The 61,583-nt window shown below is 32.5% G+C and overlaps 3 protein-coding genes across 6 annotated transcripts; 2 read left to right on the top strand and 1 right to left on the bottom strand.

Moving 5' to 3' along the window:
• The first annotated feature begins 19,277 nt into the window (after nt 1-19,277).
• LOC110106082 (alpha carbonic anhydrase 1, chloroplastic) lies at nt 19,278-23,371 on the top strand. The gene is made up of 6 exons (XM_020835863.2): nt 19,278-19,350; nt 20,359-20,564; nt 21,108-21,163; nt 21,535-21,643; nt 21,730-21,912; nt 23,091-23,371. Exons 1-6 carry the CDS (start codon nt 19,278-19,280, stop codon nt 23,235-23,237), a joined length of 774 nt encoding a protein of 257 aa, XP_020691522.1. The 3' UTR covers nt 23,238-23,371.
• A 2,438-nt stretch (nt 23,372-25,809) lies between these two features.
• On the top strand, nt 25,810-45,286 carry LOC110106941 (small nuclear ribonucleoprotein Sm D2-like). Of its 2 annotated transcripts, none has more exons than XM_020837149.2 (5): nt 25,810-25,945; nt 40,332-40,359; nt 40,972-41,049; nt 44,468-44,572; nt 44,858-45,286. In XM_020837149.2, the coding sequence occupies exons 2-5, from the start codon at nt 40,342-40,344 to the stop codon at nt 44,972-44,974; spliced, it is 318 nt and encodes a 105-aa protein (XP_020692808.1). In that variant the 5' UTR covers nt 25,810-25,945; nt 40,332-40,341; the 3' UTR covers nt 44,975-45,286. The 2 variants fall into 2 exon arrangements, with proteins under 2 accessions (XP_020692808.1, XP_020692737.1); XM_020837078.2 differs by lacking the exon at nt 25,810-25,945 and adding an exon at nt 33,690-33,789.
• Nucleotides 45,287-46,483: 1,197 nt separating this feature from the next.
• On the bottom strand, nt 46,484-61,346 carry LOC110106781 (ABC transporter B family member 29, chloroplastic). Of its 3 annotated transcripts, none has more exons than XM_020836971.2 (11): nt 60,615-61,346; nt 60,054-60,116; nt 59,836-59,943; nt 59,451-59,717; nt 58,071-58,154; nt 51,931-52,147; nt 51,619-51,704; nt 47,920-48,107; nt 47,702-47,831; nt 46,655-46,791; nt 46,484-46,542 (listed from the first exon to the last, which is right to left on the bottom strand). In XM_020836971.2, the coding sequence occupies exons 1-11, from the start codon at nt 61,218-61,220 to the stop codon at nt 46,515-46,517; spliced, it is 1,914 nt and encodes a 637-aa protein (XP_020692630.1). In that variant the 5' UTR covers nt 61,221-61,346; the 3' UTR covers nt 46,484-46,514. The 3 variants fall into 3 exon arrangements, with proteins under 3 accessions (XP_020692630.1, XP_020692486.1, XP_020692558.1); XM_020836827.2 differs by having other exon boundaries at nt 60,054-60,140; nt 60,615-61,345; XM_020836899.2 differs by having other exon boundaries at nt 46,524-46,542; nt 46,613-46,791; nt 60,054-60,140; nt 60,615-61,345.
• Between the last annotated feature and the right edge of the window lie 237 nt (nt 61,347-61,583).

Below are 61,583 nucleotides of genomic sequence, written 5' to 3'. Positions count from 1 at the left end.
TTGAAAATAATGCTATTGCTGGAACCTTCTCCCGACATTCAAACATCGTGGCAACTAATTGAGACCTCTGGCCACCGAATATCGAGACCAGAAAAAAATGTAACCATTTAAACTTTATTACCCCTTCTGATTCATCTCAGAATTCAATTATTTATTCCAAAGAAGATATCAATGACCACTGACAAATGTTTTGTGTTTGATCTCAGCATTTTGCTTGTGGAATTTGGATTACAAGTATTGTTGATTTGGTGGTAGAAACGTCTGCATTTGTGTTTTCCCATGGTAATGGAGATTTTGAAAGGAGTAACCTTGAGGGAGCTCTGGCAGAATCAGTACTCTAGCTTTTTTTTTCTTTTTTTCTAATTTATAAGAAATGAAATAGTTGTATGCCTGTTTTTGGGCTTATTTTCTCTTTTTCTTCATTGTTAATTTACAGTTTTGTGCGATGTATCGTTAAGGTTCGGAAATAAAGCGCTTAAAAAATCATTAAATGGGAACTCTTATTCTCTTCTGCTTCTTTTTGATGTTTGGAAGCGGTGAGGTGATAGATGAATATGAAATTATTGGAAACTTTTATTATCGTGTCTGCTTTCCATCTATTGCCATCTTTCTTGCATGTTCCTTTCTACTTTCTTGCATGGAAAAACTTAGACCTTCAGATTGAGAAGGAAAGTTGCGGGCTTAAAACCTTTTTTGAATGTCGTGATTGTTCCTTCAGGTATTTGATTTTTGATGTGGGATATGTGTTAGGCCGCTCCGGACAAGTTCCAGCCAATTCCATTACGGAACCGCTTATGAATTGAAAAACATGCAGAGTTACGCTTCCCGAACTCACCACCCAGGCGTGCGTGAGCATTAGAATGATGATTTTTGAGGGATTATTAGGGAAATTGAATGTAGGACTGTTTAGGGATTTTTTCCTTTTGATTTATAATTACTTTAAATAGTTGTTTCCTAGGGTTAAGAACATCTTTGAAATTGGCTTTGGGAAAATGGTAGATATATTAGCGTTTAGACGTTTTTGGCTCTTAGCGGCGTCTAAGATTTTGAGAGAGATTGATCCTTCTCTCATAATTGAAGGCTTTCTCTCGTTATTGAAGGGATCAACCTGTTATATCTTGCTATTTTCTGTTCCATTTCATCATAATAATAACAATAAATCTACTAGGTTTTCGTGTTTGTGAGATTTCTCGCTGTTTCCGAAGATTGATAAGGAAATATTTGAAAGATCTACGAGTGTAATCCTTTCAAAATTATTATTCATTATTAATTATTGTTTTTCATATTCAAATGTATTCAACTAATGAAGCTAGTAATTGGGTTTTGCTTGAGAGCGTATACAAAATGTCCCCAGCTCCCCAGTATACTTACGTAGGATCATATAGCTAGAACAAAAAAATAATGCCGTAGAACAGGCTGCTTTTTTAAAAAGAAAAAAAAAAAACATGCGGGAGAAGGTTGATTTTTGGTTCCTGGTTGTTCATAGCATTCCAGTGTGCGCACATCTCTTGATAACATACTGAGCTACCATAATATATTTTCAACCTTTACTGGCTTGAGAAGGAATTTGCTAATTTAAAAAATATGAGGTTACTTTTGCCCACAATTAGCAATGAATGGTGCTTGGACATGGCAAACAACATTAACTTGTCTTTATTGATGTTCCAGAACATCGGGACACAGCATGGACCATACATTGAAAAAGGAACTACTTGGTGAGTTCGTTCGGTATTATAAAGATGATTTGTAAAATTTATTGTGGAGAAGTAACTTTTAAAGATGTTGTAAAACGAAGTTCTGCACAAAATTTTCTTGAAAGTAATAAAAAAGTGCCAAAATGGCCAAACAAAAATCTATTTTGCTGATATGAGGACAAAATAGTAAGAAAGGATGTTTTGAAACGAAAGTATTTTATTATAAGTCCATACTTCATCATATTTGGTTTTTAAAGTAATGATATTTTCATCCATCCAAAGTTCAAAATATTCATCTTCCCAAATGTTATTCAACAAATTTTATGTTAAGGTAATTTTTTCTTGGGAAACTGATGTAGGCAAAGGAGTATGGCGCGTTCAACTCAGGCCCAAATTAAATCAATTTTGGCCTCCTTTACCGAGTCTTCAAGCTCAAAAGAATTTGAAGTTGGAATTTAGCTCAATTATGAGTGATTTTTTATTCATGTATGGATTTAGAGGGTTAGCTCATTATAGCTAAGGTTTTAGCTCATATTTATCTATTTAATGCATTTATTAATAGTTTTTAATAGTTTAAAATTTGGGTCTCTTGGTCCAAAAGGGGTTTGTAAATTCCATAAGATGATGTTTTATTTTCCCATGTGTGGCTCCTGAATTCCACCATGCTTTGTGGATCTTGGGCCCCTTGGATCTGGCCGGCTCTTGCTGGTTTTTTCGTGCCTGGGCTCTTTTCCCGTGACCCTTACCCTTGGTTCTCGGGAGCGGTTTCTCCTTGGTTCCCGTGATGCCTTTTCGGTTCCTTGGGTTGGATGTTTTTAGGTTATTAATTGCTATGTAATGTTTAGAATTCCTATGTGGGAAATTTTATTAAGGTGTCTCTTGTTTTTCCTCTTCATACCTATTATAATATGGTGAGGATTTTTTGTATGTTTTAAAAAAAAAGGAATGATATGTTATTTTTGGAAAAAGGCTATAAACCCTTACGGGTTTTTTTGCTTTTTGGAATCCTGCGGGCGTCTTTCCACCCTTCTTTCTCATCCCCTCCAGAATTCTGCGAGGCTTCTTTTCACCTTTCTCGGGTTTAACCGTCGCTCTCCGGGACAAGTTTTGCCACTTCACCTGTATCTCTTCTCGGGAGTGCGAGGCCAACTTAGCGTGACGGCAAGGTGTATGTAAGGCTCGGGCCAAGTTTATGTAAGTCGGTTTTTTATTAAATTTTGGAAGGAGTCATTGTTTTAAGTCTTTTGAATTTCTAGGTTTACATTTATTTGAAATGTAAGAGTGTTCGGTCTTTTCTCGTCTTTAATCATTTTCTCTGGGTAAGTTTATAAGGATAGTTTTTTTAGAAGTCCCATTCTCTTATTTGTGGGCGAGGTATAGCGCACCCCTTATATGTTTTGGCCGCCATCAGAAACAGAGGAGGAGCTTTATATAGTAAAGAGATACTTGGAAGTATATTGGCTAGGAACTGGTCATAAACCTTCATTCGTGGGCTTCCACTATATGCCATAAAAAAAGTCCAAAATATGTGACATTGCAACAACAAGGCTTTGTATGGGCTTTGTTGATGCATGATTTCATCCTATATGGATGGTTTGAAATTTGATAGTAGGAACCTTAGGATTTACTTTCAATGGACGGCGGGCTATCACAAAGGCCATTTCATGAGAGACTATTATCTTTTGCTTACACATGGCATCTAATTGGTTTGTAATATTATGGTATTTTAATTATGGGCGCAATCAGATTTTAAGGTTTTGTTGAGGAAAGACTTTTCTACATTTTTATAGTTTAAAAATATTCATTGAAACTTAAAATTTTTATATTAGAAAAAACTGCTTAGGAAAGGCAGTAAAGGAAAGCTGTCCCAAAACAAATATATAAATCTCAAAAAGATTTTAATTATCTTATTTTAATAATTATTCTCTTTTGGCATTGCAAAAAGATTGACCTAAAGGCAACGCCCATACAAGATTGAACTTTTGTTCGAAGGATCATATGAACTATTTGTTTTTTTTTTGGACATTTAGGCCATTTAAGGCAACTCACACACACAACGATACACACAAGAACTCGAACTCAAGACCTCTTAGTTGGAAGCAATAGCTCTCAACCAAAACCAGGCCAAGGTGAGCTGTGTGAAGGAAACTACTTACTATTACATTAACCTTACGATCTCAAGTAGCTGTAGTATATTTCCATAAGTTAATATTTTTGTAGCATCTTTTATATTATTATTTTTTTGAACAAAGCTTTTTCTTGTGATATTGATCAATCTACAAGACTCAAATTTGCACCTTTTTCTTACGTTCGTGTAACTTGCTCGTGATGATATCTTTAATGACCAATTTTGCAACCAGGATCAACAGGTCACAAAAGCTCTGCGTAACTGAGGTACAATAATTAGGCTTCGTTTGAGATAGCTTTTTTTTTTATCTAATATTATGTCTTCATGATTTCGTTTGAGATAGCTTTCTTATTGTTTATGAAGTAGATTTTTAGTACAAAAATTTCTAATTCAAACAAATTTTGTTCTAAAAAAATTATTTCATAAAGCAGTAAGAAAGTTGTATTAAATGAAACCTTATGCTTCGTTGGGTCTGGCTTTCTTGCTGTTTTTTAAAACAGCATTCTAAAAAGTTGTTTTAAAAAGCAGTAAGAAAGTCGCTCCCAATAAGGCCCTATACGTATATACTTTTGTCTTTGCCAAACCTCAAAAACCATCTTTATATTTACATTCATGGTCTGTTTTTTTCATTATTAATAAATAAATAAACATACACAAAAGACTTTTACTTTAGAAAAATATGATAAATGTCACCTTCACCCAATAATTTTAGGAGAAAATTTAGTTCAAATATATTTTAATATTTATTTCAAATTATATATATATTATATATATATAATAAATAATATATATATATAAGTATATATATATATATATATATATATAATTAAAATTTTACATATATATCACTTAAATCATTGAAATCACATCAAAAATATTATTAATATTTAATTTTTGATGTGATTCAAACTCTTAAGTGTTATATATGTAAATATAAAAGTTAAATATTATATAATAAAACATATGAAAATTGTGTCATGCACAAAATACCTCATAAATAACTATTATATTACACCAATCTTAAAATAAACATAAAACTATCCTTACATTATTTTTTTTTCCTATAAATCTCTCCATTATCATAGATCATTCCCTTCTGGTATGCTCTCCAAAGCAGGACTCCACCCAAGCTTCTTAATTCCCCCTCAAAATCTCTGCTTTCCTCTGCTGAAAGCTCCCGAGATTAAGCCACCAATAGAGAAATTCCCATTCCTTATCATCTCCTTCGCTCCTGCTTACTTATCAACAAGCTTTATCCTATACGCCGGCGCCGCCGCTGCCGGGCGATCGGAATATTCTTTCGTTCTTGCACTCCGGCCGCCGGAATGAGTTGTGTGGCGAAGTGATGATATTGGTTGATGGCTTCTTGCTTCTCGTGGATGATAACTAAGCATGTTCCCATTGAGCTTCTCTGCTTAATTAGTATGTCTGTTTGGCTTCTTTTGAGAGGCTACAGTTTTGGAGTGGAGGCTAAAGAAGAGAGATGGGTGGGTTGGTATTTAAATGATATTGGTGGCTTAATTGACCTTTATATTTCTAATATTTTACAATGATGCTATGAACTTTAATTGGAGAGACCTTAATTATTATTATTTTAAAATTGTACAAAATCTATAATATTTTTTTAATTTTTTAGAAATGCTATCAAATTATGTAATATAAAGTACCCTTATCCCATTACATTAAAACTATTATAATTTCTAAAAAACTTTTTATGTCATAATATTCTCAATAAATTTATTATAATGAGAAAAAGTTAGGATTATTATTGTTGATGATAATAATTTATATCATAATATTCTAATTAAAATTTAATTAGACAAATTTAATATTAATTTAAAATAATTATAATACTAAATTTAATTACATATTATATTAATTTAAAAATAAATTTTATGAATTAAAATTTTATTTTGATCATATTTTAATGGGAAGGAATATTCTAATTTAAGATTTAAAATTTATCTATGATATATGCTTAATGGGAGGTTCTTCTTATCCAAAGATTGATAACGGGGTGAGATGACTGATATCGGGAAGATAATTAATTAATTAATTATTATTATTATTAATGAGAGGATGGGCGGAGGCAAAAGGGACCGGCCTTGGGAAAGCGCAAATATTAAAGTATTTGTTTGACCGACAAGCAAAGGGAATTTGACCATCGACCGTCGATGTTAACGTCACGCTCCTTTTACGGCAGATCCTACCCTTCCTTCCTCTTGTGCTAAAGTGCAAATTGAAAGAGAGAGAAATAAGAGGCGTGTTCCGAATAGGTCTCAACTCTCAAGTGGGCTGTTGAAGCTCTCTGTGGACGATACATTTAAGTGGAAGCAGTAACTATCGCCGTATGAATCCAAATAAAAATTTGAAATTTCATCAATTTTTTTTTTCACTTATTATTATTGTTATTATTAATGGGATTTAAGGGGAACCAGTAACTATAGCCGTATGAATCCAAATGAAATCTTCAAATTTTATCAAATTTTAAAGCTATTATTATTATTATTATTATAAGTAATTGTTGGTGTTGCCTTGAATTTGGCCAAATGCTTCACCGCAAGAAAAAAGATCAATAGCGACAAAAAGAAAATGATCGCTAAAGATATATTTTAGCTACCAAAAATAACTAAGGCCTTCTAAATAATAAATAAACTTGATATTAGCAACCAAGAAAAAAAATTTTGGCTGAAGTATGGATGATTTGTTTGAAAAAAAAAAAAAAAAAAATCAAAATGATCTAATTGATTAATCATTCATTTTCTACAAAATATATGTTGGAATTGCCTTAAATTTGGCTCGACCCCTATTTGTTCATATCCTTGATCGTCGTATGCTTTGTAGATATGTCGGGGGGTCCAAGGGGGCAGCACCCCCTGGTGGGGTTCGACTTGCCCGATCAGGTTCTGTGGTCAAGAGGCATCGCCCTGCGGAGGTTTTCGGGGACAATTGTAGGTGAAAGCTTAAGCTAGGAGGGTCTTGACGAGTAAATCGGCCAAGCTAGGTTAAGCTAGTAGCATGTTGTGAATGTTTATAAAGCAAAAGATGAAGGTAAGCATTAGAAGCTTACAAAAGTTCTTTATGGAGTTTATTTGTAATATGGAATGGATTTCATGACTTAGGAGTTTTAAGAATAAAGAAAGAACCAGATCGATGTTATAGGCAATTTGAAGAAAATATTATAATAATTGAAACATACTCATTGAGCCTGCTATGATAAAGAGAACTAATACCTAATTGATCACTGGTTTACAATGCGTAGAATTTATACTGCCCTTTCTATAAAAAATGTAGGTGATGATATGATCATTGTATAAATTTTTGCAAATAATATTCTTTTGAAAAAATATATGAATTTTTGTGTCATCAGTTATCAATGAGTATACCTAACAAAATTGAAATGATTATGAAAGTAGAACTCAATTTCCTTTAGAAATTCATGTGAAGCAACAACAAAAGGGCATATTCATCTGACAAATCAATTATACTAATGCCCTAATTGAAATATTTGATCTATTAATATTCATGTTGCATTTATCTCTAAGGATGCTATGCTAGCTCATTTGGCGCTAAATTTGGAAGGTTCTGCAGTAGATCATATGGTTGGCTGGATGACTCTATTTTCTCCCCTCGTGAGGGTTATGGGGGTGTTGGTGCAGGTGGCGAGCTTTGTGCTTATGTTTGGTCTGGGTTTGTCTTCGATGGGGGGTATTTGTCATGGCTTGGCTTTGGAATTTCAAGGTTCCTGTTTTACTGGTATGATGGTTTTTTTTTTTGGATTATGATGAGGATATTATGCATAACCCCGGCTTGGCCTTGGATAGCTGGCAACCTTGGTGGTAGAATCCTGACCAATGGTTTTCATTGTGTGATGTTACTTATTTCTTTTGCGGTCCGCAGCTGGTTACCTTATGAATTGCTGCCTCTAATGGATGGTCCTTCCTTGGGGGCTTGGTGGTTGCAGAATTTGTTATTATTGAGTCCATCTGGTTTGTGCTATTCAACTTTTTTTTCACGAGTTCATTTCTTCTTGGAGGTTTTGTGGCCTTATCATTGCCTCATATTAGCTCTTTTCTTTAGGAGATTGTGCTCTCAATCATTGTAATTGTATTTTGGCTTTGCTTGGGCTGTTATTTTTTCTTTATTATTGAATAAAATTTGGGCTAGTCCCTAAAAAAAAATATTCCTCTGAGTCAAACTATAAAATTTTATTTATATGATGCAAGAGAATCAATTGTTAAAAAAACTATTAGCTTAGATTTTGTTTGGGACAACTTTCTTCCTACTTTCAAAAGTAAATTTTTAATACAAAAAAGTTCTAGTTTAAGAAAATTTTGTACTAATAATTGCTTTAAAAAATAGTTAGAAAGCTGTCTCAAATAAAACCTTATATCACATTTGTTAACTCTAATGAAATATTTGGATCACCTCTAATTATCATAATAATTAAACTATAAAATCATTACATTTTAATCATTCAATTTATTTTTAAAATTAGTGATTTAAAAATAAAAATAATCTTAATTATCTAAAATAAATTTAAATAATTGAAATTTCATAATTACCACAACAACTATTTTTTGTGTCATTGCTATAAAGTGACTTAGCTTTTTTGTTTGCAGTGGAAGGCTAATAAGGATGGTGGTAATCATTATTATTCATCAGGCTAACACGCATGCTTCTGAATCCCCCCATTGAGTGCGGGTTGAAAACGATTTATTGCTATTAAAATATTTATTAATACTTATAATGATTCATTATCTTTAATTTAAGCTCCTAATTTCCAAATTAACAGTTTTTTTATTAAAAAAAATTAATTAGGCTTTATTTGGGGAGAGATTATTACGTGTAGAGACCGAACATATAGAATCATTTAGTTTTATTTTTATGACCAGTAAAAGCATAGTTATGAACATTTATTGTTCACAGAGACAAACTGGATGGTTCTCTGTATCCGGTCTCTGCACATAATAATTTCTCTTATTTGGGGCAAAGTTCTCACTATTTTATAAAACAATTTTTAGTACAAAATTTTCTAATTCAAAAAAAAAAAAAAAACTAAAAAATTGCTTTAGGCTTTATTTGGGACGACATTATTACTATTTCTTAAAGCAGCTTTTAGTTACAAAAATATTTAATTTTAAAAAAAAAATTATGTTGAAAAATTATTTTAGAAGCAATAAAAAAATTGTCTGAAACAAAGCCTTAATATCTCTAGCGAGATCTCAATTAAAATTTTAAGAATAATAAAGTGCAACCATGATCATGTTAGAGTTATTATTTATGAATTAAAATGAGAGAAGATTGAATTATCTCTTGATTTTTATTTTGAAGGATCAAAATAGTCTTGACTATATAGAGTATCAATTTAATTTGATCACTTATTATTATTATTATTTTATCATTTTTTGTATCAATTAGATCACTTAACTATTTAAATAGAGATCAAATTAATTCTTTCGTGGGATTAATCAGATCACTATTTAAAAAATCAAGAAATTAAAATGGAATTTTTAAATAATTGAGATCATTTTGATCCTTTGTAATGAGTCGGGAGACTATTTTTTATTCCTATCTTGAATTAAAATTCAAGTAAAACTTAAGAGGAAAATGAATTGATTTAAGTTTTAATGACTTAATTAAGTAAAATAAAATATTAATCTGAAATCTCTGATGTCAGTATGACTAATTAAACACGATATGTAAAAGCATCTTCCTCTTTCACTTCCCATCGAAGATCTCTTATACAAACTGACAGATTTTCAGCTTGGTTAGCTTCCTGTTCTCTTTCCTTTATGTCTCTCATCGCTTTGGAATTGCACCATTAAAGCCTGAGAAAAGACAACTTTGAGCTTCTTGGAAGGCGAAATTTTACGTGTTGTCATCGGATGTTGTCTGTAGGTCAATCAGGACATACCATGTCACTAATACATTGTGTACTATCACTATGTACCACTATATTTCGGGATGACATGACTCGTCCCGATTAACCTCTGGAACATCCGATAATCACACAATAATTTCTCAGATGAAGCTCAAGAAAAAGAGAGAGAGAGAGAGAGAGAGCTCTCAATAGTTAAAGACTTATTTGATTTGGTCTATGCTAAGAAAGGTAGAGGTAGACTTAAAAGGGCTTAGGCTTCATTTGGAACGACTTTCTTACTGCTTCTTAAAGCGATTTTCTAGTTAAAAATTTTAAATTTTTGTACGAAAAAGCCGCTTTAAGAAGCATGAAGAAAGTCGTCACAAATGAAGCCTTAGTTAGAAAATATTGAAAATAATTTTTTTTATTATATTTAAATAAGATCTTACTCTAGATAAAAATTTGATATTATTATTGTCGTCTCAATAGTTAAAAGCTTAAAGCATCCAATGGAGCCTAATAAAGCTCAAGTAGAGGACTATCAAAAGCTAATGTAGAAACTTTATGTAGAGTACTATTTGAGGGGAAGAAAACTAGAGTTGGAGGGATGGCAAAAGTCATAGAGATTGAATTGCTCAAGTGGGGGACTGATTGAAACCTAAAAAGGATCAAATCTTAGACAACAAGTTGAGAGAAAGTAATATGGAAATTTATGAGATATATAAATTTGTATGATAAAAAAAATACTGTTATATCTTTTATAATATTGAATATAATGTGAGAAAATAAATTTTAATTTTAAAATGTGACCTCCTCTCACAATTAATAATCATAGATATTTGAGCAATTTCTTAGATTGGATATCTGACCTCCCATGGCTTTCAAAAATTAAAGGAAATTTTATGTCATTTTGCACTTCTCCACCTTCATCATTTCTTAATATATGGAGAAATTATTACGTGCATTCACCTGAAGGTCCAGAGGTGAATCATGATGTGCTACGTCACTCGGTACTAGGGGTGCAAACGAGTCGAGTAAAAAAAAAGCTCGTCGAGCTCTCGAGCAGCAGTTCGAGCTCGGACGTGCCCGCGTCGTCGCCAGTTCTGCGTCGTCACCAATGCCGTTTTTTCGCCAGTTCCGCGTCGTCGCTAGCTCTGCTCATCGCCAATGCCGCATCTTCGCCAGTTCCGCCTTCCGCGTCGTCACCAGCTCCGCTCGTCACCGCTTGCGTCCGTGTTTAGAATCAATGCAACGTCCGTCGCCAACATTCGCGTTTTCCGCCAGCGTCCACGTCCGCTTTCGGCGCCAGCGTCCGTGTCCATTTCCAAGTCGCGAGTCGAGCGCCTTGCCGCCAACTTCTGTGTCGTCAAGCTCGCGAGTCGTGCGCCTGATTTCATATTCCTGCCGCAATTTCGTTTTTCCCGCTGGCGAAACCAGCTGCTCGACGAGCTGTCGAGTCAATCAACCGGCTGTTCGAGCTCGAGCTCAATAAGCTATCGAGCTCGAAATTGTGTTCGAGCTCGAGTCCCGAGCTCGATAAGCTCGGCTCGTCGAGCCTGTTATCAAGTCGAGCTCGAGCCAGCTCGTGAGCCGGCTTGACTCGGTTGCACCCCTACCCGGTACACAACAAAAAATGACGTGGTGAGTTCTGATTTGCCTCTGAACTACCGCACGTAATAATTTCATCAATAACTAAGTCCACTTAGATGCAAGCCCATCTTTGAATTATATTGGAAAATGTAAGTATCTTTTCAATCAAATATTTCTCACATGTAGAACAAAGAGATTTATATAAAAGTTAAATTTTTTAGGTTTTTTATATATTGAAAAATAAAATGACACATCAAATATTTATTGATTTAATGTTTACTTACACTACAAAATAAAATATAATTGAAATTCATCTTAAAATTATAGTTTATAGTTAGTATTATGACGATTGCCTTATTTAGTAAAAAAATGAAAGAGAATATATTTTTTCTAACTTATATATAGTTAGTATTATATCTTCCTCAAATCTTTTCACAAAATAAGTATTCATTATTGTTGCCCGTATACTTTGAAAGTTCAAACCTGTCTTAAAAATATTATCACATAATGGTAGAGATAATATGTGAAATTTCTTTAAGTACAAAGAAGTTTAACTTTTAAATATCGAGACGTCTTTTGGTGCAATGGTCGAAATTTCATTAAGAAACTTTGCAGTTAGGTGTGCTCATCCCAGAGAAATCCTGAGATGGCTGATCTCCTCCAAAGTTAAGCCAATATGACAAAATTGTGAGGTCTTTTGTCTAAAGTGAATAATATCTCAATAGTTAAGAATTTGAGCTGTTACACAATATTATCATTATTATAATAGGATAATAAATTATTTTCAATGCATAGAATGTACAATTTTCCATATTTATAAGTAATTCTACACTTGACGCATAGCCACCTAAATAATTCAACGATATCTTCCATAAATACATTTATTTTCTCTTTTTCTTTGCTAGAGCAAATGATGCCCTAAGTTTCTTGATTGTAAGCCCAATTAACTATAGAGAAGGTGGCTATAACTTCTTTTTAATTCTCATATAGTATTAAATTTATATTTTATTTTGTTAGAAAAATTCATCATTATATAGTACTAAATTAGCCATATGATGTATGTACTCCCAATTAGGGGTGCAGCCGAGTTAAGCCGACTCACGAGTCAGCTCAAGCTCGCGAGTCGAGCTTATCGACTTTCGAGCTCGAGCTCAAGTTCAATGCTCACTATGCTCGGGTAGATTACTCATTGAGCAGCTCGACGAAAAGGGAAAAGAAACACACGGAAGGAGGAAGTGTGGGTGTACGTGCACGCGGAAGACAAAGCGGTGTCTGTGCGTGGCGAAGTGGGCAAAGCAGAAGACAGCGGGCACATAAGACGAAGCGGGGTTTGTGCGTGCGAAGCTGGCAAAGTGGGTGAAGCAGGAGTCTGCGCATGTGAAGCAGGCAAAGACAGAAGTCTGTGCATGCGGAATATGAGGCGCGCTTTTGTGTGTGAGAAGCAGGCGAATACGAAAGGCAGACCGTCAGACCCTGAAAGGCTTGCAAGCCGTTGCTCAGCTCATTTTTTGAGTTCCAACTCAAGTTCGAGCTCAGAATTTGACGAGCAAGTCGAGCTCTAGTCACTCAATTCGACTTATTTGCACTCCTACTCCCAATATATGATAATAGAATAAATCTATTAGCGCAAACTCCAATATACACATTATATGGTTCTTTTGAAAAAACAATGCACCATTGGGATGGGCCACTAAGTAGTCATTGAGACAAATATTTCTAAAATTGCATGTCATATCATCAACATATTTTTGGGACGTGTAAAACCATTGAAGAGTGATAGATAATGCAACACTATATGAAATATCTTCCTCCAATGACGTTCTCAGGCAAATCATAAAAGAATATATATCGAATACTCTAACTGATTATTATTCTCTCTATATATAATATTATTATACATTTATTTTTACAAGCACGTATATATAAGAACCTTCATCATGTTTTTTTAACTTTGATTTCCATGCATCTACTTGTAAATTGATTGTCCTTTGAGAAAATTTATTTGATTATAAACAAATATCTATCATAATGTGTATTAGATACATTGAACTAGATCACTTACTATTGATGACTTTATATAGAAGTAAAAAAATAAACTATAAAGAAGAGAGAGAGAGAGAGAGAGAGAGAGAGAGAGAGAGAGAGAGAGAGATTTTAGAAAGATGACCTATATTTACTTGAGCCGTGTAGCCCAAAAAATATGTAGCCAAACAAATATAAAAATACATATGGATAATTGAAAAGTGAACATCCACTAGTCAATGTCTCCATCATAATGGTTGAAGTTGCTGATTGGTTGTGTGAAATTGCTAATCTTCATTAAGATTTCATTTGGGATGATTTTTTTACTGCTTCTTAAAGCAGTTTTTTAGTACAATAACTAAAATTTTTATATTAGAAAACTGTTTTAAGAAGCAATAAGAAGCTATTCCAAAAGAAACCTAAGTTGTTGATTGGTGGAGCATATGTAAGTGGGTGGCTTTTGGTTTTGGTGAGTAGGCCTAGTAGAGCCTACAAGTTTGACATGATCATAAGTTTGGTGAGTTCATTATGAACCTAGAAAGTTCATAATAAACCTAAAAAGTTCCTAGAGAGTTGGTAAGGATTCCTTTTAGAGAGTTAATGAAGAGTCCCTAAAGAGTTTTTGGAGAGTCATGGAGAGTTCCTAAAGAGAGTCCCTAGAGTCTCTGGAAACTCCTTGGAGATTGCACTATGGCCTTTTATGAAAGTACATTGGCCTTTGAAAAGTGCATCTTGGACATTGGTGAGTGCACCTTAGCCTCTGATGAGTACAAATTGGCTTTTCACAACTGCACATTAGCCCCTTACGAGTGCTCATCGGTCTATGATGTGTGCATCATGGGCCTTTGACAAATGTGTCTTGATCTTCGACTCATTTGGTCATTTGATTATCTACTACTCATCATTATTGATAACTTATTATGTATTTTTGCTATTGTTACTATCTTTTGCCAACCCTAACATGAATGTATGCATATTGTATCAATAGGAAAATAACCTCTTTACAAAAATGATAATTGCAAATAAATCCAATTTTCATTACCTAACAATTCAATTATTAATCCTTTGGCCACCTCTAATCATGATAATAATTAAAAAATAAAATTATAAAACTTCAATTATTTATTCAATTCATTTTCTTGATTCAAATAGTTTAAGAAACTAAAATTAATCTTAATCATCTAAAATAAATTTAAATGATTAAAATTTCATAAAATTATTATTAATTATCATAATAAATATTTTAGGTACTTACCTTTTTGGTTTGCTAAAGTGGATGGTGGTAATTATTGATGCTAAAACGCATGTTCTGAATCTCCCCACTTTGAGTGCGGGTAGAAAACGATTTCTTGTTATTAAAAAATTAATTAATGTTTATAATGAATCATTATCTTTAATCTATGCTCCTAATTTCCAAATTAAATCTTTTTTTATAAAAAAAAAAGTTAATTAATTCTCAAATGAGGTCTTAATCAATGTTTTCAAGAAGAATAAAGTGCAGTTATGACCATGTTAGTGTTATTTATAAATAAAAATCAAAGTAAAACTTATCAAGGAATTTTTTTTTTCAAAAGAAAATTCTATTAGATATGAAGAGCATTACACCACAAGATCAAAAGATGGTAACAGAGAAATACAATAAATGTCAGAACCAAACAATCTGACCGAAATAAAGAGAATTACATCCTCAAAATCAAATGGACTTAGACCGCCACCTAATCGCCAGGTTTGAGCAATCCAAGGAGATAAGGAATGTAACAGTGGGGGGGGGGGGGGGGGAATGGTTGGCACAAATATATGTGATGGTTAGGGTGATAATGGAAAATAAATTATAATGTATTTGGAACTTGAACAAATTCAACGATTTTCAAATACATCGAAATTATACTAAAAGATGATTTCCCAATAGTTCAAGATTTTACTCTGCATTTATTTTACTTCAAATCAAACATTAATATTTTCAAAACCCATATCTTTCAAATACTTTTTACCTATTTGATTTCAAATCAAATAACCTATTAATCCTAATTAATCTAATTTTGTTATGTATGTGTTGACTTATTTAAATTTTATTTTTGATTTGAAATTAATAAATAACTAAACTTAAATTAAGATATATTTAATAATTATTTTGTTATTAATTGGATGTAATCTCAATTATTCTTAAATATAAATTTCCTCATAAAATAAGATAATTAAAATTAGTTTAAATATTAATTAAGTAATATTAAATATTCTAAACATACTTAAGTAAAAATTAAGAAAATTATAAAGCGCTGATGTCACTATGACTAATTAAATACGAAATGTGAAAGGAATCTTTCTCTATTATTCTCTTTTCTCTCATATCTCTAATGGCTTTGGCATGCTGCCACTAAAGCTGAGAGTGGACCACTTTGAGATTCGTGGCAAGAGCTCATATGTGAGTCCACTGCTTAGTGGGGCGGCAGAGCTGATAGTGCTAATATTTATGTTGGCATATTATATTTATAAATCCTATTTCCATCAAATCTTATTCATTAGGGTCGGTTTAGGCTTGACTTAATAAGTTGCTAGAGGCAAATTTGATGTGTTAACGAGTCAAATTTAAATTTGAGCTAATCCTAGTCGGGGATATATGTCGGAGGGACCGTTGGCGAGAGATGGAGGTTGGAGAGATTGTTGTAAGGCGATATTGATTGGAGTGATCATAGCCTACAATTGGGGTCGAAGGGTCTGTTGTCAGGCGACAAATGTCAAAGGGACCTTCCTTGGGAGATGAATGTTAGGGAGATTGCAGTGGGCGGGCAATGGAGGTTAGAAGGATTGTAGTTGACAGATAACAAAGGTCGGAGGTACTATTGTCGGGCAATGATGCAGGAGGGACCATAGTCAGCAAGTGAAGGAGTTCGGAAGGACAAAAGTCAACAGACGACGAAGGTCGGAAAGATCGAAGTAAGCGGGTAACAAGGGTTAGAAGGATTGTAGTTGAGAGACGGATGTCAAATGATTGTATTCGAGCGACGAAGGTAAGAAAGACCATGATCATAGTTTGGTGATTAAGGTTGAAAAATAATAATCGGGGAGCAATGGAGGTTGGGAGGAGCCTAATCAAGCAATCAAGGTCAACATGTCGTAGTTAAGCAAGGGTGGCCGTAGGGATCGTAGTCGGCAGGTGATGGAGGCCGAAAGGACCCTAGTCGGCAGGCGGCAGAGGTCAGATGGATCGTAGTCGGCAGGTGATGGATGTTAAGAGGACCATAGTCAGATGATTAAGGTTGAAGGATCATAGTCAGACGACGGTGCTCGAAAGGACTATTGTGGGTGGGTGATGGAGGTCGGAATAACTATAGTCGAATGACAGAGGTAAGGGGGGACCATAATGAGGTGATGGAGGTCAGAGGAACTATAGTCGGGCTATGGAGCACTATAGGAAAATCACTCATTACTGACTGATTAATTTTTAGCGGCTTTCTAGCGGATTTCCGACAGATGACGATGAAATATTTTCGACTAATTTTATGGCAAATTTCTGACAACCTTTCCGACGGATTTGGGAAGAAATATTTATGCTACTTTTTCGCAAATTTTAACAATTTTTTTAAAAAATCTTAAATTTATAAATTAAAACTATTTGAAATAAACTAATAATATTAACTAATTTAAATTACCTATTTAAATAAAAATGTTAACATTTTTCATATTCTATTTAATTTTTTTTATTAATTTTAATATTTTATTTTATTAATTGTAATTTTTATCATTTATTTTAATTAATTTATTAATTAAATATCTTATTTTAAATTAATTATTGATATAAAATAACTTATCTTAATTACTTATTAAATTTGAATTCTTATTTTATATTTTAAATTACATTGATAACTTTAATTTTGTATAATTCTAATTTTTAAATATAAAAATGTAACAATAAAACACACTTTTTCTTGCAGATAATGGTTGTAGTTGTCTTGAAGCAATTTATCCGACGAAGAGCACAGAAGTTTGAACTCTTCATGAGGTGTTAATGCCAGCTGCCAACATCGGGCTTGTGGCAGCTCAGTCGGTCTAGATGGAGCGGGGATACAAGGCGGTAGACATCAGCCTTATTCTAAATAAAATCTTATTTTGTTGACCGTGGGCAACTGGCGCGTTGGAGTAGACTCGGTCGGCCCCCGTGGGGCCAAGGCGTCGGCGGTGTGTGGGCATTGTCATCTCGCACGGAGGGTTCTCGAGCAGGTTTCTTCTTTTTCTAGCGTTTTTGTCATCATTTTTTCTCAAATAGTTGCCAAAATATTTTTTTTATGTTGCTTTTTTTTTTTCGCTGGTACGCAACTTTTGCAGGTAGAAAATTTTACGTTAGAAACTCACCCAAAACATCCAAATCTGCCTGAAAAATGAGCAATTTTCACTGGAAAAATCCGTTTGTAATAGACGATTTTCTTGACGATTTTCTTGTAGTGGAGGTCAAGCAGAGACCTAGTGTTGCTAGCTGGATGGAGGTTCGAAGACAATGGTCAATTAGAGGTTCAAGAACGATGGCCAAGCTGAGTGGTAGCTAGGTGGATGTTCGGCGATGGTCTGCCATTAAAATTTTGACGGTGACAGCTGGGCGATGAGGGTTTGTTAACGGTGGTGCTTCAAGATTCATGCCTTAGAGCTCTCTTGGATCTATAGCCCAAGATCCTAGCCTCCCAACTCCCAAGGTCCCCTTCATGGCTCAGCAGGGAGATTATGTCTATTTATAAATTTTGAGAGTGAGATGCTCCATGAATATGAAAAAGATATAGAGTAAATTCGGAGTGCTTCATTTGATGACCAATATTGGTTCCCTCGATCAAAGAGTATTTGTCAAGCATTTAAGTTCATTAATGATGTTAAAATTAAGTGATCTTAGGATTGTTGGATTTGTCTCATCGAGCCGTTCGATCCAACTTAATATTTTGAAGCTTCCAAATATGTATAAGTTATCAATTAATTTATTATGATAATGGAGCAGCATGAGAAAGCTAAGAAAGATAATTAAACTCAAAAGATTTTAAAAAAAAAGTAGCAAAAATTATTAATTTATTTTTGTGATTATTATTGGTCTTTTTTAAAATTCATATTTCCTCACATTTTTTTTATGTCAGTTCTTCAAATATATTTCATCAACAACAACATCAAGCCTTTATCCCACTACGTGGGATCGGCTACTTGAATCTTTTTTCTACATGAATCCTTTTTCAATTATATTTCATAATTAACAAAATTTAACTTTGCATTTATTATTGAATTAGTTTATTTACTTAAAATTTATTTAAACACTATAATTTACCTTTTAACATTTAGATTTTTTTCTCAATAGCTTTTAGTTTTATATTTTTTATAATAAATGCTATTGATATTACTAAAAATAAATATTATTATTTTAGATTTATCATAGCATATTATTTCTTAAAACTAATTTTATCTTCACAATAAAAAAACAGTAAAAATAGAATATTTTGTGATAGGGAGAAAGGGGCTTTCTTAGTTTGAACAAACAAAGCTAAATTAGTTCCTTACCACTGAGTATGATTATTTTATAACAAATGGACAACAAATTCTTTAAAAAAATAATTATTATTATGAAGAGGAGAGAGAATTTAACGTCGAAGAATTATTATTTCGACCGTTTTCGTCATCGTAAAATCGCATAAATGAAAAATATATATATTTTACGATCGAATAATTCACGAGAAAAACAATTATATTCATGTAGTTAGAGAAAAATAGAAGATAGAACTAAAAATAGCATTAAATCACCTCAAAATCCCTTTATTTACTCATTTCTCTATCATTAGAGGAGGGCAGAGAAACAAACACCATTGGATTCCATTGATATATATCTATTTATACCTTATTTGGAGGTCTTTGAGAGGGTTTCTTCTTCCCCCATTACTTTTTAAAAGGGAAGATTGAGAAGGGAGAAACAAATTGTTTTGAGAGAGTTGGAGAGGCCAATAGGAGAATTTAAATAATGGCTATCAAAGAGGTTTTCTTAGCTTTGGGATTAGCTTCTCTTCTTCTTTTTCATGTGGAGGCTCATACCGGTTAGTCTGAATAATATGCGTAGATTGCTTGATTTGTTGCAAAAAAATATTTTTATATTTATTTATAGATTTATATCATGATATCTTCATGCAATTAGTATTGATTATTTTTTTTATTTGATCATTTGTTTCTTTATCTGATACAAAACATGTCAAGATATTTTTATAAAAAAATTTGATTTTGTATGCCTCATAATATATGTATTTGGCATATCCGTGCATTGTGTTTATTTTGATAAGCATGCCTCAAGATTTATTTTGGGCGAAATTTACTCTAATGAGGAACAACTTCTTATATTTGTGGATTGATTGTTGAAGTTGAAGTCATTCGAAATTGATTTGAATTCAAATTGGTTTGAGCATGATTTGAATTCGAACCTTGGTTTGAATCATAGTGAGCTAAGGGAAGGTTTCAGAATGAAAATAATTGAGAAGGCCTTGATGAAACCAGCTACATGTGATGAGAGCTCATTAGGGGAAGGCATTGGGGTGAATGGCATGCGAAGGAGAAAGAAGAGTTTGCAATGACACTTGTTAGGGGAAGACATCTATACAGTCTAATTATGTATAAACGGAGCTTAACTGGGGAAGGCATTTGGATTGATGGTGTATAAAGGTCAAGAAGAGTTCACAATGAAGTTAATGAGTTAAGGCATCAATATGATCGAGTACTGCATGCAAAGGGAGCTTGTTGGCTACAGGCTTAACGACACCGACGATATGTTAAGGAGCGGAGTTCATGATAGAGCTCATATAGTGCTTGTTTGAAGGAATGATGAATTGTTCGAACCATATTTGAAGTATGTTTTAATCATTTTGAATAGGGCTTAGTTCTAATCATTTTCAAATGATTTATATGTCCAATGATTCATTCACGAATACAAATTAATATTTTATTGGCAAACAAAATATGCAAAAATATAATTTTCTAAATTATATTTAAATTACATCTATTATTTTTTGTCATATTCTTTTCTAATTTTAATTTTTTTATAAATATTTTTGAAGGATTTGTTAGCTTCAATTATGCTGGAAATGGCCCATCCAAATGGGGAAATCTCGCTGCTGAGTACAAATCTTGCTCCAGCGGAACCATTCAATCTCCCATCAACATTTTGCAGGATAATGCCACTCTAAACTCCAAATTGCATGACCTCAGTAGGCTTTATGTTGATGCAAATGCCACTCTTATTAACAATGGCTTCAATGTAATGGTATGGTATACCTCCTGTAAATATAGGAAATGTCATAGGGTTATTTATATAAATTTCAATTTTTGTTAATGGGCTTTGCAAAATTGATCCATTAACTTAATTATTTGTCAATAATACTTCATGTAGTATGGATTTGAAATTAATGAATTTGCTTTGAGATTAATGTTGTATATAATAAATTTGTATTGCACTAATCTCAAAATAAATTTAATAATTTTCAGCACATTCATGTAGTACTAAGTTAAATTAGTTTTTTTTTTGCAATTTACACCCTTTATTTAATCAAATTATACACCAATGAATCATAAGTTAATGATAACATTTAGCAATTAGTTTCTTTTAATTAAAAAAAAAAGAAAATATCATAACACATATTGATCATGTTTTACATTTTTTTTTCTCTTTAAGGAAGCACTTAAGAATAATTAGATATTGATGATGCTTATAACCTTTTTGTTTTCAGATTTATAAAATTATTTTGTTTTTCATATCATTAAAAATTACTAAAAATATTTTTATTTTTTTTTATTTTTTTGGGTACAGTTGAAATTTGAGAAAAGTGGGGGACTCTTGTTGCAAGATGGGAAGAGAAAACTTAGGCTTTGTTAGGGACGACTTTCTTACTTCTCATTAAAACATCTTTTTAGTACAAAAATTAGTATACTAAAATGTTGTTTTAAAAAGGCTCGTTTGGGACGGCTTTCTTACTGCTTCTTAAAACTGCTTTAAAAAATTTTTGTATTAGAAAATCGTCTCAAATGAAGACTTAGGCTTCATTTGAGATGACTTTCTTACTATTTTTAAAGAAACTTTCTAGTACAAAAATGAAACATTTTGTACTAAAAAGTTGTTTTAAGAAGCAACAAGAAATCAACCCCAAACGAAGCCTTAATGATTGCTTTGACGCTATTTATTTCTTAACAAAATGTTATTAATTAATTACTAATTTGCATTTGATTTGTTTTGATAGATATCCATTGGAGCTTCAAATGGTTCATGAGAGTGAAGATGAAGATGGCAATGTTGCAATTGTAGCTATTCTATATGATTTTGGTAACACTGACCCTTTTCTCTATCAGGTTAGACAAATCCTCTAAGCTATAACTGATAAAAATATATATTTATTTTGAGCATATCTTACATTCTTATGGTTCACTGCTTATAGTTGAAGGATTGGGTGGCTCAATTGGCTAAGGAACATTGCTCGCTGGATGAAGAGATTCAAGTGCCAATTGGTCCAATTCGAACCAAGTCATTGAAGCGCCATAGTCGAAGGTTCTTCAGATATGTTGGCTCGCTCACAACCCCTCCTTGTACCGAGAAGGTCACATGGTATATTCTTGGCAAGGTAATGTACATGTTGGTATAATTAGCCATAAAGTTATGTATAGTAATCTCTTTCTCTTTGTGTTTTTATGATTTTTAGTATGAATTATTGCGGTGTATATGAGATTAAGGTTTTGTTTGGGACGGCTTTCTTACTGTTTTTTAAAATAGTTTTTTAGTGTAAAAATTTTAATTTTTGTACTAAAAAGCTGCTTTAAGAAGCAGTAAAAAAGCTGTCCTAAATGATGCCTAAGTTGAAATAATTCTTTATCAAATAGGATATAAGGAGCTAAGCACATTGTTGTTGACTGTCTGAATTAAACTACACAAACTTATTCTTATTTCTTAACATTTTATACATTAGTACCCTCCCCCTCTCCTCCCCTCCAAAAAAAAAAAAAAAATCATAGTCTTTTCATTTTTTTTATGAAGTTCAGCTAGTAAAATAGCTTATTTTCACCTAAATTAGATCAAAACCTACATTCTTTTCCGAATTTTCTAGTTTAGGCTTCGTTTGGGAAGACTTTCTTACTATTTTATAAGACTACTTTAGTAAAAAAATCTTTTAAAAATAGGGGGAAAAAGTGGTTTAAAATTGTTCCAAACAAATTAATCTTTAACATATCAAATTTATTTTTTTTTATTTTTTTAACATCTCATATTTCTCTTCTTGTTAGGTTATAACCATAGCATTTTCATAATTTTTGTTATATAAAGAGAAAATGTTCAACTTTCATTTCTCCAAAATCCGACAGTAGGTTGGAATAGCTTCAGTGGAAGATTAGAAGATTAGACAGAGTCACCATAAATGGTTTGGTCACATAAAACGGTGTCCTTCCAATGACTCGGTTGAAAAGTAGATGTATTAGATTTAACTTAAGTTAAGAAAGATAGATGTAGATCTAAACAAATTTGATTAGAAAATATTAGAAATGACCTTTTATTTATTAGATTTAGATGAGAATTTGACTCATAATAGGACACAATAGAGAAAAATGATTCTTGTAGCCGGCCCCGCATAGTGGGATAAAGGCTTGTTGTTGTTGTTTTATTCCTCCAAAATCCCCTCAATTTGATCTTATGCTTCTGAATTTGAGAAAATCAAAATACAAATGCATCATCTTAGTGAATTTTCTATCTATATAAATGAATAGTTGGGATTACTTTGAACTGATCAGAACTATCATATGCTTTTTTTAGGTGAGGAAGGTCTCCAAGGAGCAAGTTGCTTTGATCAAATCTTCTCTTGCTCCAGAGTTTCAGAACAATGCCAGGCCAATTCAGTCATCAAATGAAAGAAATGTTGAGCTCTATGATGAGTCTAAGTGCAATCCTCACTCTCAATAAATTAATGAGATCATGAGGCAATTCAATGTGTTCCAAATATACATATTAGAATGAAGATTGTGGGGGAGATGAGCTACTTATTTTAGTGACTATTATAGTTAAGATGTTGCATTAATTTGGATTATGTTGGTGTAGTTATGGTGTAAACAATGAATCAACAATGTCTGCAATAAAATTTGATGTATGTGATATTTTGAATAGAAATGTTTGACAATAAATTTCAAGATCTTTATCTATTCCTATGTAATGGAATGTAACATTATACAAAATTTAAGGCGTAGAGTTTCTTAGTATATATAAGCAAATTAATATGAATTTTCCTTTATAATTAAGAGATTAGGGATTCGTTTTGAGATAATTTTCTTAATACATTTTGAACCAGCTTTTTAGCATAAATATTTCTTGAAGTAGAATGTTACTTTAGAAAACAGTAAGGAAGCTATCCCAAATGAAGCCTAAGTCTTCATTTTGAATAGCTTTTTTATTATTTTCTAAAACAGCTTTCTAGTAAAAAATTTTTTAATTCAAGGAATTTTTATATTGAGAAGTAACTTTGTAAGCTGTTGTGAAGAAAGCAACTTTTTAAATTTGTTGTAGAAAGCAGCTTTCTAGTATAATTTTTTTTGAAAGCAAAAAAGAATCAATGGTCAAACAAAAATGGTTGCGATAAATCGAAGCAGTAAGAAAACTGTCCTAAATGAAAAATAAACTCCTTTAAGTCTAAAAAAGCCAAGGTTGGCAATGGAGAAAGACGTACTTTGAAGTACAAAATAAAATGTTTATTTCATGTGCGTTTTGACAAATCTTATGTGACAAGAGGGACTGTAGTCAGACGATGGTGCTCGGAAGGGCTGCCATTGGGTGACGGTGGTCGGAAAGATCGTAATTGTCAAATGACAGAGGTCGAAAGGACCGTAGTCAAGCAATGGTGGTTGGAAGGACTATAGTTGGGTGACGATTATTTGGAAGAAAGTCTGGAGGCTAGGTGGAAGTCCGATGACGGTAGGCGATCGATTGGTGCAAGCTTGAGAAAGAAAGATATATTCTTTGTTTTTTTATCTCTTCCTAGTTCTCCCTGTGTGAAGAATGAGGGGTATATTTATTATTATCATTATCATTGAGAGTGACATGACTAGTAAATAAGGAGAATATCAAAAACATGTTGGGAGTATTTCAATGGACGACTGATATCAACTCCCTCGATCTTGGATTGTTTGCTAGGCATTTGAGTGTCTTAATGATGTCAGAATTTGGCAATCTTTGTCTCGTAGAGCCACTCGATTCGACTATAATAATGACACATTTGGATATCATTTGGTCATCCAATTAATGCTATGAAGCTTCCAAATAGGTTTCGAGCCCTCGATTTGGACCAAATTTGGGTTCGGATTGGACCGATTTTAGTGTTATAGGGGTTGTCTCTTTGAGACGTTCAATTTGACTATGAGCTTGCTAAAATTGTAGTTTGAATGATCCTGACTTTATTTTTTGAAATTTCATCATATATTTGCATCAAGATTCGTGCCCGATCAAGATAATTTTTTAGTGATAATAACCATATTTATTTTCAATTATTTAGATATTTGTTCAACTTAGGTGTTTGTGTATAAATTGAAATAGCTGGTGCAATTGCATTAGCATTTCTCATTGTGCCTAACAATATGAAGCTCACTCGACATTGTTGAATCCATTCTTCATTACCCATTGCATAGGTGGTCCGGTTCGCGCAGGGTCCGGTTCGGGCGCTGGATCTCGTTAATAAGTGGAAGAAAGTCTGGAGGCAAGGTGGAAGTCCAACGACGGTAGGCGACCGAGTGGTGCAAGCTTGAGAAAGAAAGATAGATTCTTTGTTTTTTTATCTCTTCCTCGTTCTCCCTATGTGAAAAATGAGGGATATATTTATTATTATTATTATTATCATTGTGAGTGACATGACTAGTAAATAAGGAGAAGATTAAGAACATGTTGGGAGTATTTCAATGGATGACTGATATCAACTCCCTAAATCATGGATTGTTTATTAGGAATTTGAGTGTCTTAATGATGTCATAATTTGACAATCTTAGCCTCGTCGAGCCACTCGATTCAACTATAAACATGTCACATTTGGATATCATTTGGTCATCAAATTAATGCTATGAAGCTTCCAAATAGGCATCGAGCCCTCGCTTTGGACCAAATTTGGGTTTGGATTGGACCAATTTTGGCGTTATAGGGTTTTACTCTTTGAAACGTTCAGTTTGAATATAAGCTTGCTAAAATTGGAGTTCAGATGAACCCAATTTTATTTTTTGAATATTTCGACGCATATTTGCATCAAGATTCGCGTCCGATCAAGATAATTTTTAGGTGATATTAACCATATTTATTTTCAATTATTTAGATATTTGTGCAACTTTGTTGTTTGTGTATAAATTGAAATAGCTGGTGCAATTGCATTAGCATTTCACATTGTACCAAACACTAACAGTATAAACACTCTCACATAGTTGAATCATTCTTCATTACCCATTGCATAGGTGGTCCGGTTCGCGCAGGGTCCGGTTCGGGCGCTGGATCTCGTTAATAAGTGGAAATGAAGGGTATCACTGCAAAATGAGTGGCAATACTAAAACCCTTGAAACCCTAGCCTCGACCCTCGCCCTCTTCCCGATCACGGGTGATCGCCTCATTGGAATTTCAGTCGCCGTCCGCTAGCAACCAGCCAGGTTCTCGCTCTCTCTTCCTCTCCCTCTCTCTCTCTTTCTAATTTTAAACGATTTTCTGTTTTATGTTGATCTGATCTTGCGCGCTTTCTTCGTACTCAGCCCCATTCCTCCTTTCTTATGATTTCCTAATCGTGTTTTTATTTGGAATCTTTACTGATTGAATTCGATTGTAGTCGAGTTGTATGATGAACGTGACGATTAATTTATTTTTTTTCGGTAATTTGTTTCTTTTAAGATTTGCACGTTGTTTCGATGTGATTATTAAAATCTATGAATATTTATGTTATTATTCGTTGGAAATAGTTTTTCTGCCTTATAACAATGTGTTATCTATGTCGCGTGAAGTTCTTTAGACGCTCTATTATTCGGAGCTTCGCCTTTGGGGGAGATCTAACTCGAGCTTTAGCTGCAACCTGTCTGATTTTAGGGGCTGTTTGGCCACAAGCAGGATTTAGTAACTATTGGGATGATTAAAATCTGGAAATTATTTGGCACAACTGTTAAATCTTGGTAAATCTTGATAAACTTTTTGGCTATTTGTTTCAGGATTTAACATTTGTGAGAGGTGAAGTCCCTTATATCCATTAAATCTTATGAATGATAGGTTTTGCAAATTATGTATTTAACAAATAATGTGGTTTAAATTATATTTATCAAAAGAGTTTAAAGTTCCCTAAACTCTAAGCTAAAACTTGCTTAAATCTTGCCTTAAATGGGATACCAAATAGCCCTTTTATGGATTTTTTTTCGTAATTTTTGTTTGCAAACATTTTAGCATATCTTAGGCTTGCATATCTCATTTCTCTGTTTTGAGTTTAACTATTTGAAGAAAAATGTGAATGTTATCTATCTGATTTACTGAATTGTTTTGTACATTCTTAGGGTCTATTTGACCGAGTATGATTTTTTTTTTTTAAAATCTTGATGGTGTGAATCCTGATTTGATTGCTCAATTCTTAAATTCAGCCAAATCATTAACACTATTTCAAATTAAAAGGATCTAAAGTGATTTGAAAGATTTTGTGAGTTAAAATCAACTAAATTATTAAAATATAAAATAATTATGCTTATCTCTATGATTGGTGGCATTAAGATAATTCTTTTCACTTGTATATCTCATTATAACACATAAAATCACTAATGGGTTGGTGAAGGCAGGATCTTGAGGAGAATGAACTCTCCTTGCATGGTGATGACTTATGGAGTTATGATGGGGAACTTGGAGTGGTGAGGTGATATTTAATGTTGGATTTTGTGGGATTGAAGGTGGAGGTTGAGAGTTAGTAGTTGATAGTGGCATATTTGTGGAGTCCTGAGGGGAAGATAGGCTTGAGCATGTATTGCATGGGGTGGGGCCAAGAGGTGAATTGTGAGGTGATATTTAGTGTTGGATTTTGTGGGATTGAAGGTGGATGCTGAGAGTTAGTAGTTGATAGTGGCATATTGCCTGAGGGGAAGATAGGCTTGAGTATGAATTGCATGTGGTGAGGCCAAGAAGTGAAAATGGGGTGCGAGGGTTTATGATCTTGGAGGTAAGAGGGAGGATTTTTTAATTATTTATTTTATTTTCATCATTATATTCCAGCAAAAGGTTGTGGAGAGGATAGGGCATATTTGTGGAGAGCTTGGGAGAGGATAGGGTTTTTTTGTTGAGGGGCCCAATGGAGTTGGGTGAAGAGGCTAATGGATAGGGAGGTTTTGTTGGGGTTATGTTAGGATGCTTTTAGGGTTAAAATATGTTAGGGTTAGGAAGAAGACTCAAAATGAGAGGATGAGAGGAGATAACATACAAACATAATCACTGTCATTAAATTCCCACGATCAATACATTTGAAAATATCTTCAACAAATTTATCATTATGATGTCAAATTGTTGTGGCACACATAAATGAAGATTGTGAATATAAAATTCTAATGAAAATGCAGTAGCATATAATGAATGATGTGTTAGATTAATTAGATCAGGAAGCATAAAAAACAAATCATTAATGTTATCAAGTAGCTCATGTTTCTCAATGGGATGCATAAGATCTAACAATGACAATTTAAGGTTAAGAGCTAAATCAGGCTATACGTTACTCGTGGATGGTAACTTATAGTCAAGTCGTGATGTGGTGTATAAAAAAATCAAGTTTAGGATCTAAGAATACGTGTATGTATGGGTTAGTAGGAATTTATACATCGGGATGGATTAGAAAAGTTATGTTAAAGAATTGAGACACAAAGATATCTGTCTCTTAGGTGATAAAGGTGTAACATCCTTCTCGGGAAGAAAATGCTCATTATAATTTGTGCTTGATGTAGATGGAGGAGTAGAAGCATTAGAATGAGAATCTAAGATAAGAGGGGGTATCAATAGAAGAGTCAATAAAATTAACTATAGCTGTACATATTTCGTTCTAGAAACATGTTTGAGTTCAAAGTTATACTTATGTGGTGCTAGCTTGATAGGAAACAGTTTTATTATTTTATTATCTCTTTTGAATACATAGTATTTTCTTGACCATAACATCATATAGTCAAAGTCTGCTTATAAGAATGTGCTTTGCCCCTGAGGAGGATATCACTCTAAGTTTGATTCTTATAACTTCTTAGTTTGATAAGGACTAGGTGTCTAGCGGTCACAAGTTGGGATGTGTTATTTTGCACATCTAACATGAAATGGTGTAGTATGTGGCTTAAATTAATAGCTTGTTGTTATGAGTGCTTTAGTTGATATGATATTTATTGCACTTCCTATATCAGTAATTTACTCAATTTCTTGTCACATTAAAAGATACTTTTACACAACTAATCTTCATAATTAGATTGTGAAATAGAAGTACATCATGGTAGCCAAAGAGGCAAGATTCAATTCATCATCAGATGTGGGTGAATTATCTCCAATTTCTACACAAAAATGAGACATAGGGACTTTTGTCTCATTTAAGAAGAGAAATTGTCTTAAATTGATGTTACATGTCACTTAAAAACGGATAATGTTCTTAATGTTCCTATGAGATGTCTTAGTGGGGGTCTTAAGATGGGAAAAAACTAGTTGAAGTGTTTACAGAGGTTGACAGTCTTTCTCATATAATGTTATTCTTATTATATAATAACTTTAAATGATGTTCAATTGAGTTATCTAGTTTTCAAGAAATTTTCCAACAGATCTTAAATGCATATCACTTATATCTATGATTTAACATTTAAATCAAGAAATTTAAATGAAATTATTTAATTGGTATGATTTTACATAATGCTCGAAATCATTTCTTTAGAATGAATAGTTGTTGTATCATTTAATTATAAAATAAAAAATTTAGACAATATTTTCATTAAAAAAAAACATTTCATTCATCAAGAATTGTAGCCTATGATTACATTATGCAAAATAGATTAATATTCTAGACTTAATGTTGATAATTATTTAAAATTATTACAATCTTGCACAAGTGTATTTTACAGAGGTATTAGATAAGATGTCGAGTTTTTCTTAGGAATTGATATTGGTGCAACAACTCTAATAAATAATCATAACATACATCTATAGTCAAAACCTCATATAATATTTTGTTTTAAAGAATTGTAGCTTAGTTTATTCCTAGATTCTCGTCTAAGACCATTATTTAAGCAAGTAGTGGTATTTATTAGTCTAAAAGAGAATTATTTGTACTTACAAGGTGTGTGAACCTTGCATAATATTCAAAGATGCTAAAATCCTTTTTTTTTACTACTTTAAAATTGATTATGCAATTCATCTCCATATTCACCAAATGATTGATTTATCTCTTGAAGCATTTTGCTAATGCATGCATTTTTTAACTCGAAACACTTTGCGAAAGCAATCAATTATGCCCCTCTAAATTTATTCAACTACTTAAAACATGCAAATTATTTATCAACCTTGAAAAACTCCACAGTTTTATGTCTTTAATCGAATGTAGAATTACAATTTTTATCCATATGACAGTGTTGGTTATAACCATACCCTACCCAATTTCATTTATATTGCGTCATTGATTTAATATTTTATTAACTACATATAGTCAATATTGTGCATCATTGATTTAATATTTTATTAACTACATATAGTCAATATGGTGCATTTATAAACTATTTAATGTGCAAATCTCCAAAAATCCATCACCCGGAGTGATGTGGGATGGCATAGGTTTAGGATTTTATAATGCAACCTGCCAACCAATATGATGTGTAGTATGCTTTTATGCAAATAAAATTTGAGGATTCACAGTTTACTAGATGTGAATTTGGATAAAAACTCACTTTCTTTTAATAAAAAACAAATGCAATAGTCTTTAAGCCAATTAATTATGAAATCATAGTAAAATCTAATAGTTTCGGTAAGAATGCGGAAACAAATAAAATCATCAGCCGAATAAACTAATTTCCCAAAATCACATGTCCTACATTTAAAATTTTTACCAAACCAAGATTACTTAATGAAATAAATTATATAGAATAAATGGACAAAGAATGAAACTACAAATTATAAAAAAAATTCAAGCCTCATCCTGATACAAGGAGATAACTTTCCCGGTAGGTTAGGTGCCTGTGCTTGTATTTCAGCCTATTTAACTTGAAGAAATCACACACCCAACTTATACTCACAAATTAAAAATTGGAAGAGATTTTATTCTAGCAAAAAGTTGAATTGTATTCTTTAAACCACTCTGTATAGACTCCTCATAATTTAGGTTAATCAATCATGTTGCATAGGTCATTTTAAGTTATTGCAATTTTAATTTTTAATTTCCCGAAAATAGCTGACTCTATCCATTAAAATTTGAAACTCAAGTCAATCCTATGTTTCTGTTCACTTGAATCCATCATATCCATTGAATCTCTTGCTAATTGCCATTGACATGTACGGACCAAATAAGGTCAAACAAGGAAAAAAAATGCAAATCCCTTAACCTTGAAATTGAACCAACTGGATGCCACAAACTCCAATGTAGCATCTTATTATTTTTTTTAAACTACCCTTTTATTTTTATAAATTTTAAAATAATCCAATTCCATTGCATAATGCCAAAGGATCGCCACATCACAAACCCACCAACCAAAAAATAGCATATACCATTTTACACAACATCATCAAGCCTTTAACCCACTACGCGGGGTCAGCTAAATGAATCCTTTTTCTCCATTGTGTCATGTTAAGAGCCAAATTCTCATTTAAATCTAATAAAGAAAGGCCATTTCTAATATTTTTCTAACCAAGCCTTTTTAGGTTTACCTCCACCTTTTTTAATATGAGCCAAATCTAATACATCTATTTTCCTAACTAAATCATCGGAAGGCCGCCGTTTTATGTGGCCAAACCATCTATGGCGGCTCTCTCTAATTATATCTTCCGTTGGAGCTACTGCAACCTTTTCACGTATATGCTCATTTCGTTTCATGTCTCTAAGAGTAAAACCACTCATCCACCTGAGCATTCTCATCTCTGCAACACATAACTTAGTATTATGCTTCTCTTTTAATGACCAATATTCTGCACCATACAACATTGCAGGTCTCACCACCATCTTATAGAATTTTCCCATAAGTTTGAGTGAGACTTTTCTATCACACAACAAGCCCGATGTTTTCCTCTGCTTCAACTATCCAACTTGAATTCTACTAATAATATCCCCATCTATTTCACCATCACTCTGAACTATAGACCAAGATATCTAAAACGTGTACTCTTATTAATGACTTGATCCTCCAAAGTCACAATCCTCCCACTAGATATATTACTACTAAAATTACACTCCATATATTCAGTTTTAGATCTACTCAAAATGAAAACCTTTAAACTCCTCCATATTTCAAGTTTACTTCAACTCCCTCAACAAGAAGAATATCATCAGCAAAAGGCATACATCAGGGTACAACCTCTTATAAATGTCTATTGAGAACACCCATGACTAAGGCAAAAAGATATGGGCTTAAGTCTGATCCATGATGTAATCAAACTAAAATAACAACTTCTACATATATATCCTTAATAACTTGAATATAAGCATTATTAACCCCTTTCTTTTCTAGACTCTCCATAACACTTCTATGGGAACTTTATCATATGCTTTCTATAAATCAATTTTTCCTTATTCTTTCTAACTTCTCTATCACCTTTATTCTTCAAAATAGGAATCAACATACTCATTCTTCACTCATCTCATTCTTCACTCATCTGACATCTTTTTAGTATTCAAAATAATATTAAAAATTTTAGTAAGTCAAGAAATTCCTTCATCTTTTAAGCATTTAAACACCTCTATTGGAATATCATCAGGTCCAACCGCTTTTCCAAACTTCATTTTCTTTAAAGCCTTTTCGATAAAAGAAATTATTTTTATTTAAGGTGCTAAGGTAACTAAAGTCAATTGTATTCTTACAATCATCATTGAAAAGTTTAACAAAATATCTCATCCATTTTTGTTGAATATCCTTTTCTAATAAAAACACTTTTTAATCTTCATCCTTATTGCACTTGAAATAAATTATTACTATTCCTATCTTTTTATTTGGCTAACTTATGCATATATCTTTCGCTCTCCTTAGTATCTAATATATTATATAAATCATTATAAGTTAAGATATTTGCATCGCATATTGCCTTCTTAGACTCCTTACGGACCTCTTTATATATTCCCAATTATTAGAGTTTTTACATCTAAGTAAATTTTTAAAACAAATCTTCTTATTTGTGATCTTTTTTTGCACATATTGATTCCACCACCAACTATTTTTATTATTAGGTGGTGTTTCTTTTGATACTTCAAGCATATTTTTTTGCAGCATTCTTAATATTATTAACTATTTTTTCCCATATAATATTAGCTTTCTCATGCACAGACAAATCTTAAAATTTAGAATCTTAAAATATTTTTATTATATTCTTTAAATTTCCCCATCTAATCTTAGAATAATGTTTTACTTTATTTTCTATTTTGCCATTTTATCTTAAAGTTTTAAACTAAAAAGCGATGTTGGGTGCATAAACTTTTACTTTGAATAACTTTACAATCTTTGTAATCTAAACGATATTTTTTTTACAAGAAAATAATTAATCTAAGTTTTATTATATTCATTCTTATAAGTGATGAAATGCTCATATCTTTTTAATAAGATATTAGCAATTACAAAATTATAAGCTAGAGAAAAATCTAATATAGTCTTACCACCTTCATTAGTCACTCCAAACCTATAGCCAGCATGGATTCTTTTAAAATCATCTATCTCTCTACCAACATGTCCACTTAAATCTCGTACAATAAACTCTTTCTTCAAGAGATATCTTTTGTATTAATTCTTCTAAGTCATTCCAAAATATTAATTTTGAACACATCTAATCCTACTTGTGAAGCATAAATACTTATAATATTAATAATCTTAACATCAATAACAATATTTAAAGTTATAATTATATTTCTCATTCTTTTGATTTTTACAACATTATCCTTCAAACTCTTATATATAATCACACCTACGCTATTTTAGTACGACTCCTATCAGAGTACCATAGTTTAAATCCTAAACTATTAATATCTTTAGCTTTTTCTCCAACCCATTTAGTTTCCTGAATGTATATAATATTTATCTTCTTATGAATCATAATATTCATTACTTCCATTAATTTGCTTGTAAGAGAACATATATTCTAAGTTCATATCCTAATTTTAGTTTCATGGACTAGCTCTTTTTGCCCACATTCATCCATGATAGAGTGGCAATACTAAAACCCTTGAAACCCTAGCTTTGACACTCGCCCTCGCCCTCGCCCTCGCCCTCTTCCCGATCACGGGTGATCGCCTCATTGGAATTTCAGTCGCCGTCCGCTAGCAACCAGCCAGGTTCTCCCTCTCTCTTCCTCTCCCTCTCTCTCTCTTTCTAATTTTAAACGATTTTCTGTTTTATGTTGATCTGATCTTGCGCGCTTTCTTCGTACTCAGCCCCATTCCTCCTTTCTTATGATTTCCTAATCGTGTTTTTATCTGGAATCTTTACTGATTGAATTCGATTGTAGTCGAGTTGTATGATGAACGTGACGATTAATTTATTTTTTTTCGGTAATTTGTTTCTTTTAAGATTTGCACGTTGTTTCGATGTGATTATTAAAATCTATGAATATTTATGTTATTATTCGTTGGAAATAGTTTTTCTGCCTTACAATAATGTGTTATCTATGTCGCGTGAAGTTCTTTAGAAGCTCTATTATTCGGAGCTTCGCCTTTGGGGGAGATCTAACTCGAGCTTTAGCTGCAACCTGTCTGATTTTAGGGGCTGTTTGGCCACAAGCAGGATTTAGTAACTATTGGGATGATTAAAATCTGGAAATTATTTGGCACAACTGTTAAATCTTGGTAAATCTTGATAAACTTTTTGGCTATTTGTTTCAGGATTTAACATTTGTGAGAGGTGAAGTCCCTTATATCCATTAAATCTTATGAATGATAGGTTTTGCAAATTATGTATTTAACAAATAATGTGGTTTAAATTATATTTATCAAAAGAGTTTAAAGTTCCCTAAACTCTAAGCTAAAACTTGCTTAAATCTTGCCTTAAATGGGATACCAAATAGCCCTTTTATGGATTTTTTTTCGTAATTTTTGTTTGCAAACATTTTAGCATATCTTAGGCTTGCATATCTCATTTCTCTGTTTTGAGTTTAACTATTTGAAGAAAAATGTGAATGTTATCTATCTGATTTACTGAATTGTTTTGTACATTCTTAGGGTCTATTTGACCGAGTATGATTTTTTTTTTTTAAAATCTTGATGGTGTGAATCCTGATTTGATTGCTCAATTCTTAAATTCAGCCAAATCATTAACACTATTTCAAATTAAAAGGATCTAAAGTGATTTGAAAGATTTTGTGAGTTAAAATCAACTAAATTATTAAAATATAAAATAATTATGCTTATCTCTATGATTGGTGGCATTAAGATAATTCTTTTCACTTGTATATCTCATTATAACACATAAAATCACTAATGGGTTGGTGAAGGCAGGATCTTGAGGAGAATGAACTCTCCTTGCATGGTGATGACTTATGGAGTTATGATGGGGAACTTGGAGTGGTGAGGTGATATTTAATGTTGGATTTTGTGGGATTGAAGGTGGAGGTTGAGAGTTAGTAGTTGATAGTGGCATATTTGTGGAGTCCTGAGGGGAAGATAGGCTTGAGCATGTATTGCATGGGGTGGGGCCAAGAGGTGAATTGTGAGGTGATATTTAGTGTTGGATTTTGTGGGATTGAAGGTGGATGCTGAGAGTTAGTAGTTGATAGTGGCATATTGCCTGAGGGGAAGATAGGCTTGAGTATGAATTGCATGTGGTGAGGCCAAGAAGTGAAAATGGGGTGCGAGGGTTTATGATCTTGGAGGTAAGAGGGAGGATTTTTTAATTATTTATTTTTTTTTCGTCATTATATTCCAGCAAAAGAGTTGTGGAGAGGATAGGACATATTTGTGGAGAGCTTGGGAGAGGATAGGGGTTTTTTGTTGAGGGGTTCATTGGAGTTGGGTGAGAGGCTAATGACTAGGGAGGGTTGTTGGGGTTATGTTAGGATGCTTTTAGGGTTAAAATATGCTAGGATTAGGGAGAAGACTCAAAATGAGAGGAGATAACATAAAAACATAATCATTGTCATTATATTCCCTCGATCAATACATTTGAAAATTAGCTTCAACAATTTTATCATTATTATGTCAAATTGTTGTGGCACACATAAATGAAGATTGCGAATATAAAATTCTAATGAAAATGCAGTAGCATATAATGAATGATGTGTTAGATTAATTAGATCAGGAAGCTTTAAAAACAAATAATTAATGTTATCAAGTAGCTCATGTTTCTCAATGGGATGCATAAGATCTAACAATGACAATTTAAGGTTAAGAGCTAAATCAGGCCATACGTTACTCATGGATGGTAACTTATAGTCAACTCATGATGTGGTGTATAAAAAAATTAAGCTTAGGATCTAAGAATACATGTATGTGTGGGTTAGTAGGAATTTATACATCATCCTTCTTGGAATCGAAATCTCATCAATTATTTCATCAAAGGACGGATTAGAAAAGTTATGTCAAAGAATTGATACCACAAAGATATATGTATCTTAGGTAATAAAGGTGTAACACCCTTCTCAGGAAGAAAATGCTCATTAGAATGTATTCTTGAGGAAGATGGAGGGGTAGAATCATTAGAATGAGAATCTAAGATAAGAGGGGGTATCAATAGAAGAGTCAATAAACTTTTCTATAGCTGTACATATTTCGTTCAAGAAACTTGTTTGAGTTCAAAGTTATTCTTATGTGGTGTAGGTTGGGGTTTCTCGACTAGCTTGATAGGAAACAGTTTTATTATTTTATTATCTCTTTTGAATACATAGTATTTTCTTGACCATAACATCATATAGTCAAAGTCTGCTTATAAGAATGTGTTTTGCCCATGAGGAGGATATCACTCTAAGTTTGATTCTTATAACTTCTTAGTTTGATAAGTACTAGGTGTCTAGCGGTCACAAGTTGGGATGTATTATTTTTGCACAGCTAACATGAAATGTAGTATGTGGCTTAAATTAATAGCTTGTTGTTATGAGTGCTTTAGTTGATATGATATTTATTGCAATTCCTATATCAATAATTTACTCAATTTCTTGTCACATCAAAAGATGCTTTTTCACAACTAATCCTCATAATTAGATTGTGAAATAGAAGTGCATCTCATGTTAGCGAAAGAGGCAAGATTAAATTCATCATCAGATGTGGGTGAATTATCTCCAATTTCTACACAGTCGTAAGACATAGGGACTTTTGTGTCATTTAAGAAGAGAATTTATGCCTTAAATTGATGTTACATGTCACTTTCTTATGTCGCTTAAAAATGGATAATGTTCTTAATGTTCCTATGAGATGTCTTAGTGTGGGTCTTAAGATGGGAAAAAACTAGTTGAGGTGTTTACAGAGGTTGACAGTCTTTCTCATATAATGTTATTCTTACTATATAATAACTTTAAATGATTTTCAATTGAGTTATCTGAGTTTTCAATAATTTTTCCAACAGTCCTTAAATGCATCCCACTTATATCTATGATTTAACATTTAAATCAAGAAATTATTTCATTGGTATGATTTTACATAATGCTCAAAATCATTTCTTTAGAATGAATAGTTGTTATATCATTTAAATATAAAATAAAAAATTTAGACAATATTTTCATTCAAAAAAATAAATAACATTTTATTCATCAAGAATTGTAGCCTATGATTACATTATGCAAAATAGATTAATATTCTAGACTTAATTGATAATTATTTAAAATTATTACAATCTTGCACAAGTGTATTTTACATAGGGTGATCCTTGATGTAATCCAACTGAAATAAGAAAATACTTGGTCAAAACATCTTTGTTTGAACACAAGTAAGAGCTCATGCATTTATATCCTTAATGACTTAAATATAAGCCTTATTAACCCCTTCTTTTCTAGAACTCTTCATAGCACTTCTCTTGGAATTTTACCATATGATTTCTCTAAATCAATAAATATCATATGTAGGTCCTCCTTATTCTTTATATACTTCTCCATCACCTTTATTCTTAAAAATAAGAATCAACATACTCATTCTTCACTCATATAATATCTTTTTAGTCTTCAAAATAGTATTAAAAAGATTAGTAAGCCAAGAAATTCCTTCATCTTCTAAGCATTTAAACACCTCTATTAGAATATCATCAACTCCAACAACATTTTCTTTAAAACCTTTTCGATAAAAATAAAAATCTTTTCATTTAAGGTGCTAAGGTAAATAAAGTCAATTGTATTCTTACAATCTTCATTGAAAACTTTAACAAAATACCTCATCCACTTTTGTTGAATATCCTTTTCTAATAAAAAATATTTTTTAATCTTCATCCTTAATGCACTTCATTTAAACTAAATCCTTACTATTCCTATCTCTTTGTTTGACTAACTTATAAATATATCTTTTGCATTCCTTAGTATTTAATATATTATATAAACCATTAAAAGTTAAGATCTTTGCATCACATTTTACTTTCTCAGACTTCATTACGGGCCTCTTTATATATTTCTCAATTATTAGAATTTTTACATTTAAGTCAATTTTTATAACAAATTTTCTTATTTGTGATCTTTTTTTGCACCTATTGATTCCACCACCAACTATTTTTATTATTATGAGCTGTTTCTTTTGATACTTCAAGCATATTTTTTGCATCATTCTTAATATATTAACTATTTTTTTCCACATAACATTAGCTTTCTCATGCACAGACAAAATCTTAAGATTTAGAATTTTACTCTAAAATATATTTTTATTATATTCTTTAAATTCTCCCATCTAATCCTAAAATGATATTTTATTTTATTTTTTATTTTCTGCCCCTTCATCTTAAAATTTTAAACTAATAAGTGATGCAGGGTACATAAACTTTCACTTGGAATAACTTTACAATCTTTGCAATCTAAACGATCTATTTTTCTTATAAGAAAATAATCAATCTGAATTTTACTATATCCATTATTAGAAGTGATGAAATGCTCATCTCTCTTTTTAAATAAGATATTAGCAATTACAAAATCATAAATTATAGAAAAATATAATATGGTCTTATCACCTTCATTAGTCGCTCCAAATCCATAGCCACCATGAATGCTTTTAAAATCATATACCTTTCTACCAACGAGTCCACTTAAATCTTGTCCAAAAAAACTTTTTCTTGGGGCATCTTTTGTATTAATTCTTCTAACTCATTACAAAATTTTAATTTTGAACACATATTTTAATCCTACTTGTGAAGCATAAACACTTATAATATTAATAATTTTAGCATCAACAACAATATTTGAAGTTATGATTATATTTCTCATTTTATTAATTTTTATATCATTATCCTTCAAACTCTTATCTATAATCACACCTACACTATTTTTAGTACGACTCCTATCAGAACATCATAGTTTAAATCATAAACTATCAATCTCCTTAACATTCTCTCCAACCCATTTAGTTTCCTGAATGCATAGAATATTTATCTTCTTATCAATCATAATATTCCTTACTTCCATTAATTTGCTTGTAAGAGAACTTATAATCTAAGTTTCTATCTTAATTTTAGTTTTATGGACTAGCTCTTTGCCCACATCTATCCATGATGTGGGAACCCTTGCCTATTTAACACTACACCTGGGAACCGGTGCAGTGACCCTTGCACAATTGTCACTGTATTCAATCTATATAGCGTGTCGTTTTCAGGGAAAGCCCTAGCATTTACATAATGTATTAAATTATTCATGTCATGTTTATTCAACAAGTTTTACGCTGGCTGTCGACTACTTAACACAACTCTCCACTTTTTTCATCCAAGACTTGGGAGTTGGGACCTAGCAGTGAAAATGCTAGCTTATATCATTTTACCAAAATTTAAATATTTTTGTAAAGATATGCATGAAAATGAAAAAAAGGTTCACAATGTGGGTACATGTTGTAATTATATTGTGGGTTTAAACACTTTAGTCACTTTGAATTTTTTTTTTCTCAAACTTGGCATTGCTTCAATATACATATTCCTTAATAACTTCATCTCTTTGATTCTCTTAAATATCCTCCAAATGATTTGTTGTGACCCTCTTTAAAATCAATGACGATTATAGGAATTTTTCAATTTTTTTAATTAGCTTTCTTAGCACGAAAATTGACCTTATAGTGGATTTCCTTTGCATAAACATGATTGATTCTCTTTTTGATGCAATTTCTCGTGCTGATATTATGGTACTGTCCCTCGTAACTTTTTTTGGATGACTCCTATAAATCTCTTGAAATTTACATAATAAATATAGGTACTACGATTATATCATGATTGGAGAAAACTCTACTACTCTTTTACTCGAGCAAAAAAAGATATGTCCATCTCTAAGTTGGTGGCTGTACCTACAACGATCTTTACTCAAATATCACTGTCGAACTCATGCATGAGCATGATAAACTGTTAAAAATTTTAAGAGTTGATGATAGAAAATGCACAGTTTTTAACTGTATGATGAGCGCTTTTAAGTATTGTCTAATTCATTATTATATGGAATGTTAAGTGCACATTCCTTGAAATAACTTTTTTATCTTAGTGTTGATACACATTCTTGAGTTTAAATTTGTCCTGTTTTATATGGTTGTGAGCATGCCCTACGTTGTCCATTTGTCTTCTACGACGTAGTACTTCAGCTGCTAACTGTAATTTTTCTTCCCTCGTAGTCTTTTGTTCTTCTGATTCCTGTTGTTGAACATCTTTTTTATTTTTATTTTTCATTTATCTTATATTCATAATGATCTGTTACATGAATTAACTCTTTTCTTTTAATTTTATACAGGTTGTAGACTATGGCAGACGATGCTGATGTAAGTTTTCTTTAGTACAAATTGAAGTTGTTTGCTTAGTTTAATAAATGACCCCTAGAATTTGATTCACACCACATTAAATCTATGCTTTAGTTAGCACTCTTTTTAAATTCTAATATATGATTGTCTCCTTGAATTATTTGATATTCTCTGACCAAGCATTGGTTGTGTTGACTTTGAAGTATATTCTATGTAAACATTGGGTAGCATGTTGATTTTCTAACAGTCATATTTGAAGTTTGAACGGTACAAATACTGTAAGCTTTTATGCTCACGATAACAGCTGTACGCACTGTTTACAAATTTTAGATATAGGATTGACTTGCAGAACTGTAAATACTGAAAATATATACAGAGAATCTTATTTTGTTCATTTTAGTATCACACCTGGACTATTTAAAATTTTCATAGAAAACTAATTTTTGGAAAGAACAGTCAAGGTAGTTATCTAGCGATTATTGAACTAATCATTGTAGGCAGAAACAGATTGTGGTTAAGCCATTTACAATACTTGTTCAAATGTCTAAAGAGCTCTAATTCTTTTTGAAATCTGTTAAATGATTTCTATGCCAGTGCTAGCAACTTTTTTTATCTTTTAATTGCTTTTTACAGGCAGGAAAGAAAGAGGAGGACGAGTTCAACTCTGGTCCTCTATCTGTTTTGATGATGAGTGTCAAACAAAATACTCAGGTATGATACATTGTTGCTTTTAAATTTGATTCAAATATTTCTCTTGTTACACAAGATACTTGTATGATTAATTCCAAGACTCCACTCACCATACCTTTTTCCATTCCAAATACTGGTGTGCAATGTCTAAATATTGTATCTTTTGGGTGAACAGTTAAACTATTTGATTAGAATTACACAACCTTGAAAAACAAGAACAGATAGATGGTTTTGAAGAATCAAAAGAGGAGGGTGTGGAGTAGGAAAGAGGTTAAAAATATGAGGGACAAGGACTGGCAACGATTGAGTAGCCTACTTTGTGTGTTGGCAGTGGTAACTGTGGAGGTATGCCAGCTTGGAAGAGGAAGTTAGGACGAGTGCAGTTTGAGTAACTTGTTTGCTGCTGTAGTTCTCTGACGTAGTTGATTGGATGATTTTGTTGTTTCCTGGCTGTGTTATAGTGTTAACCAAGGTCCCAACAAATGGAAATTTTAGTGAATTTTATTTGATGTACCTTCATTCATAGCAATATCATCCAAATCTCAAAGAGCGCTATTAAATCTCAATCCCTATTTTTTCACTTTCATCAAACTTTCAATAAATTAATATTAGACATCAATAAATATTATTGGATCCTAAGATAGTACAATCAAATTGTGAAATATATAATAAAGTATTAGTTTATTTCTTTTATTCTAATTTTTTGTTTGTTGTAGGTAAGCCGGTTCTATATTGTAAAACACATCCTATTGTAAGAAAAGGTTATGAAACGAAAATTTTCTGATTTCTCTCTTTTTTCCTCTTCTACGCTTGGAGTATACACCTACTCTAAAGGTGCTTACCATATTGGATGTCAAAAAGCTTAACAAATGATGATCTTGTTGCACTTAACCTCAAGCCACTGCAAGCAAGAAGCTTCTTCCCTTTGGTTCTTCTTTCATTCCCACAGTACAGCCATCAAGATTCCCATTATCCTCTTCTTCACACCTGCCGGCCAGACCCAAATTCAGTCCATGCTTTCTTCCTACAGCCGCAAATCTCCGGTCTTCCACAGCTTTCAGCTCCAGCAGACAAATCCAATTCCTCGGGATCACCATTTCTTAATCATCTTCATCCATTCGCTGCTAACAACCACGGTTTGCTTCTTTTGTAACCACGACATGCCAGTGCATCCATCATTGATGTCCATCTTCAGCTCCTTTAGCCTCAAGAATCATCCATCTACGGCTCCTTCAGCTCCTTTTGCCTTCAACAAACACCTAATTTTCTTGCCATAACATTCTCCTGTTGCTTGCCAATTGAACAACAACTATCTGGAAAAAACTGCAACCATTTGGAATGGAAATTCAGACAGCCTTCTGCCTGCCTAAACAACACTTCTTGCTTGTTCCTTTTCAAGATTTCATCAGGTTCTCCGTTCCTTTGTCTTCTTTGTTGAACATTTTTAATAAAAATCCCTCTTCTACTATTTTTTTTCCTTTGTTTTTTACAGTTACTAATTAAAGAATCTCAACTTTTCAACCCTCCATCCACAAACACCAATTCAACATGAAGAATGCAGATTTGGCAGAAGCTTTTTGAGTATTGCTTTGAGCAATACAATCCAATCAAGAATTACAATTCTCCAAAATACAAAAATTCTACAAGCCGATGTTCAATTTTCTTTCATTGGCTCATCCCTTCAACAATTCCATGCTTTCATGAATTCCGTTGACACAGGACTTGACGGTTTGTGCCTCGACCACAAACCTCATCCACTACATCAAGATCTTTCTTCTGCTATTATCATTGGTTCCACCGGATGAATTCCTTCTACACAAGCATCACCTTCCCCTACAGGTTTTTTTTATATCAATAAAAATTGAACTTCCTGCCTTGTTGGATCTAACGTCGAAACATGGACCTTTAAAGCACAATCATACTTTGATTTTCACAACACTCTTGATTGTCATCCCGTTAGAATTGCCTAATTTTACCTTGAAGGTTCGACAGCTTCTTGGTATCAACAGTCATGAATGAATGGTCATTTACTTTCTTAGCCCGAATTTATTTTATCTTTACAACAACGTTTTGGTATTTATCTTTCCGAAGATTTGCATGGTAATCTTTTTAAATTAACTAAAAAAAATTCAGTTATGTATTACCTAACTTCATTTGAAAATCTTTCTTTTAAAGTTCCAAATTTATCTTAATCCATTCTCATAAATTCTTCATTTTTGAACTTAAACAAGAATTACATCGTGAGCTTTTACTTGTAAGACTTGCTACCCTTATGGATGTCGTGGAAATTAGCTAGACAACATGAATCCAAAATCCAAGAAATTTTCTTTGTTTCATCCTCCACTTGGCACCAAACTCTTCATCACAACCACAAAAAATTATACAGACACCTACTCCAATACAATCTTTTTCCCAATCTTCCATCCCCTTGACCCCATCAACTCTCCACAACCCTAAACCTCCAAACCTTTCAATCCGCAAACTCTCACCAGCTAAAATTCTATTTTGCCGTGAAAAGGTCTTTGTTTCAATTATGTTGCTAAATTTGGTCCTCAACATTGTTGTCCAAATAAATTTTATCTTTTATTCGGTACAGACGATCAAGATGTGGTAGATGACCCCCTCCCCTCCTTTACCTATGACGGGGATAACCAAAATCCACAACTTGAAATTAGCCTATATGCTTTTAGTCAGACAATTCAATCCTTGTTCTTTCTAATTAATCGGGTCAATTAACAATTACAATGTACATTTCTTAATTGACAATAATCGCACTCATAATTTAATTTAGGACAATTAATTTAAAAATTAGGTCTTCACCAACAACTTATTCAATATTTATGTTGGAAATGACAACTTATGATGTAAGGCTAAATGTCCCAAATTAAATATTACTATGAATGACTATCAGGTTTTTTATACTTATTTATTCTCTCAATTCATGGTGGTTATATAGCTCTCCGTATGCAATGCCTTCAATCCTTAGGACCTATTTCACATAACTATCAAAATCTCACCATGCAATTCACCTATCAAAATCATACTATCACACCCAAGTTTATTTCTTTTATTTAATCAAATATGTGCTGTGATGTCTCATTAACCCGCTGTTCAAATATTTACCATACTATCACTATATTCAGATGAAATTAGCTAGACGTGATAGGCAGCAACTAATAGTTTGCTTTCTTGAATGTTAAGAAGCTTAACGGTCAGTTATGACACATGCAAATGGAGAGATTCTTAAATGAAGATTTGAGTGATACCTGTTTGTAACTTGTGATATTTTCCTTAACCCCACCTACTTACAATTAATGATTTAAATTTTGTCTTTTTTGTTCAATTGACTGCATGCTGCTATATTATCTTTCATATTTGAGTGTTTTTTTAAGCAGTCCAAACTTGAAAATATGGCGTCGTCATTTCCCTGTTGCCTCAGGTACTTATTAATTGCCGAAACAATCGGAAGCTTCTTGGACGTGTCAGAGCCTTCGATCGTCATTGCAACATGGTTCTAGAAAATGTCAGGGAGATGTGGACCGAGGTACTTTTTCTTTATTTCAACATTTCATTTCGAAAAAAAAAAAGATTAGAATTTTCTGATCAGAATACAAATGAGTAAAGAATTCATATCTTGATCAAATTTGAGGAGGAAATCCTTACACAAATCTTCAAATCTGTGTAGGATATTTTGATCAATTCTTTTTTTATGAAAATATAATATTTGTTTTAATATGAGTTCAATATAAAATTTGATCAAAAAGTTTTCCTTCATTTTGGTCTTTTTTCCTTGACCATATTGTTTTTGCTGAATCCATCTATTCTCCAGGTTCCAAAAACTGGTAAAGGCAAGAAGAAAGCATTACCTGTGAACAAGGACAGGTTCATCAGCAAGATGTTCCTCCGTGGCGACTCCGTTATAATTGTTCTTAGAAATCCCAAGTGAGGAATGAGCTTTTTATCTTTATCTCCATACCTTTTTCTGTCTGGAAACTTAGTGGAAGACCTTTTAACGACTAATTGTTCCTGCATTGAGTGCTTCAGAAGATATATCAGTGAATCTTCACAATATATATGTAATGTGGATTAGTTTTCTGATTTACATATCTTTTGGCGCCTAATACCGTATAGTTTTGGTTATATGTATTTTTTTATGGATAATTCAACTTTCTGCACTTTTGAGGACATTTCTAAACTATGTTTCCTTCTTTGTTTCGTTTTGCTTCAATGGAAGATGTGGATTTTGTCTTTTGTTTTAGAGAAGCTCTCAACCAGAGGAAATTGATGGTTGTTTGGTGCTTTGTATTTTGGGATCATGATCATATTTTGCTTTGGCTGTCAAATAAATAAATTATTTATAGATTTTGCTGCTAGTGATGTGTATTTTTTAAATGATTGTTAAGATAGAGCTGCAACTATGCTCGTATTTGGCAAAATTAAAAGGGTGTTTTTTAATGAATAAAAAATCAATTGATTTAGGATTTGTATGGATTATAAGTCCAAGCCTTGTACTCTTAATACATTTTTTTTAACAAAGGTTTTTCAATATATAAAGTGCCAAACACAAAGTTTAGCTCAGATGACATAGAGGTTTTATATAGTATAATTACTAATTATTTTATATTTTTGGAATTTTAATCAAATTCATTTGGAATTTCATATACTGAACTGGGTATCTTGATTGGAAGTCCAAACCCATCAAATTAGATTTCTTTTGTGTTTGTGATGGTTCTTTTTTACTGCTTCTTAAAATAATAAAATAATTTTCTAGTATTAAAATTTTAATTTTGTATTAAAAAGCTGTTTTAAGTAGTAAGAAAACTGTAACGGTAATACCTTGTACTTTCATGCGATGCCTCAAAAGAAACAATAGGTCTGATTAATCAATTCTTTCTTCTTCATGTATCTGCAAAATATTACGTGCAGAGTCTAGATGTAGCTCACATCCCGACTCTGATGACATCAAGCCATTCGGACTTGATTTTATTGGAGTCCAAACCTATTCAAGCCATTCGGACGCTGCATGTAATAATTTTTTCAGGTTAAGACTCTTTCAAGGTCATTGTTCACTGGTATTTTTTTATAAATATTTTGCCAAAATCAATCACGGTTGCTACATCTAATCTATGAACTGTTTATGTTCTGTTTGGCTCCAATAATTTTTTAACCGTTCTTTAATAAAAAAAATATCATGTCTCTTATGGTTGAATCATATTATAGTGAGTGCATTCAACAATTACAATGCATAGAGGAATTTGATGCTCACCAAGATGGATGAAGCAAAAAAAAAAAAAATAAATCAATTGATCATCTCACCATTATTTTATTTTATATATCTCTTGTTACTCAATGAAAATTACTGAAAATCACCCATGTAGTATTTTTCCTAAGCAAAGAAAGCTCTGTAATACTTTAGCTATTCTTTAATACCTTGTGCTTTCATGCGATGTCTCAAAAGAAACAATAGGTCCGATCAGATGCTTTAATCAATTCTTTCTTCCTGTATCTGCAAAACTGCAATTTTAGATAGTTCAGAAGACTAACTAAAATGCAAATCTGGAAGCAGAAAACAAAATTTATTTACATCATAGGCAGGCAGGCAACAAGTCAATAGTTGTGAACCTACGAGTTAAGAAGAGATGCTAAATGACCATCAGGTGAAAGAATGGATGATTTTGGCACTTCCTCCACCTTCCCTCCTTCCACCAGGAGAACCCTGTCGGCCATCATCATCGTTTCGATTCGATGCGCGATAATCAGAACCTGAAATCCTAATCCAGGTTAGGGGAAAATAAAATAAAAGACAACTAGATTCACAAACATAGTAAGAACCTATAAATTTTTTTTTGGGACATTTAGACTAATTAAGGCAGACTCACACATACATCGCATACACAAGACTCGAATTCAGAACCTATTAATTGGTAGCTAAGCTTCCAATCAACAGACCAAAATGAGTTGTGTAGAACCTATAAATTCAAAACGCACTTAAATCTGTCTCTTTTATAATAATTACATACATAACACAAAAGTCTTAGAATATTTACAAAACAACTCTATCCTATCTCCAATTTTCATATTAGAAATGTCAAAATTCACAATAACATTCCAACCTATATTTTTTGCTTTCATCAAATTTTCAATAGTTTGATTGTAACATGTGAAAAAATTACATCGGTGTTGGTACTATAAATAGACAAATTTAAATATAATGTATATAATTCCCCCAAAGTTTTATCATGCAGTTGCAGAATGCTTTTCTTTTCAAGTTGTCCGCTCTTGAGAAATTACGGCGTTGTTTGGGACGATTTTTTTATTGCTTCTTAAAACAGCTTTATAGTTCAAAAATTAAATTTTTGTACTAAAAAACTGCTTTATGAAGCAATACAAAAGCCGTCCCAAACGAATCATATATCATTAAAAGCCATGAATATGATCTCAGAAGGTTTCATAGTTCTTAGATAGCTTTTTGGTGCATTATATCATTTTATTTTAAGGAATTTATTAAGTTAGTTTGATGTAATGTTTAGTTACATAGGGGTTTCACTTATTTTAAAGTCCAACAAACCTTTGCAAACAATGAAAAATTCAAGCACAAAGAAAATGCCATTCCATAAAAAAGATTGTATTTAAAATGAATCTACTCTTTCAGATACTAGTTTATTACACTCACAGTGTTATTTGTCATTAAAGGCTCCAGAGCTTGACTGAATAATTGCTCAGACTTGCTGTCTAGTGCAGAAGTTGCTTCATCTAAAATCAATATTGAGGACTTCCGATACAATGCTCTTGCAATGGCAATCCTGCAATTCAAACAAAGCGTAGTGAAATCAATCAATAAAATTTTGCAAAAGAGGAATTTAAATATATAAAAAAAAAATTTTGTTCCACCTTTGCCTTTGACCGCCACTTAAAAGAGAGCCCCTTAACCCAATATTTGTCTGGTAGCCATTTGGAAGTTCCCTAATGAACTCATCAGCATTGGCTATCTTTGCAGCATTCTCAACACATTCCATGTCTAATTTTCCGGAAGCATCTTTATAGCCAATATTTTCTGCTACAGTGCCTAAAAATAGCATCTATATAGCGATAAATAGGCTAAAACAAGAAGGTAATTAATCATTGTCTAAGAAAAAGATGGACGAAGTTACCCTTTTTGTTTTGTAAAGAAGCTATAAAAATGTATTTTTTTTTCACTAGTGGGAAAAAACCTTTCACAAATATCATAAGATTGATTTCAGGAGATAGTTTGACCCAACAAGTTGAGGAGTTGTAATAAATGGAAAAAAAAAAATGCATCAAGATGTTCTAACGTGATTTGCATCAGGGCAGGCTTCAATGTCCTTAGATTTTTGCCGACATTAAAGCTACAAGTGATATCTAAGAGTAGCACTAATCTCATGACAAATTCATGACCTGTTTTGATGCAAATCATGTTAGGACATCCTAATAATAATTTTTTTTTCTTAAAAATGTATGCAAGTATGAATCAAATAATAAAAAAAATAGTTATGCCAGAAGAGGATTGTCTAAATTAAAAAGATGAAATGTCTTAGATCTTTCAAGCTTGGTCATAATATAGGTACACCATAGTGTTGAATTTGAACCAAATAGATCTGGGGTAGGATAGGATATGTAGTTGCACTAAAAAAACAGTCATGGAAGTCTAAGAATAGATCATACAAAAGGAGATTTTGCAGTAAAGCGTGAAGGTATATGATTTGTTATGCAGGTAAATATGCGTGCTTTCAAAGAAACGTAAAAAATAAATTTTTATAGAGTCAACAATTACCACAAAGCTAGAAGTTTTCAAACAAAAGGATAGTTAACAAAATAAAATGTATAGCTGTTGATGATTTATATAATATGCTAGGTGCTTCGAAATGAAAAAAACGAGAGAAATAAAAAGAATAAAAAAAGATAAATTAGATCTAAAGACTTTAATAAAATTAGATGTATTAGAGTGAAGTGAAGATGTTTTTTAAAAGAAATCAAGAAAAATTTATTGAATATTTTAAGAGAAATTTTAAAAAAACATCTTCACTTCACTCTTTTAGAAATCTTCACTTCAATATTTTAAAAATCTTCACATCAAATATATCACAATAGAATATTCAAGGATAAAATAAAGAATTAAATTTCTGTATTTTTATTAGGATGTTTCTAAAAGATATTCAAAGTTGAGTATTTTGGTGCATGTTATTTGTTAGAAGAAAATTACTACTCCATCTTGTTAAAGATCAAGTGAACTTCACGTATGATAACTTGATATATTTTGTATATATCATACAAAAGAATAGGTGTATCAATGACAAAAAAAATATAAAATTACAATAATACGATTAAAATAGAAAAGTGCATTAATAGTTCTATCAATTAAGAGAACATTAGGAAGACTTTAAGATAAATATTAAAAAATTTCAACCAGGCCACCCATAATATATGAATTTGAGTGCGGCTAACAACAAAGTCACGAATAGCAAGATGAGTATGGAAGATATGAGAATTTGCGATAAAACAAAAAGGATAGTGATTAACAATTCTTTTTGAGTGATGGTGAGACTGGCACATATTGGTAATAAAATATCAAAAAAAATAATTAGCTGGCCCAATCATGCACAATGGATAATATAGCAAGCATCAATAATAGGGATGGATAGAACTAATTTTAAAAGTTAGGTGGAAATGGATAGACCAAGATAAAATGGTTAAATAATGTTAAAAAGGATTTATGAAAAATAGAGCTTGTGTTGGGCTCAAACAAAAATGAATGGAGTACTATACATCAAACACAGTGTTGGGATAAAGTCAAACATGATGAAGTTGAAGCATTCAATTGAGTATGAAAGTAACATTATTCATATTAAAATCAACATGAGCTTACTCCAATTTATTGGGGGATAAAAAATATTGGATGCTACAAAAAATAATAAAGGAGTAGAATTAGTAACATCTAAAATGGTTCACTCACTTTAGCTGTTAGAATTTATTAAAGGATCCATAATATCATACAGAATCACATTGATTAAGACATGTTCAATAAAGATGATGAGATGTTCTTTTTTTTTGGCTAAAATAATTGTTGTGCTTCGAAATAACATAGTATAAACGTTTTTAGTTTATCTATTTAGGGGAACTTTTTTTAAATTTGTTTAGGACTTTTTTTATAATTATTCTTATGTGTTTTTTTCTTTTCTATTAATGAGATCCTAGGACTTTATTATTACGGATTGAATGATTGAGTTGTTATTAGAATTCTCCTATCTTATGTTCTTTTTCTCTAACTCCTCTCCTCTTTCCTGCCTCACACCTCGGTCATAGCTCTCTCTCATACCCCTTCTCTCCCTATATCCTCGAACTTAATCTTCTATCTCCATCCCTATCACCTCTCCTTCTCAACCTACCTTTATCCAACCACTATTCTCTAAATCCATATTCAGAAACTAGATATATATATATATATATATATATATATATATATATATAATATCCAGTTTTTAGCCAATTTGCTTTAATGAAATTAAGGGTCTCATCTTCCCCTATGCTGCATGGAACTAAACCATCGCAACCAGCCAAAACCTAAAACAGTAACCAATGGCATCACCAATGCTATCACAAATCCTCCGACTTCCATGTGCCAATTCTAATTTTGGGGCTAGTTTGTCGAGCTCCTTAAAGAGAGTTCTCTCTCTCTCTCCTTTCATTCTCAAAAACAAAGTTTAAATCCATTTTTTTTATTTCGTATCAATAAGGATAGGCATAACTCATATCTGACCGAAGCAAAGAGTTTAAATTAAAGAAAGAAATCATTTTTTCTTTGACAATTCAAAGATAAAAGTCGGTTAAGTTTTTTTTTTTTTTTTTTTCAATTCCAACATCATTACCTAGCATTAGTAAGAATCAGCAAATAAATTGATGCTACCTTACTAAAAGAAATATTTTGAAGGCCAACCTCAAGAGAGCTAAATTGAAAGACATAAGTTGCACATGTATGGTCATCCAGTTCCTCCTCCAAAGGTACATATCTATTACACATTGAATACTACACCAATAAGAGACTATCTTAAAGAAATACAAGGATTTCAAATACCACAAATGAGTCATTAGACATGCCAATTTGATGCAATTATAGGCCTTACAAGACAATTCTGATTGGTCAATAAAATTTCTTTGTTTTTTGTTTTTCTTGAATTTAGTTAAATTGTATTGAAAGGAAAAGATGTCAGATTCTGTCTGTTTTTCATTTTCCTCGAAATTCACATTCACGTCCATCCAATGCAAAACTATATAGGTAAAAGTTTTTTTTTTTTTTTGTATTTGCCTAATTAACAAAATTCCTTTCTGTAAACAGAACCATCATCTGCTAAGGAAAAATGAATAATATAATGATTTAATGCCATGATCAAGCTAAAATAATCTTAGAAGATGCCATAAGCAAACAAATACATAAAAAATATTCTTATTTTCCAGTAAGCGTATAATTCCAGCCATATCATTTAAACAACTATTTGAAGGTATTCTCAGTGATCTGGAAACCTTAAACTAAAAAAAGCACTCAAAAAGAAGAATAGAGAATTTTCAAGAACGTACTGTATCCTGTGGAATCAGAACTATGTGCTCCCTTAAGTTTCTCAATTTTACCTCCTGAATATTATAGTCGTCAAGAAATATGTCACCTACAATATGAAAAAAGAAATTCGATAGTATGAATGTGCAAAAAAAAAAAAAAGCAAAAAAATATGGGCACCAGAAGTATAAAATTATTGGCCATTCAACTAACAATAAACCATTCTGCAAACAGTGACAATGAACAAAAGCAGCATATTAATAAATAGCATTCATTGACATATTGAAATTACGATTGTAAAAAAAGAAAATTAATGAAATAAATGAACAACTAACCATATAGAGGATCATATAGCCTAAGTAGCAATTTTACGATAGTTGTTTTTCCTCCTCCAGATCGACCAATAAAAGCAACCCTTTCACCACGTTTGATAAGGATATCCAATTCATTTAAAATAAGAGGCATATTATCCCCATATCTAAACGTAACACCAGAGAATTTTATGTCCCCAGTGACATGGCATAAATCAAGTGCATTTGGTTTCTCAACCACCTATATGCAATAATAATAAAAAAAAACATTAGATACTATTTATTTCAAATAAATTAGCTCGAGAGAATAGCGAAAAAGCAAATTATCAATCATAAAAGTGAAAATGCAGAATAACTTTATATTAAATCTTTTAAAAAAGATAATTATCATATAAACCCGAATAAAAAAATGTAAGTTAAAAATTAGTTCAGCATTTCTCTTTTTAATTAATTTTAAGAGTATATGCTGCCTCCCTCAACTGCCTTAGCGCAGCTTTTAAGCAAAAATAACCGAATTTAAAAAGAAGTAAAATTATCAGTTCAGAAAAATGATCAGGCAATAAAACAAGCAAGAAATTACATTTTTCCAGACAGTTAAGTGTTGTTAACCTTCATATGTGATTCACAAGAGTCGACCCATTCTGTTCATATTATAACATCAAAAATTTGCTATGCCCAACAGAGAATTCAAATTTACATGCGAATGCTTCGAAAAAAGGGGAAGGGAGAAGAATAAAATAATATTAGATACTACATATGTAATAAAAATATAAAATAAAAAAACAAAATAAAAAAATGAAAAATAATTATAATAATAAAGAAATAAATAAGTAATGAAAAATGAAAAATGAAAAATAGGTGGGGCATTGTAGCCAATGTAGGTTCCCCATGGCATCATTAAATAGCATATTTAAAGAAGTTGTGTAGCCCTATTACTTGAAATAAAAAAAATCCCATAAAAATACACCTACTCCACTTGCTTCGTAAGTGTTGTATGCGCTCTACTAGGAAAGTCTGTCTCAATTTGTAACACTCCAAAAAGCATATAAATTAGTTAAAAAAGCATGTAAACTCATTCTCATGTCTGAATAATTACAACCAAGTGACTCTCATGGTTGAGTTAATGATAGGAAACACTTGTAGAACTCAAGAATTATATAACAATCTTTAGAAAACAGCAAGAAGTCTCCACCAAAAGCCACACAAAACTAGGAAAACAATAGATAATTTGTATTATTTGATGAAATGGAAACATAAAATACCAAGATACAGTTGATCCTCTATTCGAGAGGAGGATCTATCTCTCCCAAATCTCTAGACTCCGCTAGAGCCCAAAAACCTAAGAGATCTCAAATTTTAGCCAAATTCAAGATGCCCTAACCCTAAGAAAACCAACTCTTTAATGAATATAATCCAAAAGGAAATCTCTAAACAGTCCATACATTCAAATTTCCCTCCTAACTCCCTTTAAAATCCTTCATGAATAGCTATGTTAGACCTGGGCGGTCGGATTATGCGTACATGAGGCGGAGAAGTTCCGCTTGTTTCGCACGAGTCGGTCCCCTAGGACCGGCTGGACCGGTCTAACAAAACTCTCATCTCAAAGACCCACCTTGTATGCAAGGTGGAAAGACAACACCCTCCTCCATTCCCTCTTCATCATAAACGATAAGAACCTGCAGAGTTTGGCCCTTACACGCAGGTAAGAACAGAAAAAGTTTACTCCCAAGGTTGTTGAAGGTAGTCATTTTATGAGATATTTGACAATCAGAAGGGCTTCCCCCCAGTAGAATTTGGGTACATTGTGGAGAAATAGAAGTGCATGGGTGGAGGCCAAAAGATGTCCATTTTTTCTTTCTACAACTCCATTTTATTGTTAGATATGAATGCATGAAGACTCATGAATGATACATTCTTTTTGAAAGTAGGAGGATAAAATTTGGTTAAAATAATCTTTGGCATTGTCGGAACGAAATTTTCTAATTTTTACCCCTAATTGATTTTGAATCATGGTGTGAAAAATGGGAAGGATAGTGCTCACATCGGATTTATTTTTTAGCAGAAAGATTCAAAAGACTCGAGTGCAACTATCAATGAATGATACAAACCATCTGGCCCCTAAGATGTAAGAAATTTTTTAGGGTCCCTAGATATCACTATGAATAAGGTAAAAAGGAGGATATGATATCTCTCAATTTTGTTTGGAAAAGAAACTCGTTTATACTTTGCTAACACACAAGTTTCACAATGAAAAGATTCATTTTCCAACTTGTAAAAAAGTTATGGGTACATATTTTTGAAGACATCAAAAGTTAAATGTCCTAATATAAAATGATGAAGAAAAATAATAGATTTTCCATTAAATAAGGATAACATATAATAGCCATTATTGATAATAGTGGATTTGTTCAGCTCTTTCAGATAGTACAGTCCATCTCTCTCCTTAGCAAGTCTAATCTTCTTCCCCAATCTATGGTCCTAAAATAAGTAACAAGTAGGGTTAAATAGGACTTGACAATTATGATCACTGGTAAGTTTTTGTACAGAGATTAGGTTTATGGATAATTGAGGTACGTGGAGCATATGTTTTAGAGAGTGAGGGAGGGAGTAAAAGGTATGTATCATTGGCCTGCTACTGTGATAAGGGAACCATCAACAGTGGTGATTTTCTTATCACTCGGGCAAAGAGTGTAGTTAATGAAGTGGATAGTAGAGCATGTCATGTGTGATCTGTGACTCATGAGTCAATGATCCATACTCCTTTCAAATGATTTCTAGAGGCACTTAATTCAATGGATATAGGAAATCTACCCGAAAGTGCAAGAGAAGAAGATGATTTTTCAAGTGATACCAGGAGCTATTTTAGCTTATAAATATCTTCTTTGTTAAGCTCTCTGAAATTGGACTGTATTTCTAAGTTGGGCTGGCTTGTTGTTGTGTTAGCTTGTGATGTTCCCTTTTATCTATTTCTTTGAATCCACTCATTACTTAGAGGATTTTTATGTAACTTCCAGCATGTCTCCTTTGTGTATCTTAATTTCTTGCAATAATTGCACCAAAGGGAATTTTTGCCTAAGTTTTGAGAACTATTTATCTCTTTCCTTACATGATGCCTCTTTGACTTTCACCATTGTTGAGCCTTTAGCAATCTTTGATTATAGCATTACGCCTCGTTGGCTTTTCTTAGCACGAATAAGAGAAATGATCTCATTTAGTAAGGGCGTCTCCTCTTTGCCAAGGATCTAAACTCTAACTTGGTCAAACTCTATATTTAATCCTGCAATAAAGTCATAAACTCTACCTTTTCTTAATAAAGTTTTTTAGAATAGCTCCATTTTCTGAACACTTGGTCTCTATGCATCTGTAGTGATCAAGTTCTTGCCACAAGCTTTGACGGAGAGTGGCATATTAAGTCACGGTCTTGCTTCCTTGTTTTCTGCTTCCCACCTTGGCTTTAATTCAAAGATTTGGGCATCATCCAGAGCTTTTGAAAAGGTTTGCCTGGCTCCATCCCATATGTCTTTTGCAGTAGATAGAAACATGAAAGCATTGCTAATTTTGGAGTCATGGAATTCCCCAACCATGGCATAATTGTGGAGTCTGCTTCATCCCATGTGCAAAAATTAGGATCTTCTTTTTTTGGTCCTACCCCAAGGAGGTGATTCATCTTTCCTTTTTCTTTCAAATAGGTCTCACAAACTGAAACCACTTCAAATAATTCTTCCCATTTAAGCGATATGGAGGTTGCATATTTTGGAGATCTCCTCTTCCTTGGTGCACCATGGAGTTCTCTATTTGATCAAAGCTTTGGGAGGAATTTGCTTCAGACATTGTGATGAAAAAGGGCAACAATGAAGGCTATATCAAGTAGGGAAGTAATAAAGGCTTTGTTGGTTATAGATAGGATAACGACAACAAGGGAAGGCTGGCAATGAAGGCACGAAAGTACAAAAAATTCAGAATTCTGGCAATGACAATGAAGGATCTGATACCATGTTAAATTTAGAGAATTGGAGAGGAAAACTTGTCACTATTTATAGATCTATACAAGATATTTTAATAAAGAAACAAATAATTATAGAATAATGCTTTATTGCTATAATAAAATCCTTCCAAAATCAGTCATCTAAATATGGAAGGAGATCAGCGTGATCCAGGTGAACCTCCCACGGATTTCCATCTTAGCCATGGGATCAAAATGCCAAGGGACGGCTAGGATTTAATAGGTGAGCCTACCATGGATTCCAATCCTAGCCATGGGATCAAAATGTCAATGGATGGCTTAACACAAAATGCTGTCATATTTATTCAATTTTTGCTATTATGGGCATATAAAATCAAATTTATCCTATGAAATTTAATTTTGTAAACACCAAACTAAAATCAAATATGTTGGAAATACATATCTTCAAACAATCATTAGTACACTCTCCCATAGAGATACCTACATTTAATATGCTAAGTCTCTAATTAAATAGTATATGCTACTGGCTACAGATTAAGCACACTACCAAAATTTCAATTAAGCGGTAAAACGGCGGACTTCAGATGACATGGTTAGGAAAGTAGATATAATGTAAAGAAAGATAGAGGTCGACCTAAAAAGGCTTGGTTAGAAAATATTAGAAATGAAATTTCTTTATTAAATTTAAATGAGAATTTGTTTCTTAATAGGACACAATGGAAAAAAAAGGATTCATGTAGCTGACCCCATGTAGTGGGATTAAAGCTTGTTGTTGTTGTTGTTGTGATAAAGCAAGATACAAACCCATGATACAATGCATGCAACTTTTCCAAACCAAATGTTACTATCAATAACACTGGTGTAAAATGTCTATAATCGTTAAAAAAGGATGACAATATACTTAAAGTGTTCATACAATGGTTAAGCAATAGTTTATTACTTGTTGAAAAGTATAACCATGGATTTACTAAGTATCTGATGAAAATGGATATGTTAGTTTCAACTTCTGCTGCTACACTCTCACGATCTTCTCCTGCAACATTCTCACTATTTTATGATGAAAAGAAAAAAGCAAGAATCGTTGCTGTAGCACTAGGAGGAAAAAAGTAAATATTTAACTAAGGCTTCTAATACTATTAAATGAAATATTAGCTTAACAACAAATAAGCATCAAGGAAAAAATAACTTTAAAACACGATTACTAATATAGGAATCCAAATATTAACAGCAAGATCACGATAAGTCACATCAGAAATGAGAAGATGCTGTTTATAAGAGCCCCAGACAACATCTGTATAGTTTACATTATGATGTTCCAGAGTTAATGGACAATTGCTTGATCCTTTTAACTTTGAAACTGACATCTTTAAATTATAAATATAAGCCTATATAAGTTTGTTGATTCTCAATTTGTGATCATTTTGTCATTTATCCAATACTACGCAATGAAAACTATATTGAAAAAAGTATAATTAATTATATAGTGATTGGATAAGCAGATTCAGAAGGCTTGTGGCAAGTTTATATGATTTAACTTAGCTATAGCGATCAATGAATGGAGCTTTTGTGGATCTTACAAATATGTGGAATTTAGTTAAATAATTTTCCAAAGGGTTACAAAGCAGGATATCAATTACAAAAAATTTAAATAAGTTGTTCCATCCCAATCCTTATTAGTGACTTTTACAGAAAGGATTACCAGAAGTCAAGTGCTCATCATAAATCATAATTAATAATAAAGTTGTTTAATAAAGAATATATCTTCATATAAGAAAAAGAATGGACTATAATATATGCAAAATCATATGCGAATGAACCTACAACAATATTTTCCTTGTCAGGATAAATTTGATCCACCAACTAAAGATATAACGCCCTAATAATTTTATTCTTGAATATCTTTTTATTTGATCATTTTAATAACAATTTCATTAATAAATAATTATAGATTAAGTGCATTAGGAATGTGTGAAATTTACCAATTAAAAAGAATTTCAGGCATAGCTTTTGGGGTGAAGTCCTTAAAGCATGCCATATTTTCTGGGACCCTTTCCTTTCGTTGCTAAAAAATAATGACAAAACTTAAAATTCCTAGCGACTTCACACCAACATTTAAACCTCATGATTTGTAACTTGAATGAGAAGTTGCACATATCTAATACACAAATCTATCAAAAGAAAAGTGATGAAGAAACAGTACTTTATTGTGGAATTGTGCCAGCTCAAACAGGCGCTCAACAGCTGGCTCCCCTTCTTTTAACTCATTGAATGCCTTTCCCATACCCTGTATAAGATGAAGTCAAAGTTTGTGTCATGCATAAATTCAACATTAATAAGACCAAGTAGATAAAGTTTTTCACAGAAGTCAAAGTTTTTCACAAATTTTCAAGAGATTTAAGATGTTCAAATGATCAATGCAACAAAATTAGATCTTGTTTGTGCGATCTATGGCCGATAGCTTCTAAGAGGATTTTGCTCGGGATTTTGTGGAGGAAATGATTTGATATTATTGAGGAGAGTTAAGAGAAGAGATCTACATCAAAAAATAAAAGAAATTTATAAAAACATAAAACCAGTCACTGACCAGAGTGATTAGGTTTGAAGAGATCAACCAATCTCTTCAAAAGAGTGATTAACCACCTAACCTTCATTCTCACTTGGAATGAACAAGAAATTTCTTCAAATAGACATTAATCCTTCTTTCAATTGTATAGGTTCTTAAATCACTTGACATTCAAAATAAAGTGAAAGATAATGAAAATGGGATTTGGTGGGGATGTAGACACGTCCAAGTGTATATATGGGAAGGAGCAGCGGGTTACACATATGTAGCCTCCCATAACAACCAATCCAATGAGCGGCGGCATACCAATCATGTGTAAAATGGTTATTTGATTATTTTAATTATCAAATAATTACTTTCTATGAATTTTACAAATAATTTCCCTCGTATCTTTGAAAAATCAAATTTCAAATTCAAAATTTTGAATTAAAAAATCAAACATTTCTAATTTCAAATTCATTTTTTTTCTCAAAATCACAAATGTCCTAAACTTAATATTACAAACACATAGGCCCTCAAATAACACATATGCTCTAAAACATGCAAGTAAAAGCTAGTCAATTCTGTCAAAAAAACAATCTTCTTGCTCTGAGCTCCAATGGTTGATCCACCTCTTGCATTGACACCTTGTGCCACATCATAAAGACTTTTTATCTTTATTATTAGCAATTTGATGCATGGAACTCAGCTTATCATGGGCTTTATGTTTATAAATTTCAACTTCAATCCATCAAAATAATAAAGAAGTTAGGGGTGAATTATACTTCTTGCTAAGTTTTCCTTTCATTTTTATCCTGTAACAAATGAAAAAACAGCACCACTTGTTGATAATATGATTATCAGGAAGTACCTATATTTAAACTCAAAAGCCTCTAATTTAAACATCAAAAGTTTCTTTAATTTACAAACGAATATAAATCTATAACAGATTCAAACATAAAAGACAGAAATATGAAAAGGTTACCAAAAAAAAAAAAGCTTAGTTGAATGGATAACTTTGACAGATTTTGTTGCTACCTGGATAGGATCGATCAAAAGCGCCAGCGACATTGTAAATGAGAGGAGTCTAGATCCATCCATTGAACCCTTCAAAGCATTCAGCGAAATCGCATGGAGAACTATCAGACCTCCTATATATATGACCTGCACAATCTGAGGTATGACAGCCTTCAGCTTCTTCTTTCCTAGGCGTGCTATCAGATCATCATGGGCAAGCCTACAAAAATGTAGGTTCTCGTTCAGCTCTCCATTGTTTGCTTTCACAACAAGCATCAATGGAAGTACCTGGATTGTTAAACTAAATACCAGCTCATTAGTGATTCAATTAATGCATCAACACAATAAAAGCAGAGAAGGAGAGAAAAGAGCTATGGACATAATAAAAAACAGAACTTAAACAAACCTCATTAACATAGGAAGAAAGCTTGGCGGCAGTTATCTGTGCCCTTCTTGATATGCCCCGAAGCCTTTCACCAAGGTAGCCAATGACAAGCAACAAACATGGAACCCCCTTCCGTCAAAGCATAAATTTGCAATAATATTGAAATCAGTCTATAAAAGGCTTGATCATCAATAAAATGCATCGCAGAACTAGAATGGAATTTCAGACATACAACCTACCAAAGCTGATACAAATGCAAGAGGTGGACTCAACATCACCATCTGAGTAGCCATCACCAAAAACTGCAGGGTATTCGGTACAACAGTCTATTTTCCATTAAAAAAAAATCAAATCATTAGATGTTATGGAAGAACAAAGTCACAAAAGAAAACCATTCAAAACAAGTGACGGGTACAACCTTTCTGCAAAGAACCTCGATCAATCATAAGCATAAATAAAAATAGGGAAATTTACATACATACCACTTTATAACATCCTATTTACATATCTAACACCTAAAACTTTAATATTACATGCATACCACTCTATATTATTTCAATATCAAATATACCACTTATATTTCTTTCCTACCACTCATATATTTCATTTCTACCACTCATATTTGGTATGAAAATGAACTATGGGTGGTATGTATGTAATATTAAAGTTTTAGGTGTTAAATATGTAAATAGAATAGTATTAAGTGGTATGTATGTAAATCTCCCATAAAAATATCGCGCCACATTATTGATCTTAATTGGCATGAAACTACAAACCAGCTTAGACAGAGCAACACTTACATTCAAAAGAGAGTACAACATATCTGCGACATCCGATGCCTCGGATGTGAGCCTGTGAGCAACATCTCCAGCTTCCACTCCCGCGTTTCCCTCGAAGAAACCTAGATCGCTCTCAATGACCCTGCCAAAGACGTAGGCCCTAATCCTGAACGCAGCTCCCAAAGCTGCCTCCCATAGGAAAGCATGCTGAAGGTAAGTCGCGGCTGATCGAGCGAAGGCTAGAGTAGCCAAGGCCAACCCCTCAGCGACCATCCGGTCGGATCCAACCGACGTCAAGATCGACGGTATCTGCCCGGCCTTAGGAACAGCGACGGACAGGCAGCAGACGGAAACGACGCTGCACACCCATCCCTTAAGGATTGGCTCCCATTCGGATTGGAGATAAGGTTTGATCCGATCGAAAGAGGAGGAAGAGGAGAAGCGCGGAGACTGGAACCGTAACGGATCAAGGCAAAACAGCTTGGACGATGAGGATGAGAAAGGAAGAGGGTAGGGGAAGGGAGAGGGTGTAATGGGGGCAAAGAGGGTTTGGGTTTTGGAAGAGGAGAAGGAGGGAGGAGAATGTAGAGGACTCAGAGAACAAGTACGGTAGAAGAGCTGTGCCATGATCGCCGGAGCAGCTAAGCTATCAGCTTCGGGACTGACCGGACGCTGAAGGAGTCGGCTTGGTTTCCGACACCATTTTAGCTGACATAAAATATCAAAATACAGCTATAGGTTTCGGGTGCTTACTGCTTAAAGCATCTCTAAGTGAATATTTTTCATTTCAAAATACTCATATCAAATAATAATTTATCTTCAATTAAATTCTATATTTAACATAAAAAAATATTATATGTATATTCTTTCTCATTTCTATTCTTAACAATGTGAACGATTGAATGACGTTTTGACACAACTCTCCTTGGCCTATTAGTTGAGAGCTAAGGCTTCAAACTAAGAGGTCCAAGGTTCGAGTCTATGTGTATG

The sequence above is a fragment of the Dendrobium catenatum genome, unplaced genomic scaffold (assembly GCF_001605985.2).
Source record: "Dendrobium catenatum unplaced genomic scaffold, ASM160598v2 fragScaff_scaffold_1608, whole genome shotgun sequence".
Taxonomy (NCBI): Eukaryota; Viridiplantae; Streptophyta; class Magnoliopsida; order Asparagales; family Orchidaceae; genus Dendrobium; species Dendrobium catenatum.
The sequence above is the reverse complement of the archived record's forward strand: the minus strand, read 5'-3'. Positions and strand labels throughout refer to the sequence as shown.

Coding starts and splice junctions, on each gene's coding strand:
- LOC110106941 (XM_020837149.2), top strand. Junction 41,050..44,467: donor GTGTCAAACAAAATACTCAG/GTATGATACATT, acceptor CTGTTGCCTCAG/GTACTTATTAATTGCCGAAA. Junction 44,573..44,857: donor TCAGGGAGATGTGGACCGAG/GTACTTTTTCTT, acceptor TCTATTCTCCAG/GTTCCAAAAACTGGTAAAGG.
- LOC110106781 (XM_020836827.2), bottom strand. CDS start 61,220: ATGGCACAGCTCTTCTACCGTACTTGTTCTCTGAGTCCTCTACATTCT. Junction 52,148..58,070: donor TGGCACAATTCCACAATAAA/GTACTGTTTCTT, acceptor TATTGCATATAG/GTGGTTGAGAAACCAAATGC. Junction 51,705..51,930: donor GCTATATGATCCTCTATATG/GTTAGTTGTTCA, acceptor TTCATATTGTAG/GTGACATATTTCTTGACGAC.
- LOC110106082 (XM_020835863.2), top strand. CDS start 19,278: ATGGCTATCAAAGAGGTTTTCTTAGCTTTGGGATTAGCTTCTCTTCTT. Junction 20,565..21,107: donor ACAATGGCTTCAATGTAATG/GTATGGTATACC, acceptor TTTTGGGTACAG/TTGAAATTTGAGAAAAGTGG. Junction 21,644..21,729: donor CTGACCCTTTTCTCTATCAG/GTTAGACAAATC, acceptor CACTGCTTATAG/TTGAAGGATTGGGTGGCTCA.